This window comes from Azolla caroliniana, unplaced genomic scaffold (assembly GCF_043228905.1).
Source record: "Azolla caroliniana isolate FFs.n. ecotype wild unplaced genomic scaffold, voAzoCaro1.0.p SCAF_10, whole genome shotgun sequence".
Taxonomy (NCBI): domain Eukaryota; kingdom Viridiplantae; phylum Streptophyta; class Polypodiopsida; order Salviniales; family Salviniaceae; genus Azolla; species Azolla caroliniana.
The window spans coordinates 18,215,361-18,287,449 of record NW_028230445.1 but is presented as its reverse complement, the minus strand read 5'-3'; the positions used below and the strand labels follow the sequence as shown (position 1 = coordinate 18,287,449).

General features: G+C 38.8%; 3 protein-coding genes across 3 annotated transcripts; 2 read left to right on the top strand and 1 right to left on the bottom strand.

Annotated features, from left to right (window-relative positions):
- Positions 1–16,759: 16,759 nt before the first annotated feature.
- Positions 16,760–32,901, top strand: OVA9 (glutamine-tRNA ligase, putative / glutaminyl-tRNA synthetase, putative / GlnRS). The gene is made up of 23 exons (XM_087325547.1): positions 16,760–16,946; positions 20,174–20,224; positions 20,297–20,368; positions 20,680–20,779; positions 20,880–20,975; positions 21,062–21,123; positions 21,223–21,324; positions 21,506–21,601; positions 21,690–21,842; positions 22,502–22,557; positions 28,450–28,540; positions 28,913–28,999; positions 29,792–29,989; positions 30,087–30,185; positions 30,275–30,406; positions 30,494–30,630; positions 30,941–31,040; positions 31,112–31,207; positions 31,308–31,408; positions 31,520–31,625; positions 31,759–31,848; positions 31,926–32,055; positions 32,644–32,901. Exons 1-23 carry the CDS (start codon positions 16,800–16,802, stop codon positions 32,739–32,741), a joined length of 2,400 nt encoding a protein of 799 aa, XP_087181673.1. The 5' UTR covers positions 16,760–16,799; the 3' UTR covers positions 32,742–32,901.
- Positions 32,902–40,701: 7,800 nt separating this feature from the next.
- On the top strand, positions 40,702–43,092 carry LOC147859322 (uncharacterized). Its single transcript, XM_087325912.1, has 2 exons — positions 40,702–41,100; positions 41,779–43,092. Exons 1-2 carry the CDS (start codon positions 40,731–40,733, stop codon positions 42,930–42,932), a joined length of 1,524 nt encoding a protein of 507 aa, XP_087182038.1. The 5' UTR covers positions 40,702–40,730; the 3' UTR covers positions 42,933–43,092.
- Positions 43,093–47,081: 3,989 nt separating this feature from the next.
- On the bottom strand, positions 47,082–50,916 carry LOC147859321 (uncharacterized). Its single transcript, XM_087326215.1, has 4 exons — positions 50,510–50,916; positions 49,897–50,026; positions 48,048–49,715; positions 47,082–47,859 (listed from the first exon to the last, which is right to left on the bottom strand). Exons 1-3 carry the CDS (start codon positions 50,751–50,753, stop codon positions 48,059–48,061), a joined length of 2,031 nt encoding a protein of 676 aa, XP_087182341.1. The 5' UTR covers positions 50,754–50,916; the 3' UTR covers positions 47,082–47,859; positions 48,048–48,058.
- Between the last annotated feature and the right edge of the window lie 21,173 nt (positions 50,917–72,089).

The following is a 72,089-nucleotide window of genomic DNA, read 5'->3' as shown; positions in this document are numbered from 1 at the left end:
AATATTAATTGCCAAATATACCCATATCCATGTGGTATATGAAACTTATTTCTGATTGTCTGAAATGCCATCATTTTCCTACGTGAATCTAAGATACCATCTTCCACATTTACCAAGCCTAGCCTTGTCATTCGATTGAACTGTGAATTTAGACTTTCTTTTCCATCCTAGTGTAATATCCTTGAAGCTGCCAACACCTTTGCTGCCAATGAATTTATATCTTTTCTGCACTCAGGAGGCCTCGTATTAAACAAATTCAAACATTGGTGCCAAGAAAGCACCAATTGTTGAATCATAATAGATTCTGAACATTTAAATGACCGGGTACCATGGCACCCCAAAAATGTAATTCTTGTTTTCCCATGGTATATACCAACCTTTTCCAAAAAATAACTAATTATTTTTGTCCAAGGTTGGGTACCTATGCACATACCTTTCAAAAGGTTGAATCTTCGAGCCACCATATGATCTTCTAAATTTAGTAAAGCAACGCCCCTTAATCGTTTTGGGGTACAAATATTGTTCTATGATACCCAACTCATACCAAGGTTTGTTTCTTTCTCCATAGTGTATATTTAAGTGAGCGAGCTAAATGATCAAGTGATAACTTTGTCCATGATAACAATGGTAAAAAATAAGAAATCATTGGAATCATTATAGCTTGTACCACTTTGAGACGAGTACTAAACGACCATGCTTGAGACTTTCAATACATAAATTTGTCCAAAATGGTTCCCAATATCCAATTCAAACTTTGCAATGATGAGATATCAACACCAATAGGGTAACCTAAGTGCTGACACACATTCCCTTGATCTAATATTTGGCCACCGCATCCAAGATCAACCAAATCACTCTCAATGCATCTAATGAGCATCGACTTCCACATATTTATATGTAATCCTGACGCCAATGCGAACATATTCCACACCTCCACGACTTTAGCTATATTATTAGGTGCCGCTTTGAGAAATAAAAACGAATCATCAGCCAATGCTTGAGCGATCAATTGTTTCCCTAATGGTAGAGCTAATCCAACTATTTTCCCACATGTTGCCAACTCATGCATCTTCACCAAAATTGGGGGTGTAGCCATTGCAAATAATAATGGACTCAATGGGCATCCTTGTCTAAGTGATCTTTTCAATGGTATCGCCTTAGTACCTCCACCATTTAACATAATGTGTGACACTACACCTAATCCCACCAACAACGATATTCAAGACATCCTTTCCCCAATGCCCATATGAGACATAAGTTGAGTAATAAAAGACCAAATTACATGATCATATGCCTTCTCGATGTCTAGTTGTATCATTACAATTTGTTGTTTGGATTCCTTTGCATAATGCACTGCCATTTGCACATTCAAAATATTATGCAGGATGTCCCTTCCCTCAATAAACCCATATTGCATTGGATGGACCACAAACGACAATAACTTTTGAAGTCTATTTGCAGTTACTTTGGCAAACATCTTATACATCCCACCCATTAATGATATTGGTCTCCATTGAGCAAAAGACATAGGAGATGCAACTTTTGGTATAAGTTTAACAAGACCAACTTTCCATGAATCAGGCATTTTACCATAACTCCGCACTTCTTGGAATATCATTGTCAAAGGGCCTTTGAGTTCTAGTACAAAGACTTTAAAAAACTCATTCATAATGCCATCCCAACTTAGACTTTTATCAACTGCAAGATGTGACAATACAAATTCCCCCACCACCTCCTTTATATCCTCCTCCAATGCAATCATGACATGTTGTCTTCACCGAGTTAAATAACATCAATCGCGCTTGGGTTATGTCATCATTCAGAATACAATCCTGCCCAAAAAGATTCGTGAAATGTTTAACACATTTATCAATAATCACTTGTGGGTTTTTGTATTCAAAGTTCCATCAATCTCTACACTTGCCACCTTCATTCTAGCATGAGATGCATGCAACCCATGGTAAAACTTATGTGAATTACAGTTGTGATCATGTACTTTATTTTTCATAGCCATCACCTGTGATTGTTGATAACTACGAACCTTGAATACTTGTAAGGCTTGTGACAATGTCTCTTGAATATCCAACAACACATCATCAAATGGAATTTTGACCAATAATGCATTACATCTGTTTAGAAAGTGTTGTAATAAACTCATCTTTTGTTTACGGATGGATGCGTGATAAATTCCGTAATATCGTGTAAATCGTTGAATATTGGAAATGCTCTCTCTCTCTCTCTCTCTCTTGTTCGAAACCCAATTTTCTCACCGCTCTATTACTCCATATATATCTCTTAATTCTAGATGCCATCGTGGAATGTAAAGGTTGAACCCATGACCCTGTGGTTTCCATTGTGGAATGTAGACTTAGTTTGATGAAGGTTTTATGCGATTGCATAACACACAAAAGAGTGAATGGATGTGATTATGGAGTATTTTGGTAAAAGATTGAATTGTGAATCGTGATTATGACTATCAAAACTACCATATGCAATTGGAATCGGATGTGTGTGATGTGAGAAACAATGAATTTAAAAAGGAGTGTTCACTTTTCGTGGAGAATCCAACCCCTAATAAATAAATTTGAATAACATTCCTCTAGATGCCTACATACTTGTCAACTTGTCATGGATGTCCTAGTGTGAATCCAACTTAATTTTGGGAAATATAAGGCAATACTTTTTCACAATGTTGAACGAGAAACATATTTTTATAAGTCCTTAAGCATAATGATAAGATGCCTTGTTAAAGGAGCACCCAACATATTGATAGATATACATAAAAGAAAGTTCACGCATACAAAATAGGAGACATAAGAAGCATATTTTATGAATTTCCCCAAATTCTATATTTTCTTGTTGAAATATAGAAGTTAACTTTGAAATTGCTCTGAATTAGGGCCCGCATAGATAAGTGACATATGAAAATCACAATTGAAGGGTTGTTCCCTTTAGGTGTTTTGCAAAGAAAGTTTAAGGAAGAGAACGAGATGTAGATTTTAATATTGCCCTCAGATATCAAATCTTAAGGCACAGAATGGTTAAGGTTATGCCTTCTACAGGTGGCAACTGGCAAGATAGTATTAGATGGTGGTTTTTAAGATATTTTAATCATTCCCTTGATATTTTTCGACAGGATAAGTTTTTTAGGGGTATCATGAAGGCATGCTGGGATTTGAAACATAACTTGGTCCAATCTCTACCATCATGTATGGAGGAATGGTTGCGACAACCCCTCATAATGAACCCATTATTTCTATCGGAGGAGGGGGGAATGTTAGGGAAAAGAACTAGGTTGAAATGGGTTGATTTTGATAGAGGAGAAGCTGGATCGGTAAGGAATTGGCTGTATTTTTCTTCTTCGTCGATTGAAAACAAAACCCAGATTTGTCGCACAATTTGGGGTGGAAACATTATGTATACAGAAATCGATAGAGTGTTTACAATGCATTCCTTTCAGCCTTCTCAAAGTGGTCTATTTTGGTATGGTATGTTTTCCTCTTTACATGTCTTGTGGGGGGCAAAGCTTATAAAAACTCTCATGACTGTCTATATTTCGATGTTTTGTGGTCTGGACGGCTTCATTCTATCGTTATGGAAGACGAAGTTGTATCTCAAGGGAGTATGTTGCCTGTTCGTATATTGTGGAAAAATGATAAAAAATGGATGTTGAATCCACACCCAAATGATATAAACAATTTATCTGAATTGTGGGTCTACGAGAATAAGCCTATTGACAAACTTTTGTGGGATCCCAATGAATGGAAATGGCAAAGCATATTACCACAAGGAATGTTAGGCAAGCAAATCCCATTTTTTTAGTACTCGGTAAAAATGGGTAGAGAATTGCTAAGGAGGCGTGTGGCTGTTACGCCAATAACATGTAAATTTTGGAACTTGGGTAATGTACGACACTCTTGGTTAAATGCTTATTGGAAATGGCTATGGGCCATGGAAATTCCTAGAAAAGTTGTCTTGTTTAGATGGTTGTTGGTACATTATGATATAACCCCTAATATGAAGAGGGAATGAGGTAGATATCTTTTTAACATTCATGAGAGAATGATTATACAATATACCTGTGGGACATAGCAAACCAATGAGAGATAGATAGATAGATTATATTATCGTCTTCGGAGGTCAAATATGACCTATGAGACCTCTATCGGAAACAGAATTTGGCATAAAGACAAGCGTTGGAAAGCCTCGATTAGAGCTTTGTAACGAGATATAGCAAGTTTAATTTGGTGTTCTTTACTGGAAGCATCGATAGAAATTAAGAATCGTGTGTTGTTGGCATACACATATTCAAAACGCATTGCGACCTTCCAATTGTCTTCTTCATCTTTGATATCTTCAATCATGTGAGTTTTGGTTTTCTCTCTTGTTCATGGAAAATTTTTTGTAGCCTGGATCGATATCACATCAAGAATAATGGATATAAACATGAATCCTCACAAATTGTGGGGGACATCAATATGGGCACCATCGATCCAATAAAGAGTAATGTAATGATTGAATGTAATCATGTAAGGGAAGAATTTGGAAGCTCTAAGAGGTTTAAAGGTATTCAGGAAATGAATGAGAAGAAATTGACATATGCCGAAGCAATACATGTAGATGAAGTTGACAAGGATCATCTTAATTGGGATAATTTATGGGGAATTGCCAATACCTTGTTCTCTGATATTGCAGAAGAAAATGAAAATGCAGCAAAAGAATGCATTGATGAGGATGTGCATGATGTGGAAGTTGATGCTAAGGTAGTGCTGCAATCTTTTGATGTCTTCTATGACCGTGCGGTTATATTATTTTTTACCGGGAAACTCCCATACATAAATTGGATTAAAACAATGGTTGAACACAATCGTGTCACCGAATTGTGTTGAGAATATATATGCAGGACCACGAGGGTGTTATGATGTAGTATTTCATTCTCGTGAACATCGAAGTGCATTGTTGCCTAAAGTTCCTGTGTTTTTTGATAAATGATTAGTGCACGTAATGCAATGGTCCCCCGTAGTGGACTATCATGCTTTGTTGAAACAAGAATGTCCTGTTTGGGTAACAGTGGATTGTAGGCATGCATTTTTATGGCCACTTTTACCAGAGTTGATGAGTCAAATGGGTAAAGTGTTGGTATCTCCACATGTGAATGCTACAAATAAGTGTAGGCCAGTATGGGTGTGTATGAACACACCTGGTATGAAAAGACTCTGTTTTAAATTGAAGTGGGAAACATTTGCAAGTCATTGTTTTGCATGTGGTGAATGGGGTTACTTTATGGCGGAATGCCAGCGTCATTGTCCTTCAACATTGGAGGTTCCTAATGAAGGGAATGGTAAGGAAGGAGTTGAGAGAGATGTTGGAGTGTCAGATATTGTGGTTCTTATGGATGAAGGAACATCTTCTAGAATTGGTGATAAAGAGGCCTCACTTCAAGGTTTGGGCCATAAGAATAAGGGAACTCAATCTATGGGCATGGAAAATCAAAGGTTAGTGCTTAAAGATAAGGGGGGGAAACCATTGGATATGATTGGTATTGATGTTGTTGTCGATAAAGATTGGCATCATGTAAAGGTCAAATCGAAGGGGAGATTAATGAATATGCAATGTAATAGTCTACCCACTACTCATGAGACTACTTGGCAAGGTAATTCAGGAACTTAGGAGGGTCCTCAAAAAGTTCCTTGACAATAAAAATTTAGGGATAAGGGATTACCCCTTCAACTTCAATTTGATTCATTGGGACGAGTTGTAAATTCATCGAATTCTCGAGGTTTTCGTCAAGCATGAGGACCTAAACAAAAGATTTCGATAGATGGCCCTAAGGATGTGGTGCATGAAAATCCATATGCAGCATTGGAACATGCTTTGACTAGTTTCCCGACATCGGTTGCTCTAAAGGAGCAAGTGCACCCATAACTTTGTTGATTGAATGAAAGTGGTAACATGGAATGTGAGAGGGGCATGTTCACCTCATAAGAAGTATATATTATGGGAAACTTTGTTAAGTAGAGAATAGGATATATTATGAGCAGTTGAGCATAAATGTCATGAGTGTTGGTAATCACCGCTCGGATTCACCTTCACCGCTCGGCCACAACCGAGTAATCGCGCATCAATGTAGCAGAAAATAGGAAATACAGAGAAAGACGCGATACACAGGGATTAACGTGGAAAACCCTAAACGGGAAAAACCACGGGAGTGCACGACTCCAACTACCACTATACACTGGAATATACAATGGCGAGCTGCAAGGCGACGACCTTGAGCTCGCTGTCCTCGCCACAGGCGGCGGTATTACACAGAGGCGTCGACCTCTTTGTTTCTCTCTCTCTTTCTCTCTTTCTCTCGCGGCTGCTCTCACTTCGCTCCCTCTAAAAGTGAAAACAGAAAATGAGCAACAACAGTAAAACTGTTTGCCCTAAGTCATATTTATACGTATATGACTTTCGGGCTATTTACAAATATAGCCTCAAGGGCCCTTGGCAAACATATTCACAAATATGTCCCCGCATCCGGATCTCGCTCCGGGTACATACATCATCCGGCTCCGTAGCCGGGGTCTTCATCATCCGGCTCCGTAGCCGGGGTCTTCATCATCCGGCTCCGTAGCCGGGTACTCTTCATCATCCGGCTCCGTAACGGTCTCCGGGCTTGCCGTCATTCATCTCCGGACATCCCATCCGGAGGGACCGTAATCCCAACAAACTCCCCCTTCACTTCGGCATGGGATGTCTCTCCAATCCGATCCTCTTCCGGCATGCTTCCAGCTTGTCGGGTGTGAGGACCTTGGTCAGCATATCCGACCCGTTCTCGTCCGTGTGGATCTTTGTCAGCACGAACTCCTTGTCTTCTATCCTTTCCCGGATCCAGTGATATCTTCGCTGGATGTGCTTCGTCCGGGAGTGATAGGCCGCGTTCTTCGCAAGGTGGATTGCACTCTGACTGTCGCAGTAGAGTCGGTACTCCTCCTGTCGGATACCGAGCTCTCTAATGAAGTCCTTCATCCATATTATTTCCTTGCCGGCTTCAACAGCCGCCATGTACTCCGCCTCCGTGGTTGACAACGCAACCGTCTTCTGCAGCCTCGACTGCCATGAAACAGCTCCCCCTGCATACGTCATCACATACCCTGATGTGGACCGGCTGGTATCTGCATCAGCCGACATATCCGAATCGGTAAAGCCGTCGAGTTCGGGCTTTCCGGAGCCGAATCGGAGGCACACGTTTGCTGTGCCCTTCAGGTATCGGAGTATCCACTTGGCCGCGTTCCAATGCTCTTTGCCGGGATTGCTCATGTACCGGCTCACCACTCCGACTGCATATCCGATGTCCGGTCTCGTACACACCATGGCGTACATCAAGCTCCCGACGGCTGAGGCATACGGCACTTTCATCATATCCTCCTTTTCCGCCTTCGTCTTGGGACTTTGCTTGCTGGACAGCTTGCAGTTTGTCGGGAGGGTCGATCCGACCGGTCTTGCTTCCGACATGTTGAACCGGTGAAGCACCTTCGTCACGTACTTCTCCTGTGACAGCCACAACTGCTTCTTCTTCCGGTCCCGGATGATGTGCATCCCTAGTATTTGCCTCGCCGGACCCAGGTCCTTCATTGAGAAGGTTCGGTGAAGAGCCTTCTTCAGCATCCGTATCTTGACCTGGTCCCGTCCGACGATCAACATGTCGTCCACGTACAGGAGGAGTATTAGAGAGTCTCCTCCTTCGAACTTCTTCACAAACACGCAGTGGTCGGACTGCGTTTTGAGGTACCCTTCGTCGGTCATGAAGGAGTCGAACTTCCGGTACCATTGCCGGGGAGCCTGCTTCAGTCCGTAAAGGCTCTTCTTCAACCGGCATACCAGGTGCTCCTTCCCTTTCTTCTCGAATCCTTCCGGTTGCTGCATGTAGATCTCTTCTTCGAGGTCACCGTGAAGGAATGCCGTCTTCACGTCCATCTGTTCTACCTCGAGGTCCATGCTTGCCGCTATGCTCAGCACCGTCCGGATGGAGGTCATCTTCACTACCGGGGCAAATATCTCGTCGAAGTCGACGCCCTTCTTCTGCTGAAACCCCTTCACTACGATCCTGGCTTTGTATCTCGGGGGGTTTCCGGCATCTCCCGGTTTCAGCTTGAACACCCACTTGTTACGGAGTGCCCGTTTTCCTTTCGGCAACTCCACAAGTTCATATGTGTGGTTCTCATGCAGGGAATCCATCTCGTCCTGCATGGCACTCAACCACCTGCGGCTCTGGGTGTCATGCTTTGCTTCTTCAAAGCTCTCCGGCTCCCCCTCGTCGGTTAGCAGCACATGCTCTGGTTCCGGAAATCTCCGGGGGGCCCTTCTCTCTCTTAGAGGATATCTCCGTTCCGGAGCTTCGGTAACCGGTTCTTCCGATTCTTCTTCATCCGAATCCATTTCGGGATCGGGGCCGGTTCCGGTATCATTTTCATCTTCTTCGGCCGGTTCTGTTTCTTCACCGTCTTCGGCCGGGTCCTCGAGTGCTAACCGGTCCCTTGCCGGTTGGGACTGCTCCTCGTAGAGTTGATCCTCACCGGTCGACTTGGAGCTCTTCATCTTCTTCTCCGACTCCCAGTCGGCGAGTGTCTTGTTCTCCATGAAGATGATATCTCGACTCCTGAATATCTTCTTGTCGACCGGGTCCCATACTCGGTAGCCGAACTCGTCGTCGCCGTAACCGAGGAATATGCATGGCCGGGTCTTTGGATGTAACTTTCCTCTCCGGTCCTTCGCCACATGCACGTATGCGAGACACCCGAACACCTTCAGATGCCGGTAGGACACTTCCCTACCGGTCCACACTCTCTGCGGCGTGTCTCCGTCCAAAGGTACTGAGGGTGATCTGTTTATCACGTATGTCGCCGTCGACATCGCCTCAGCCCAAAACCCCTTGGGTAATTTCGCATGCGCCAGCATACTCCGGACCCTCTCCATTATGGTCCGGTTCATCCTCTCGGCCAGCCCGTTCAGTTCCGGCGTCTTCGGCACAGTAAACTCGAGCCGGATTCCCTTCGAGCGACAGTACTCCTGGAACTGCCCCCGGTATTCCCCTCCGTTATCCGCTCGTATCGCTTTCAGCTTCTTGCCGGATTCCCTTTCCACTCTCGCGTGGAGTTCTTTGAAGACGCACAACACTTGGTCCTTTGTCTTCAACGGCGCCGTCCACAGCTTCCGGCTATGGTCATCTATGAATGTCACGAAGTACTGGGCTCCGCCATGTGACTTCGTTTCTACCTGACACACATCAGTGTGCACCAACTCCAATGGTGCGCTACGTCTCGTCGGTGGCCTTGAGTGGAAGGAGGTTCGGTTCTGCTTACCGGCCAGGCAATCGGTGCACTTCTCCAGGTGCACATGCTTCACTGGAATGAGGTTGTCTTCTACAAGCCTCTTCATCCCCTTCTCACTCATGTGGCACAGTCTCTTGTGCCACAGCTCACCGGCAGTATCGGCTGCCACGTTCAGCTCCTCCGGACATAGCCGGGAATTCATTAGGTACAGTGTGTTGACCTTCCGGGCCCGAGCCACTATCAGGCTCCCTTTGCTGAACTTCATGACACCGTTCCGGATGCTACCCGTGTAGCCTTCATCATCTAGCCTCCCGGCCGAAATCAGGTTCAGTCGGACCTCCGGAACGTGTCGGACATTCTTCAGCAGCATTTTGCATCCGGTCGGGGTTGTCAACCACACATCTCCTATGCCGGCAATTCGGCACGTACCTTCGTTTCCCATCCGAACACAGCCATGCTCACCGGCTGTGTAGGATGAGAAGTATCTTCTCTCCGGGGTCAGGTGGAACGACGCTCCGGAATCGACCACCCAGGTCATCTCTTCACCGGCAAGGTTCAGCTCCCTCTCTTCGGTAATAAGCATTATCTCTTCTTCACTTGCCGCGAGTGCCGTCGTTCCTTTCCGGTCCTGCCCTCGCCTATCCGGACCCCTTCGGTCCGTGGCTCCCCGGTATGCACCGTTTCTCTCCGGTGACTTCTTCGAATCGGTGTCGTCGGCTCCGTTGTCCTTTCGGTAATGCCGACAATTCTTTCGGAAGTGCCCCGGCTTCCCGCAGTGGAAGCATGTGGGTCTTCCTCTTGACTGCGACCGGGTCCCCGACTTCTCCCGTCTTTGCGGACTCCGGTTCCATTGTCTTCCCCGATCCGATTCGGTAAGCAGCGCCTTCGGGTCGGAGGCCGGTTCTTTATCTCTCCGACGCGCTTCTTCGTTCAAAATACTTGTCTTTACCGTTTGTAGAGACAAGTTATCTTCGGTGCAGGAGGTGCTGAGAGTCACCACCAAGTTCTCCCAGCTATCCGGCAATGTACACATCAGGATGATGGCTTGCATTGCATCCTCCAACGGGAACTTGATCGCCGCAAGCTGATTCACGAATCCCATGAACGTGCTTACGTGTTCCACCATACTCTCGCCGTCCCGGTACTTGAGATTCACTATCTTCCTCATCAGGGAGGTCCGGTTCAACGCATTCTTCCTCTCGTAGAGGCCCGACAGCTTCTTCCACATCTCATATGCGTTGGTGTCGTTTGCCACATGTTGTAGGACGCTTACGTCGACATATTGTCGGATCGTCGCTACGGCTTTCCGGTTCAGGAGCTTCCACTCCGACTCAAGTACCCCCTTCGGTATTTCCGACCTGTCAATCGGTTCGTACAGGTCCCGAACAATCAGAAGATCCTCCATCTTGATCTTCCAGTCGGCGTAATTCTGTGCATTCAGCACCATCATCATCGGCTGCCCGCTGCCGCCGCCTTCCATTTTCTGCAACAATCGCTCTGATACCACTTTGTTGGTAATCACCGCTCGGATTCACCTTCACCGCTCGGCCACAACCGAGTAATCGCGCATCAATGTAGCAGAAAATAGGAAATACAGAGAAAGACGCGATACACAGGGATTAACGTGGAAAACCCTAAACGGGAAAAACCACGGGAGTGCACGACTCCAACTACCACTATACACTGGAATATACAATGGCGAGCTGCAAGGCGACGACCTTGAGCTCGCTGTCCTCGCCACAGGCGGCGGTATTACACAGAGGCGTCGACCTCTTTGTTTCTCTCTCTCTTTCTCTCTTTCTCTCGCGGCTGCTCTCACTTCGCTCCCTCTAAAAGTGAAAACAGAAAATGAGCAACAACAGTAAAACTGTTTGCCCTAAGTCATATTTATACGTATATGACTTTCGGGCTATTTACAAATATAGCCTCAAGGGCCCTTGGCAAACATATTCACAAATATGTCCCCGCATCCGGATCTCGCTCCGGGTACATACATCATCCGGCTCCGTAGCCGGGGTCTTCATCATCCGGCTCCGTAGCCGGGGTCTTCATCATCCGGCTCCGTAGCCGGGTACTCTTCATCATCCGGCTCCGTAGCCGGGTACTCTTCATCATCCGGCTCCGTAACGGTCTCCGGGCTTGCCGTCATTCATCTCCGGACATCCCATCCGGAGGGACCGTAATCCCAACAATGAGTTACTATGATCTACGGTTCATTTGCGTGGATATTCATTATTCTATGCAGGACATCTTAGTAATAATTTCAGGTGTGGTATTAATTGTGCGGGATAAATATTATCCTCAAGTGGTGCATAATGATCCTTATGGTCAATTTTTGGTTATAGAAATCACTTTCTTGGCCAAGTTGTGTGGTGGGTTAGGATTTATGCCCCTAATCAAGCCACTCAACGTGTTGCATTATGGGGCTCACTTCTTTAGACCCTATGTGTGGGCCGTCCAAGATTACTTATGGGTGATTTTAACATGTGTGTTGATGCATCTCAATCTACGTGTGAACATTCAACCATGGATTATCCTGAGCAAGTTGCTTGGGTTTCATTTGCTATGGAGGTTTTGAAGTTGGATGCTTGGATGTGATTGCATGGGAATGATCCAGGTTTTACCTTCCAATCCGCTCAACATAGACAGACATGGAGTCGGTTAGATAGAATGTATGTGATGCACGATGATTCTTTTTGTACTGACATCACTTCGTATGACAGTTCTACAAGATGTAAGAACTTCAAATCATTTTCCTATTTGTTTGGAGGTTTGTAGTCATGCAATTGACATGTATAAATCCTTACTTCGAAAGCCTCCATTACACTTTAACTCTCTTTTTTTGCTTCAACCTCACTTTGATTCTTTCATGGAGAAATTTTTCAAATTGGTGAATTTTTCACAACAAGTGAATCTTAAAGGAGTTAAAGCATGGGATACCACTTTACGAAACATTAAGATTATTCATCATATGTATGGGGTAACTAATGTCCAACGAAGACGAGGTATTCTTTGATGATTTTCACAAGTTCTCTCCAAGTGTAATGCATTATTGCTACATACACCATTAGATGAGGAGTTTTTGGATATCCAAAGTCAATTACATGTTATTATTTCTCCATTGCAAAGCCAAAGTTATCATTATGCTAAGATGCAGCAACTCATGGATGGGCTGATAGATAATCAATGTCAATTTCATTTGTTTTTCCAAGCGTTATATCATACTTATGCTCGATCTAATGTGGTACATGTGAAGTAAGGGGATGAATTTGTAGTGGATCCTACTACAATAATTGACATATGTGTTCATTACTTTAAGGAGTTGGGTGGCCCATAATTGTTAATGACAAATGAAGTGAGTAGAGCGCGCCATAAGTTTTATGATGTGGTTGGATGTATTGTGCATGACCTCATTAGTCATGAATTGGATGCGGATTTCACTGAGGATGAGGTGGACACGGTGTTAAGTCATATTCCTCGTGGTAAGAGCCCTGGTTGGGATGACTTGACAAATTAAGTTTTTAAGTGATATTCGAACATTTTAAAGGGGCCCTTAACTTTGATGTTTCAACATTGATATTTACAAAGTTCTTGGCAAATAGATTACAAAAGTATTTGCCAAAGTTGATACGTCCTGCCCAATATGGTTTTATTGCAGGTAGGAATATATTACATAATGTGTTGAATGTTCAAATGGCCATGGATTATGCACGAAACACTCATCAAGAATTGATTATGGTGCAATTGGATTTGGAGAAAGCTTATGATCATGTTAATTAGTCCTTTGTTTCTCGGTTAATGCATAAAATGGGCTTTGGACCACGTATGTTTTGCCGCATATTTTTATTAGGACAAGATACGGTGTCTCAAGTAATGCTTAATGGAGGAGTTACATTTGATATTGCCCTCACAAGATTTGTTCGTGAAGGATGCCACTTAGCCCATTTTTATTTGCTATTGTTACTCATCCATTGTTAGTGATGTTTGTTGTATGTTTTAGGGTTAGTGATCTTGTACGTTAACAATCACTTTTGGAACCTTATTCTTAGAATGCTCTATTCTGGATCACGTTGCTCCTCCCACCACCTATTGTTGAGCTTGTTGATGGTCTACAAGTTTGCATGCACAACATATTATATTCCTTGTTTTAATGGGTAGGTTATACACCTAGTCATCAAACTGGGGAAATTGAATTCATGCCATCCATACAAAACAACAATTGTAGGTTTCCTAAAGCTCCATGATCATTATCTTAATGCATGTGATTCGTTGCACCCACTTGTTCATGGGTTTACTTTTCACCCTACCACGAACATATAATATATCAACAACTACATGAATCATGTTTTGTCTATAGTATATAGTGCCTCATGTTCATGCAAAGATGCAAATGGATGTTGACATAATGTTATATAGATTTCAATCAATAACACAAGAGTATGGAAAGTGTTCAACGTCCAGAATCTACTTGTAAACATTAATGGAACTAGAAAATAGAATATCAGAGTCTTTACTTGAGCACACAAGCAATAATAAAATTTGGATAAGAGACAAGAAAAAGACAATGGTCATTAAAAGATAGAATATTCTCATGAAGCCTTCTTCAAAAGGTGGCAATGTTCCATACATACAAGACAAACAAAAAAATACATTAGATTCATTAAAACTACCTATGCCCTTTGGAATAAATTGGACTTAAATTGGCCAACAAACGATGTTTTCCACTTTGTCTTGTTACATCTTTGAGGACAATAATGTGGTTGGTACATATGCAATCAAATGGCCAAGGGACACAAATTTGACACTCGGTTTCATCCAATGTTGGTGTTGATGAAGTAATCGATTTGCATGTGTCGCTGTCTGCAATAGTGAGCTTTTGGAGGCCATAAAAAGTTCACGGAAAAGTCAAAAGCTCATGGTTGTAATGGCCTTTAGAGCTATAACCACTTGGTCTCCATTGGGCAACCTTACCAACTGCGCTACATCCATCTGGGCAAAGACACACACATTCTCTTATTCTCCATTGGGCAACCTTACCGATTAAGCTACATCCATCTGGGCAAATACATACACATTCTCTTATGTTGAGCTACAAGCTCAACATTGGGTGCGCAAACCAGTGTGTAGATTGGGTACGTAAACTAGGTGCGCAACGAGAGGTCGTAGCGGTGCGTAAATCGGGAGGCTGCTGGATAGATATTCCGCGGAGGAATATATATTGGGAGTTAGTGTAGGGGCTCATTGATGAGCATTGAAGTACGGGTCAATACTTCTGTCAATCCGTATGGACTTGTATAAAAGTGCTCTTTGAGCACATCCTACGTACAGAGTTTTAGAGTATTGTTTTGGAATAGAGTTTTCTGTGTTCTACTCTCTCTACCTCTCCTGCGCACATTATGCTGATTAAGCTTTCCATTAAACCTTTCTTGTCTATTGTCTTTTGTCTGTTGTTACCCAGTTGTGTACATGTTACACTTCCATACGTATTCTTTTATATCTTATCCTCTCTTTTTCTTTTATTGTAATTAGCTTGCCCTAGTGGTAAATCGTTTACACCACTTGCACTACATCGTGGGTTCGAAACCCAATTTTCTTACCTCTCTATTACATACTTCATACATATCTCTTAATTTATTAGATACCACTGTGGAATGTAGGGGTTGAACCATGACCACTTGGTCTTCGCGGAATGGGGAAACCGTACACATCGATACATGTTAGAGCCCATCCCTTTATATGTCATTCGAACCATTGCTTCCATGCGACTTAGCTCACATGCATTGCGATGTAGAGTGGATGGATATGCGCACTTTGCCCTAAACAAGTTTGAGAGTCTAAGTATCACACTTTGATACAATGCTCTGCCTTTGATCATATTCGACCATGCTTTCCATATCTCTTTGATCGAGCCCAATCCTTGCACGAATTTCTCTCACAACCACAATGTGCACTTTCGATTGCAACATTCATTGGTAAAGTTCTTGAACATCGAGAGTCGCTACTCACTTTCACACGTATCACGTGAAATGTAATATTTTTGGTTTCATAGGTCATATTTGACCTTTGAAGATGATAATATCATATATCTATCTATCGCTCTCTCTATCGTAATTACTTTACCTTAGTGTTGAGTTGTAACACTATTACCTCTGTCTTGGGTTCAAAACCCAAATTTCTCACTTCCTTATTACTCCATTCATATCCACTTAATTTACTATACTAGATGCCATTGTGGAATGAAGGGGTTGAACCCATGCCCTCATGGTCTCCATCTATGGGCATCTCTCTCTCTCTCACACACTTTTAATGCAAGTGTCCAACTTACACTAAGATAAAGGCAAAATACCAAGACATACTCAGCCCCTCTCCTACCCTCTCTAAACTATTAGATACTCCAAATACAAAGAAATTAGGTAAATACATCTTAGAGCTAAAACAACATCGAGAGAATAAGCTACAAAATGTTAACAATAACCTTTCTAATATTCACCAACATGTAACCAATGAATTGTTTCATGGGATAGGGGGGAGAGGATGAATGTGGACACACCCTACACTACTCAACCTCTCCCTTGTTGAAGCGAAAAACCAAAGAACAACCAAAATCCCTCGGATGTCGGGCTTCAAAGCAACTCGACGTGGTGTAGAAAGCAATTTAGAAGATAAGGGAACATGAGTTAAAGTGCCTAGAAGCTATGGTTCGGGTACACACGTCACACCCACATCGAAACCCAAGTTTGACCCCCCGCTTCTTTTCAAGAGACTTGGATGGAAATGAAACGAGGCCTAGTACAAAGCCACGATTTGATATATGTACAATACTAGAACTCTTTTAGCATAAGTTCTATTATTTATTTATTTATTTTTCGATGATCTGGTAAACACCCCTTTTTTGTTCTAATTTGTAAACCAATTTGTCTGATGGGCCAATTTTAGTCTTAGAAAGACGTTAATATATTTCTCTTTCTTTCTCTCTCTCTCTCTCTCTCTCTCTTCATTTTTCTCCTTTCCTTTTGTTATTATATTTGTTGTGTGGGTGGGTTCCCACAAAGCACACCCAAGCATAGTAAGTAATATACTCGAATGCATTGGCGAACATTCTTATTTTTACGAATGCAAACGAATGCGTATAAATTATCAAAACATTCTTGTGTGTTTTTGTTTTTACACTTTTTACTATTTAGCTTAACTTAATTACCTTAAAAGAAATTTACCTTACAATGAATAATGAATACAAAAGTATAGTATTTACCAAATTTCGACGGTGTTTACCATACTCGAATGGGTTTGTAACATTCGCGAATGCGAATGCGCGTATGGTACGTATCGTTCATCACAGAAACAGAGAGACATAGCGAGACATAAGACACAGACACAGAGACAGACACAGAGGAGAAGTACGAAGAAGCAGGAAGAAGAGAATACGGTCGGAGAGAAGAAGAGGAGGAAGAAGAAACACACACACACACACACAGAGGAAATATGCCCTCTGATGAAGCTTCTGATAGAGGCGCGAGGGAGAAGGTCGCTTCTGAACTGTTTCTGAAGATCGGTTTGGATCAGAGAACTGCGAGCAATGCCGTAGCCAATTCTAAAGTTACCTCTAACCTTTGCGATGTCATCCATGAGGTCTTCTTCTTCTTCTTCTTCTTCTGGCGCCTTTGATATTATTTTTTTTGTTTTTGTTTTTGGCTTTATCTTGGAAAAATGAGACTTGTTTCAATCAAAAGAGGAATAAAAATCCTGTCTTCCTCTGCTATGCTGGAATTCTATGTTTGAATCAAAGGAGACAGATTCTATGGAAAGGATTGATTGATTATTATGATGATGAGGTTATGTGTATATGGCATGGAATGATTGGCAGAAAACTCCTCGAAACATAGAAATTCACCTTCCATTTGTTTTTCTTTCCATTATTCTTCTCCATTTCTTCTTAATGTGAATTTTTTCTTAGACAATATAATGTTTGCATCTCAAAATTTTACATTTTTCAGATTGTATGGAAAGGATTGATTAATTATTATGATGATGAGGTTATGTGTATATGGCATGGAATGATTGGCAGAAAACTCCTCGAAACATAGAAATTCACCTTCCATTTGTTTTTCTTTCCATTATTCTTCTCCATTTCTTCTTAATGTGAATTTTTTCTTAGACAATATAATGTTTGCATCTCAAAATTTTACATTTTTCAGATTGTATGGAAAGGATTGATTAATTATTATGATGATGAGGTTATGTGTATATGGCATGGAATGATTGGCAGAAAACTCCTCGAAACATAGAAATTCACCTTCCATTTGTTTTTCTTTCCCTTATTCTTCTCCATTTCTTCTTAATGTGAATTTTTTCTTAGACAATATAATGTTTGCATCTCAAAATTTTACATTTTTCTTGTTGGATAGGTGGAACCCTTTTAGAAACTTGATAAATCCTCCTCTCTTCTTTTCCACTTCCCCTGTCTTTCTCTGTATCTTTCTCAAGGTCCTAGGTTATATGATGTTTGCATCTCAAGCATGCGTCAGTCAGTCAGGAGCTAGATTTAAGCCAAATCAAGTAATTGTCTGCGGTTCATGAACTGTTCCATATATGAGGCCGCAGCATATTCCTCCCTGGCGAGCAGTGTTGACCACTCAATACTCAAGAGATAAACGCATCAAGAGTCAACCCTGGATTTGTCAATACATCTGTCTCAGACTGAGGCTGCCTATAGAGTCGCAATCGGTCGTAAAAGCCGGAGGAACAGGAGATGAATATGTAGGCTCGTATAGGCAGATGGAAATGCTTGCTGAGCAGGGAAATCTTGAGAAACAGAAGATGCAGGAGTGAGAGGAAGGAGTATGAACCTTACGAGGATCATGACAAACATTTGGAGATGGAATTTATTGGTGGTGATAGCAGGATATGGGAGAAAAACACAAATACAATAATGTTTGGTGCGTCTTTCCTATCTTGATGCTATGGAATCAGGGATTTGTTCATTTCTGAAAATTCAGAAGTTTTCTTTATTTTCTGACAGTCCATATCACCTTAGAAAGACAGAAATATATATTAACATCTTTTAATAGGCCAAAGTGACCTATAGGACTGAACAAGAGGTTACATATTAAAATGTTGTCTCGTTTAAGAACAATAAACCAAAAGAATTATTGCTAAATGCAGTGCATAAAGAAATCTAGTTATATAAACACTTAAGATTCTGAACCCACGATGGAATGAAACCTCTACCTTCAAACCATCGCCAACATGTGCTGCATGAAGTAAGGGAAGCACCTGCGGTGTTGGGTGATAATGGCCAATAAAGAAATTACATCTCAAAATATTGTCTCATCTTAGAGGACAAAAAATAAAAATATGGCTAGATAGTAAAAGTGCCTGAGCTACTACATATTTGAAACAAGGAAAATATCTTTGGTCTCAGGTGATATGGTTCTGACATAGCATGTGCACGATAATTTGCTATTGTCTGGTTGAATGTACCCCCCTGAGAATATTGTGGTCGAGACCTTACTTGTGTAACCTTGATTGACTTGTAAATGAAAAAGGTTTGTGCTAAAGAAGGTTGCTAAGTATATTGTCTCTTTAGAGAAGAATTTGGATGTCTGTATGAAAATATAGAGATCCTCTCATGGAAGATACATGCACTCACTGATCCACCTACGCAGAGAACATTGAAAATTTCTTCTGCATGGTCACTACCAGGAACACTCCTCATGGTGTATAAGCAAATATCTCACCACAAAGGATTTATGACTTAGGGTCATGGCAACTAAAACCGTTTCTCTGTGTCGTGAATGTCAACCGGACTATGTCTCTGATGTGCATATTTTCACAAGTTCAAAGCCATCATCACATGACATATAAAAACACCAGACTCTTCTTGTTCCACTGGCCTTTCTATGTTGGATCACCCGAAGATGGATATGCTCAGAGGGTGGCAATTTTCATCAGGCATCAAACCTGATTGCTAATTGTTTAGTTTTGGGAAGGTAGCTTTGAAAGGCATTTTTATTTTGTTAGTCACATTAAGTTAAATCAAGCAATTTTAATACCTGCTAGGTCTCATGGACCATGGTATTTTCAAGACATCAGTATATCTTTCTTTACGTCAGTCGATGAGGTTTTGTGGCTGTTCTGTTGTGCCACAAAAACGTATCTCTATGTGTCCCATTACGTTACAGAGTGGACCAAAGCCTTGTTCAACGAGGAATTGCTATCTACTCCCTATTTCATAAAAAGCAGTACAGAGGTAAACATAATATTCCTCAGATTTGAGATCCTGATGGTACAATTTGCAGATCCATTCTTCCATAGTTTTGTATGCATATCTGAATGCAGTATGTGTAACTGATGTGAAGAGGTCTTGAGCTGCCTTATCACACAGTATGGAACACATGAGAGAGTGGTATATCCATAGAAGAGGATATGGTGATAAATCCATCCTGAGACGAGGAGAGAGAACCAACGTGGAAGAAATATTTGAATTTTCTTTTAAAAAAGGTAATTTTTTCACTGTATGGAGCAGTTTAATTTCATATGAAACAACCTGGTCTTCGTTATTATATTGATGAAGACATGTATGTGTGTTTCATGCCACAATTTTGATATGCCATTAACAATTACAAGTGACCATTTTGGAATTTTTCATAGTAGATATGTGTCATTGGCTTGGAGTTTTTCACTTTTTGATATTGTCACAAGTCTGTGTATGCTTGTAAGTTTTTAGAGCAAGGTGCGGTTAAGCTTCCAATGGCTAACATTTTGTCATCTTTTTAATGGTGAAATCGTAGATTCATATTAAAACATGATATGATCTTTGAGATCTACTTCGTAACTGATTATATGCATGAACACAGGCAGGAGTACAGGAAGGCTGTGATAAATCAACTGGAAATCTTTTGTATATGGTACCAACTTTACTCAAGCGTTTAAACATCTTCTTTGAGTGGACAAGGACATAAAAACACTTCATTAAACAGGTAGCCACAAAGTATCCAGCAAATGCATTGAAGCACCGTGGTTGGTTCTTAAAGTATATCACGAATAATCAGGTTTGAGATTGTCTACCTAATGTACTTTCTTTAATTTTAGGAAGATAGGAGACTTCTAATGAACAACTGCTGGGATTCTCAAAATAAATTTACCTATGGGATGTAAATGCTGTCAAATAACATGAAATTTGTGGCACTTTTAATACATTTCAGTTCAAGTGAGAACCAATATAAGATGTTTGGTGGATGTATCTTATATAGTTTGTTGTAAGTTATTTTTATGGGCTTTAAACCAATTAAAACATTCTTTGCCTTCGTGATGCCGATGACCAGAAGCTCTAAGATGTTTTCCATTATAATATTATGCACAGATAAAAAACAGTCCCCAGTTAGAGGCAGCCTTTTCCTTTTTTGCAAGTGTTGGTCCTGACAGCTTTGATACAGAAGAGTTTGAGAAGCGTTGTGGTGTTGGTATGTATTATAATTCTCTCATGCAGTTAGTGTATAAAACCTGTACATTATGGAAATCACGTGATTACTTTCCTGTTTGTGCTTCTTTTACCTTTCAAAGGTGTTGAAGTCACTATTGAAGAGATACAAAAGACTGTTAAGTTTGTTGTTGAAGAAAATAAAGATCTTCTCCTTGCAGAACGCTATCGGATTAATGGTATTTCTTTATTGCTTGAACATCTGTGCCTTTATTTGTGCTTCTGTTTGTTGGATGCATTTATTCCTGTTTTATGTTGGTAAAAGTTGGCATCCTACTTAGCAAGGTGCGGAAAGAGTTACCTTGGGCAGATGGAAAGGCCGTAAAGGTAGATAGTAAAGGAAGTGTAATAAAAAATTATCGATTTGAAATAATACTTACGTAGGAAATTTGTTCTAATGTATGTTTTGTTTCAACGGTATAATAGGAAGAAATGGATATTCAAATGAAAGAATTGCTTGGAGAAAAAACTGCAGATGATGATGTAAAACCTGCCAAAAAGAAGAAGGAAAAGACCCCAAAAACTGAGGTGTCCAAACATATCATCTCTTTCTTTTTATACTATTTTTTGTTTTGTTAGCAATTTTTTATTTATGCTTTTCTGTTATCTAGATTTGCTTTTGATTTGATCAAGTTCTTTGATGTTTATATGCTACTTCCTTTTTTTCCTATAAGATGTCATGTGGTTACCATTATTCTTTGCTTTGCAGGAATCTATTGCAGTCCCAGAACTAGATACAAATGGCAGTAATGAAGAAGAGATGAATCCTTTCTTAATATTTCCTGATCCCCATGACAATATTCAGGTTTAATTTCTTTGTATCTTTGTCATGACCCTGTGAAGGTCGCTTATGTGCACCTACTATCTAACTATGTTGAATTTGCTTGTAATAGGTACATACAGAAATTTTCTTTAGCGATGGGAACATTTGGAGGCCTCACAATACGAAAGAGAAGTTGGCAAAACATTTGGAATTTACTGGTGGCAAAGTTTACACCCGGTTTCCTCCTGAACCAAATGGCTATCTTCACATTGGACATGCAAAGGTTAGCTAGCTGATGCTGTGTGGCATTGAGTACAACTATTTGGTTTTGGTTGTGGCTTGCCAAAGAAGCAAAATGAAGTTAATTGTAAAACTAGTGTTTAATTGACTATTTCTGAGATGATATTGTATTTACCATAGCATTTCTCTTGCCATTTGTCTGGTTCATGCTCATTTGCACGTTTCCCAAAAATGCCGATCCAACTATGTTCCTCTTGTTATCCCTCAGTTTTCTACATTGCTGAGACATTAATACTGAATGAATAAGATATCTTGATGTTTTTTGTGAAACAAAACAGATCCATAATATCTTTAGGCATAGCAATCTGTCCTTTGTATGAGAATGACCCCCTCCATTGATAAAATAGAAAACATATTCAGTGATGTGCGTTGCCAGAGTTAACAGGTGTTGAAGTGATGGTTCTGCTTAAAATTCTAGCTATCCGATAAGATGACCACACGTTGATTGGCGAGCTAGTTTCATATATAATGCGAATAGAATAAAAAATTATATCAATTGAAGGTGTTCAGGTTTGTTACAGTAGGTAAAATGATAGATCAACGATTATAGCAAGGCTTTTTATAAAATCTGATCCTTTAGATAGTTAAAGTTCCATATAATCTAATGTTATATGTAATATTCATTTTGACCATTTCCTGTAGGCCTTGTTTGTGGACTTTGGACTAGCGCAGGAAAGGGGTGGAAAGTGCTATTTAAGGTTAGCTTTTCTATTTTGCTTTTCTATTTAAGGTTACCTAAAAACCATTGTAGGTTGCAATTGTGAGCAATAGTCCATGAATGTTGAGTTAGTTTCCATTTTCTAAAAAACTTCAACTGAGTGAGAATCATGCATATCTGCATTTGGGGTGTATTTTATCACTCAATCTGATGGTACAGAATTGGCGCACTCAATTTCATAAGATATTAGCTGTTCATAATGTCAGGTTCGAATGCATCAAAATGTACTTGCTTAGGTTGTAGCTCTACTTATTAACATGCATTGGAACCAATATAGATGAAAAAAATCTTAATGTTAAATACGAATTGCAATACACAAATTAAAATGAATGTGTGGTATAGTGATAATTATTATATGTCTTTTTGTGAGTCTTAAGTTCAAATACTGTTTCCATCTTTACGTCTAGACTCAAAGCAATTCTTGGTCAAGTCACTTCATACTAATTTAACTTACTTGAAATATTCTTATTAGACTCTAAAACCGAAACAAATTTGTTATAATTGCACTCCTTCCAAGAAAACCAGCCCTGTTTAGAACATTGGGGTCTGTGCATCCAAATCGGCATGGGATGAAGTGCTCAAATAAACTTGGTTTCAATGCCCATTTTGCAACCAATAATCCTTTTGTTGAGCTTTAAATACAACTCCAATAATAGACACAAGTGCATTATAGCGATTGGCAATCAAACACAATCAGATAGGATTAAGTTTAAAAGGTTGTTGCAACAATTTAGCAACCCTAGGGAAAAGTTATGGGCAACTTGTAACTGCTTGTATATTTTTATAAAAAGTAGGATAAGTACATGTTTCAATCCTAGTGTGAGCTTCATGAAGAGGTCGACTATACTGTTAGCATAGTATGATGTAGATGCTAATGGCTTAAGATGGTAATGGACACTTGTCTTTTCAATGCTAATGAGGCTTAAGATGTTAGTGATGTTCATGAAGAGCATGAGGTTCAGTCTCGAAGAGACTTAGATTGTAGTAATAGAAGTATTAGGTACTGTTGGGAATAAAGAGCCATCGTGCCTTTTATTAGTGCACGAGTGTGAACGCACTCGTAGCACACTTTTGACTTGTATATACATAATATCCAAAAACCAAAAAAGAGGGACACTCTTTGTACCCAAAACAACGTGCATCTCTCTCTCCCATTGTCTCTCATTCAGACTCTCTCCCTCTCTGTTTTTGACCTAAACCCCAATCCTCGTGCTGCCTTCAAACTGGTATTAGAGCAGAGTTTAGGGTTTTCTGCAGAGCAGAGTTTAAGGTTTTCTACAGAGCAGCGTTTAGGGTTTTTTGTAGAGCAAAGTTTAAGGTTTTCTGCAGAGTAGGTCACGTTTTCTGCAAAGCAGGTTTGGTCATCCGTTTGGGCTAAGAAATCATGACTAGCAACAGTGACAGTAGCCACCTTATGCACATCAAGAAGCTTGAGGGTCCACATAACTTTGTGGTTTGGAAAAAGCAGTGCTACAACATCCTACTGCACAAGAAGCATGCAAAGCCTATTAAAGTCAAAGGGGTAAAGCCTACAGATATGGACGAAGATGATTGGTAAGAGTTGAATGAGCTTGCACGCTCGACTATTGAGTTGTCAATTTCGGATGCCTTGCTGTTTAATATTAAAGGTTTGAATTGTGCCTATTCTATATGGACTAGACTAGAGGAACTGCCAGAAGCCGGCAACTAGCAAAGTTTATTGGCTTAAGAAACTTATGGATTTGCGTATGATAGAGGGCACACCCATGTCAACTCACCTGAGTGAGTTCAATTCCATTTTCAGCCAGTTGGTTGCCTTGAAATTCATCATTGATGATGAGTTTAGGGCCACGTTTTTACTTTTCACCTTGCCACAAAGTTGGGATACTTTTAGGACTGTTATGAGCAATTCAAATGCGATGCTTCTTTATGCCGATGTAGAGAATTCTCTACTCATGGAAGAGATGGGTCGGCAAAATAATGCATCCAATAAGTCCTCTAGTGTGTTGCATATGAGGGGTAGGTCACAACAAAGAGGCAAATCTGATAGTTATGGCCGTAGTAAATCACATGGTAAAGATGTAGAATGCCATCATTGTGGCAAAAACGGTCACTTTAAACGTGATTGTTTCAAATGGAAGAAAGAGAAAGGAAAGGGCAAGAAGATAGATGATTTCATAGAAGAAAAGAGAGACATTCAACCGAGGAAAGGCAATACTAAAATTGAAGAGGTGAATGTAGTCACTCATGATAGTGATAGTGGAAATGATGTACTCTTTGTTTCATCATGCCATAGAGAACATGCTTTACTTGCAGATACGGATGGTGACATGCACACTTGGATACTCGATTCCGGTGCTTCTTTTCACGTCACCCCTCATCGTGAGTGGTTTTCAGATTACATAGGGGGTCAACATGGTGTTGTCCATCTTGGGGACAACTATGCATGTGAAATTGCAGGTATTGGCACTGAGCAATTACAGTTTCAGCATGGTTCTGCTTTCACACTTCAGCATGTACGACATGTACGGCATGTACCTCAGCTCAAGAAGAGCTTGATTAGCACAGGACAGCTAGATAATGATGGATTTCACACAACCTTTGGTGATGGGAAATGGAAGATTTGTAAGGGATCTAGAGTTATTGCCAAGGGTAGTAAAAGTGATACTTTGTATCCTCTCTATGTATCTAGTGTGAGTGACCATGTTGTTGCCATAACCGAGCAGCCCAGTGTTTCTTTGTGGCATGGCCGGTTGGGACACATGAGTGAAACTGGTATGAAAGTATTGTCTCGTTTGGGTTACTTGCCATGTCTTCGTTATGCTGATTTTGAACATTGTGATCATTGCATTTATGGTAAACATGTACAAACGTCTCATAAAAAGTCTCTTTCGCTGAAGTTGTTCCCGCTTGAGTTAGATTCGTAAAGAAGAACGCAACAAACTTGAGCCAAAGTCCTGCAAATGTATTTTCCTAGGATACGGTGACGAGGGTGAAATGGGGTATAGATTGTGGGATCCCGAGAAAAGAAAAATAGTATGCAGCAATTATGTTATCTTCCAAGAAAATCGCATGCGTAAACAACCCGAAAAGACTGAGGAAGTACGTAGGGTTGTATTCCGAGAAGAAATACCTTTTAGACAAGAAAATGTGCCCGCTGTACAGCAGCAAACACCTGCTGTAAACTTACCTGCAAATGCAGAAAATGAGGTTGGAAATGATCAGCCAGCCTTTGCCAATAATGATGAGCCACCAAATGTGCAGGAACAGCTAGAACAGCAAGCTGTTAATGCTGATTTGCAGGCTGAAATGCCTGGACTGCAAATTGAAAATGATAATTTGCAGGCTCAACAGCTACCAAACAATGAGCATTGGGTTAGGAGATCGTCTAGAGTTACTAGACAGCCTGACAGATTTGTTCCTGATGCAAACAGTGTGGCTGATTATGTCATGGTAACTGATTGTGGCGAACCAACTTGCTTCAAGGAAGCAATGGACAGACAGGAGAATAAGAAATGGTATAAAGCCATGTTGTCAGAGATGGAATCTCTTGAGAAAAATGACACTTGAGATTTGGTGCAATTGCCTAAAGGGCAGAAAACACTTCCATGCAAATGGGTTTATAAAATGAAGGTCATTTCTGATTCCTCGCCAAAGTACAAAGCAAGATTGGTTGCAAAAGGATACAAGCAGGAATATGGAGTTGATTTTGATGAGATCTTCTGGTCAAGATGACTACATTAAGAATCATTTTGGGCTTAGTTGCAGCTGAAGATATGGAGCAAATAGAGATGGATGTGAAGACCGCCTTTTTACATGGCAATCTACATGAAGACATATATATGCAGCAGCCTGAAGGTTTTGTGGCTAAAGGCAAAGAGAAGATGGTTTGTAAGCTCAAAAGGGGGTTGTATGGGTTGAAACAAGCACCAAGAGAATGGTATCATAAATTTGATGCATTTATGCAGTCTCAAGGTTTTCGTAGAAGTCAAGTGGACCACTGCTTGTACACCAAGAAGGCAGGAGATGGCAGCCTGATTATCTTGGTTTTGTATGTTGATGATATGTTGATTGCTGGCAAGGATATTCATGCCTCGGATTCATTGAAGCAAAGCCTTCATGGCAGCTTTGATATGAAGAATCTTGGTGATGCAAATCACATCCTTGGCATGCGAATACTCCGAAACTGGTCGAAAGGGGTACTCTTTCTGTCTCAGCAGGAGTATATCTCTAAGGTTTTGCAGCGTTTCAATATGGAGGGGGGGAAACAATTGGGGTTCCATTGTCTCCATATTTGAAACTTAGTGCAGAAGACAGCCCTACATCTGATGATGAGAAGGCTGAAATGGCTAAGGTTCCATATGCTTCAGCCGTTGGCAGTTTGATATATACGATGGTTGCTACACGCCCTGATATTGCCTTTGCAGTAGGTACATGGCAAATCCTGGAAAAAAGCATTGGGAAGAGGTGAAAGGTATTATGAGATACCTCAAAGGCACAAAGGACTTGGGCATTTGCTTTGGAAAGCAAAAGGCATCTGTCGTTGGTTTTACTGATGCGGACTATGCTGGCCACGCAGACTGCAGGAAGTCTACTTCTGGGTATGTGTTTACTTTCACAGGAGGAGTGGTCTCTTGGATCTCCAGACTACAGAAGTGTGTTGCATTGTCTACTACAGAGGCAGAGTATGTTGCTGCCACTGAGGCATGCAAAGAGGCTTTATGGCTTTCATATCTAGTGAGAGATCTTGGCATTACAGAGTTACCTATTCTTCATTGTGACAGCCAAAGTGCTATCATGCTAGCTCGGAATCCCATCTTTTATGCAAAGACGAAGCACATAGAGGTGAAGTATCACTTCATCAGAGATGTACTTGACAGCAAGAACATTGAGCTTGTCAAAGTATATACAAATAATAATCCTGCAGATCTTCTCACGAAGGGTGGGTCTTCCAGCTGAGCGATTTGCTCATTGCCGACAGATGATGGGAGTTGGATAGATGTATGTAGTTCAGCTTTGTACATACTTGGACTTAGCTGACTTTCCTTTTTTTTCTCTCATGGCACATTGCCTTTAGGTGGGAGGTTGTTGGGAATAAAGGGCCATCGTGCCTTTTATTAGTGCACGAGTGTGAACGCACTCGTAGTACACTTTTGACTTGTATATACATAATATCCAAAAACCAAAAAAGAGGGACACTCTTTGTACCCAAGACAGCGTGCATCTCTCTCTCTCTCCCTCTCTGTTTTTGACCTAAACCCTAATCCTTGTGCTGCCTTCAGGTACAATTCGCCACCCCTTTTAAAAAAGAAAAAGATTATGGTGGCAGTGAAGTAAGTCCCCTACCTGGGAACCAACATGTTTCTTATAAGGGAATTACGATCCCTGCAGCTTCAGGATGGCATTTCGCTTGAGAACCTGGTAGTAATTGCATTGGTAAATATGATTAGCCACCCTTAAAAAGAAAACAATTATGGTGGTAGTAAACTAAGCATTGTAGCTGGGGCCCAACCTGTTTCTTGCTGACTAGAACCCCAACTGCTTCAAAGCAGCATTTTCTCTGACAACCTGGTTAAGGACATCATTGGTTTGTATTGGACTTTTTCTGCGGTGATGTTGAGCCTCTTATTTTGCATCTCTGGGTTCCGCTTTGGCCAGTGAGTCCTGAAATAGGAGATGTCCAATCAACTTGCAATTCCAAAGTAAAGCTGCAGAACAAATGGAATAACATGTGTAGTAAAGAGTTTGAGTGATTATCTTTGTTTATTTTCTTGTAATTTTAATGCTTATGGAGGTGGAGATGCTGATTTCTTTGTCAAAAAATCTGATTGGTTCATACTAATCTATGGACTTTCCTGTTTAATGGACGTATAACTAAATGTAAAATTTCCAGGTATGATGACACAAATCCTGAAGCAGAAAAGAAGGAATACATTGATCATATTGAGGAGATAGTGAATTGGATGGGTTGGAAACCTTTCAAGGTAATTTTTCCCTGCTTAAATGATGTCCTGATGATCTACTATGCTTTTATAGATGTCTACACTTAGTGTTTTCATTTGACTATAAAGTTGAGAGTTTGGTGATAAATTATTGGAGAAAAGTCCTGTGTTGCATTCTGAATTTGTTACTTGATGCAATAGGGGTAGACATAATTGTGTTGATTTTGACATCTGGGCATGTTTGATGAAAATCAAAGATATATTGTAGAGTGTCTTCTCCAGATGATGGTAACATCTCTCAGTGGCAGAGAGCTATTTAGTCAACATGTTATTCTTCTTGGAAACAAAATCACAGGAGTTGTATATCTGTTGCTTGATTTTATGTTGTATAACTAAGAAGCTTTGGTTTTACAGATTACATATAGCAGTGATTATTTCCAGGAGCTCTACGATCTTGCAGTTGAGCTGATTAAAAGGGATCGAGCGTATGTTGATCATCAGGTTTTTGCCATTTCATTGTGCCAATCATCTTTTTTATAATTGCTGGGCAGCTTTATTAGCAACTTAAAGATAATTTATTTTGATTATAAGCATTCTTTCAAATGCCATTTGTAAATTATGCAATCTTACTATCAATGATTGTGATTTCCATTTCATCACGACAAATGCCATTTGCAATTAGTGACGCAAATGCTGATTGGATAGTTTATTATGGTCTCCTAGTATGCATGATAGTTGAGAACAGAAACCAGAAATTCATCTTGATTTGGAATGTGGCTTCTCCCGATGGCTTTTGTTACCATTGCCACTTTGATAGATGGCATTCTGGATTCTATTACCACTATCTGTTCTTTGTACAAGGTAGTTCAGGTATAATTTGTAGCACTCCTTTTGGTTGAGCAGGGGCATTCTAGTTAAATTATTTTATTGTTAGATGTATAGTAATTATCCCCAGTTTAATCTTTGTTTTCTTTATGCTGGTTTTAACATTATTTATTCCTAGATGAATGTATTGTTTCTTTCTAGTTTCTGCAATTGTTATATTGGTTTTGGTAATGCTGGTTTATATTAGATTCAAATTTATCTTAATCTTCTATCGGTATAAGGGGTTTCATAGAAAAGCTTTAGGCATGTGATGTAGAGGGTTTTCATATAGTGACCCCATGTGCCTAGGAATATATAATACCTTTGATTATCCTATGTGATTCAGTTGTTACTAGCATATCCTGACTACTAGATAAAATGCTGTCTCCAAAAATATGTTGATGACATTTTTGTTGATTTTCTATATAGACTCCAGATGAGATTAAATTCAGTAGACAGACAAAATCAGAAAGTCCGTGGAGGAATCGACCAATTGCGGAGTCTTTAAAATTATTCAACGATATGAAACGAGGATTGATTGAAGAAGGAAAGGCGACATTAAGAATGAAACAGGATATGAAGAGTGATAACTACAATATGTATGATCTTATTGCATATCGAATAAAGGTGGGCTGAGATTTCTCTTTTACCATTTGGTCTACTGAAGTGGTACATCTTTATGCGGAATGTGTCCTGAGAGTTTCTATTTTTGTACATGTCATAGTTCACTCCACATCCACATGCAGGAAGCAAATGGTGCATCTATCCCAGCTATGACTACACACATTGTATTGTAGATTCTCTTGAAAATATTACGCATTCGGTAAGTCCTCTAATGTCAGTAATGTTTTATTACTACCTTCGATCACAAACAGATTTATTCGACACCTTGAGACAAGTTCGTCTGTGCAGCTGTGTACTCTAGAGTTTGAGTCACGACGGGCATCATATTATTGGCTTCTTGAGTCTTTGGATCTATATCACCCATACGTTTGGGAATATTCTAGATTGAGTGTGACAAACACAGTCTTGTCGAAACGCAAGGTCTAAACTTATGATAATTGATGAATTATTCAAATACAGCTGTCTTACTTCAGTTTTATTATCTGATTGCACTTGTTCATTATTCAGCTTAACAGATTGGTACGTGAAAATTGGGTTGATGGGTGGGATGATCCTCGTCTGATGACACTCTCTGCCCTAAGACGCAGAGGTGTCACACCTGATGCAATCAACACATTTGTTCGTGACATTGGAATAACTAGAAGGTAATTAATCAATTTTTTGGATTTGATTGTTTTCAAATTTTCCATGTGTAAGTCAAGAAAAAGCAAACCATTTTGATGTTGAAGAATGGATGAGCAAGCTAGAATACATTCCATTTTCATTATTTATGGCGCATTATCTTTTTCTCTTCCCAAGTCCAATTTCAATTTCAGCACTGGGAGCATGATAACATTAGAAATACAGCAGGAATGTGTGTGTTTTATATAGAGAGGAATTTGACAACACGTCAATCTTGTCTCTGATTTCGGATTTCTCTTCCTGCTCTCTTGTTAAGTCCAATTTCAATTTCAGTGATGGTAGTATGATAAGATTAGACAAAGTGGAGTACTACATACGGGAAGATATGAATCAAAAGTCACGGAGAGTAATGGTTGTGTTGAAGCCATTGAAGGTGTGCTATTTTTATTGAATCTAGAACCTAATTTTCTGAGCAGTTCTCATATGGCTGGTATTATTTTCCAGGTAGTTATCAAGAATGTTGAGCCAGGTGAAGTTACGAGTTTGCGGGCCAAATTTTGGCCTGATGCAGGTGATGAAGATGAGGAATCACACTATGAGGTGCTGTGACAATTTTGTTATTATGTTTAAGATTTTTGTCGGTTTCTAAATTTATCATGTTCTGGAAAATATGTGAATAAAATATAATTTCCATTTGCAGGTTCCTTTTAGCAAAGTCATATACATCGAGTCATCAGATTTTCGGTTGAAGGACTCCAAGGATTATTATGGGTTGGCTCCTGGAAAGACTGTAATGCTGAGGTATTGATTCATTTATAATGCAACATGAAGTAGATGGGTCCTTTTAGTCCTTTGTATAGTCCCTTGTGAGGGTAACCAGTCTGACAGATTAATGAATTGTATTTCTTATAGGTATGCATTTCCCGTCAAATGTATTGATGTAATATATGCTGAAGATCAGTTGACAGTGGTCGAGCTGCATGTTGAGTATGACCCTTTGAAGAGCACCAAACCTAAGGTTGTAAAATGGAACTTTGTCTGATGTTTTGTACATTTCCTATATTTATTTTCTGATTATATATGCTGATGTTTTTGGACGCTTTTAAATTTAATTTCCAACCCTATAATCACGATTATTTTATTCTTGATAGGGAGTTATACATTGGGTTGCTGAGCCGGCCAGTGGAGTATCCCCATTAAAGGTTGAAGTTCGATTATTCGATAAACTCTTCTTATCAGAGGTTAGTGTCAATTGTAGAAATATTGTCGTTTCTGCTTGTACATTATCCATCTAATTTGAGAAAAACATAATTTACAGAATCCCAGTGAATTGGAGGATTGGATTGCAGATTTGAATCCAAATTCAAAGATAGTTATTTCTGATGCTTTCGCTGTTCCCATTTTGAAGGATGCAAAGCTTGGAGATCGGTTCCAATTTGAACGATTAGGTAAATGGATTTGTCTAGAAATAACCGTTCATTTCTGTTGCAGTATGGATATATAGATAGTTTTGCTTGTGTAATGTATGCACATATACATCTATGCTGCAGTTACCCACATGTGTATGCACATGCAACTGCACAACTGCACAGAGGAACATAATTCATATGTACATGGGCATATGTATGTACATGTGTGTTGCATGTGCCCTGTTCTATGATGGTTATGTATCCACATCCATACATGCAGGAGCATACCTACATGTATTTATGCAGGTTCTATGATGATTGCATATTCATATGCACATGTATGCATTTAGGTAGGTAGGAGATAGGTAGGATGTTCTATGATGGTTACATATCCATATGCATATGCACATGTATCTATATATGTAGGTTATATCCTATGATGGTTCTATGATATGGATGTGAAGGTTCTATGATGATTGAAGAGATAAGGGTTATATTAATCATATACCGCTTTATGTTCATGTAAACATGATGTAAACAGATAAATATGATTTGACTTCTTCAGTTCATAAAATGAATCGATTGTTGCATACATATAAAAAGAAGAATTTTTTTAAATGTTTACAGGATATTTCTGCGTGGATACTGACAGTACTGATGATCTTTTGGTCTTCAACCGAACGGTTACATTACGTGATTCATATGCCAAAATTTCTGGAAAGTAGTAGGCTCTGTGCAAAAGAGTTATTGTAAATATAAATAAATTGTGATTGATTTCAATAAACTACTTGATTGATTGATTGATTGTTATATAATTTATTTGACAGGAAATGACTCTATTTGATGTAAAAAGTATTTTCTTTTCTAGAGATGGTTGAAGGTTTAGTGTTATACAAAGATTTTTAAACCACATATAGGGTGAGTAGGTATTAGACATGTATATACAAGCAGCTGGTTGGCTTGACAATCACCACCCTCTGATTATTTTTGTATGTGAAGAAGATACATGGTGGTATCCATAGATTGACCCAAGCGTGATATTCTCTATATTCGCCAGGCGTGAGTGAAAGCCAGACTCTGTTACAAGGCGAATCCTAAATTATGAACATATACCTAAAAGATAAGACATTGCTGTGTGGCCTGCTCAAATGTGAATTATGACTTATCCATTGTGTTACTATCTAATGCATATACTTGAAATTCTCATTTGGCAGCATGTTTAGAGTCTGCCAAATGAGGCATCATGAGACCTTATTGCACCTGCTTTGGTTGCAAATATTTAATGCCATTTGTTTGCAATTTGTAAAATTTAGCGTTCAGACTCTTAGCAAGTGCAACAAAACAGAATGCAAACATAGATCTATGCTTGGGAAAAAAAGAATGTACATTCAAAGGTAAATTTGTAGGTTCAAAGATTAAAAGTAGGTTCAATGTAGATTCCACTTTATTTATCCTGCAACAGCACATTCATTTCATCATTTGGAGAATGTAACATGAGACAAAGGTAGCGAGTTCCAAAAGGTAGCCATAGCTTTTATCCAACTTCATCACTTGGGATACCATGACCCTTCTTCCTTGTTTGTGGATGCATCAAGGTAATGAAAGAAACAAGTTGTTGCAGCAAGATACATGGAAACTCTATATTTAGAAGACTTGGATCATGCTAAGAGAGTTGTTTTCCACAATGATTGCGTACTACAAAGGTAATTTCATGAATTGCTTTATGGATCCTGGAGTGCTAGCAAAGCAATAGAAAATTACCTATGGTTGATATAGAATACAATTTAGGTGAATGAGAGGTTGAGAATAGTACTCCACTTCATAAGGTTTTCCCACACTTCGTTTAGAATTGCTTTGTTTGTAAATTGCAATCCTCTCTTGATTAAATCCAAATAGGTTATTGATTTCTTCCGCATATGTAGATAACTAATTGAAGTAGTCATGTACAAGGTTAACCACTTATGATTCCATAATTTTGAGAATGGTTTGTTATCTCCTAGTTGCAAAGTCTCTTTTGGGATTCATGTTCTCCCACTATCCATTATTTGTGATTCCATTCGCTTCCTCTTGAGTCATCTGCATATTTTCCTTTTTTTTTATAGATGAGTTGTTCTTAGTAACTTGATGTCTAGTATTAAGTCATACTAGTTTGGCATCTCATTGTGGTCACCATAAGTGTTATCATCATATTTTCTTAGTGTTAGACTAAAGTTAATTACAATGCAAGCAATAAGTACACAATAATATCTCAATATGTTATGCTCAAAATCATAGTATAGTGTGCATGATTTGCTCATGGTTATATCGGTTTCCATGGATACATGCCCTTTTATAGCATATCCTAATGTCCCCTATTTTATATCCAATCTATGGCACTTTGATAAGTGGATATCCTCTATTGGTTTTTTCAATGTTATCTATATCTTGACTATGATTCATCCACTCTATAACTAGATTCAATCATTTTGTAGCTTTGTGTTTATGAAAGAGCGTGGAATTATAATATGTGTCTTGTGATGTCTCTTGCAATACAATCGAAATATTTTAAGAACCTCATTGGTGGGGTGATACTTTACACTTGAGGTATATTTTTATGTTTGTGCATGTCTGTGTCTACGTGTCTCCTATTTGCCATATTTTTAGTTGAGGTGGGCCATTTTTACCTTCTTGTCATTTTGCAATGTAAAACATTTGGAAATTGTGGTTGATTAATCATTAGATAATTCCACATTCTTGTTTGGAATAATTGCTCTTCTCTTCATTTCTATAGAAGTCCCACAAACATTGGAATAGAAAATGCATATGTAAGTAATTTGGTTAGGATACAATATATGCATTTTGCAATAGCATAAGAAAGCAAAGCTTGGCATCATAAGATGACATGAAGGTCTAGGCAATATTAAGACTTGTTAATGTAATGAATAGAAACGTCATGGGAAACTTCCACTTACAACACCATTGCACAACAATCACTCTATACATTGTATAAGGTATCCTCGTCTATTCATGTATCCTTGCTTCCTAAGGCCATGCATTCAAATCTTGTTATTATGAAAATTCAGGATATTTTTAGTTTGATATCATGCACAATAACAACTTTATAAATAATTGTTCACAAACTTTCAATGATAAAAATAAAGTTGAAACATGTATGGAGTGAATTTCTACAAATTGCAAACAATTGTCTAAGAAAGGACTTGAAGAAAAAAAAGTTAATGATAGGGGATTCTAAGTTATCCAAATGCTCAAAAATGCCAAATTATATGGTTTTAACCATAGTCTACAATTACCTTTGAGTTAATGGATAAAAATGATTGTTGATGAACAAGTCCACATGAGATGAATGATTCTTTTATATTCTCTATGACATCTCACACAACGAGATTGAATAATTCTCCTTTCTCTAGGTGAAATCCTACTGAAAGCATAGCCAATAAGCATGCATGTACTTGTTATAATCTTCAATGGTCGATTGTAAGTGAAAGTTATAACAATGATGATGTTTTTATGTGTATAATCATCAAATCAAGGACACCAATAAGTGGAATATGCTCAAATGATTAGTTATATTTTATCTTTGTAAATTTGTTTGCAAAATCTTGTAACACCATATAGAATCATCTATTCAACAATTGAAGTTGTGTACAACACATGCACCTAATAACATTTCAAATGGACACCACATTCATGTTAAAAGAACTGTACAAGCATACATGGAACAAAAATCAACTTGCTAACCACAAGGGCAACTTGCTTGCGATATAATGTTGCAACTTGGAGTATCATTATTTCTTCCACAATTCTCAATTAAAAATACGTGCAATAGGTGCATGCATGATTCACATGCAATGGAAATAAAGAAGGAAAAAGAGTCTTCTATAAAGTATAAAGTAAATGGAGGAGTCCTCAAATTGATGGAAACTTAATAAAGGTCGCCACGTGTAAAGTTGAAACTTCATACATCAATTTTCTTACTTAATGGATGAGGATGCATCTTTATTTAAAACTAAAAAGTTGATAGTCATGTACAAGAAATACTCTCAAAGAGGATCCTTTGAATGTAAAAGAGTTTCCTCCACGATCATGTTGGTCTTTGCGATCATAATGAGATACACATTTATTAGAACATTCATGTAGGACAGGCTTATTGATGGTTTTTGTGAAATTAAGGACATCATAGGTATGCATGTCTTACATGTTAGACATTTTGCAATGGATGATTTAGTTTAATGGAGCACACAATATTGACTTTATCTTGGACAAATTGATGTCAATTCTTCATCATCTACCCTCAGAAACATGATGTTTACTCAAAGAGAAAGAAGATTTTTAGTTTAGCGTGAGATATGCAATATAATGCCCTAAAGCATGAAGCTCCCCATCATTCACCAAAGAACACATTTTAGCATTGTCACAAGCAATTGTAATGCATTTGATCTTCTAATCCAATTCTTCATATATTTAATCTTACATCATTTGGGAGACAAGATTTTGCTTTGTGCATCTTTTAACCTTTTTTTACATGTATCCAGCATAATTCTTGGAAGTTGATGTGAGAGTTTTATTAATCTTAGGCATATACTCCACAACCCTCTCTGTTTCCATGACCCTAATGGAAAGTGATATGGTCTCAAGAATTAGGAGCATATATTATTATGTGTATCATGACTTGAAGAAATTAGATAAAGAAGCTACCTTTTGACATTTTCCATCTCTTTCCAAGCCGTAGAGATGCATGCTATCACCCTATAGAGAAGCCTTGGTTGGTGTCATTGTAATGTCCAAGTTATTTCTTGAGAGCTCAACAATTGTTTTTCCTTCATTGCATATGTTCTCAAATGCATCACAAACTCTTTTTCTCTCTTCGAAGGAGTAGATGGTAGATTCATCCAACTACAACTAGATGGAACCTCAACCTAGGATCCTTAATGCTTTCTATGTTTCTATTTACTCAATATTGTGTACATTCCATAGTTGGAGAGAGACAAAAAGAGATCTAAACGGTCAATCAAACCATGGTTGTCCACTATGTGGAGACAATGGGATTGTTACTTCAAGACATTGATATGGCATATGCTTTAGGAGAAGTGATATATGGTGTATAAAATATGTGTTGATAACCTTATTGCCAACCGCCTAGGAATTGGCAACAGTTCGGTTGGTTTAGGAGTCTCAATCTCAAACCGTTTCAAACCAAATTAGTTTAAAAAATTTAATCGTAAATTGAGCTATGCCTTACCGAACCATGTAACCATTAAACAAACGTCGTTCAAACCTTTAGAGGGATTGTAAGTTGTGGTTTCACGGTTCGGTTTTAGTGCAAACCAAAATATCGGCAATTGTAAACTCGAATTCTTAAAGATATACATTTTTATTAGCACTTGAATTATATAGTTAAAATCGACTAAGCCATAAACCATTAAGCTGATAAAGGCTCGAAGTGCATTGAGTTGAACCCTTGAACCTCCAAACCAAACCGAACCATTGACAAATTAAAAAACTTGAACCAAACAATTTAAACCAATAAGTCGTGCTTTATGTAGTTTGGTTTGGCTCAAACCAAATCATTGTTGATTTCTAATACCACCCACAAAGGGAAGCCCATTAGAAAATGTTGAAAAAAACTAAGTACATTGTTGCACTAAAACCATTGTTGCTCATACCATTTACATCTTTCCCCTATTTAGGGCATTGTACTAAATAAGGAAAAGATGTAAATGGTATGAGCAATAATGTAGGCTAAGAAGGTTAATTAGATTTAGCAATGCTAAAATATAGTAAATCGTACATGGGGTGACTTCTTGTCAATTGAGCATTTTCTTTCTCCTAACCAAATTCTATAATTCAGAAAGAGTACAAAAGCACAAAGTGGAATGGATGGATATATATATTCACACATTACATCCACAACCACATATGTAAATTGCACTCAGTGCAAGCACACATAATTCCTATTAACTTCTCTCCACCTATTTTTGGAGCTGCTCCTTCAAAAATAGGAAAGCTAAAGTTGGGGCTTTGATAAAATAACCTTGGGAGCCATGAATACATATCAATACAAAGCCCGTATTGGCATAATTGCATAATTTACTAATAAAATCCTTGAAGATTGAACGTATTCTCTCTACATGGCTTTTGCCATCCAACACCTTATCTAAATAACCCTACATACACCAATGGTCGTAGATGAGGCCAAAATAAAGTTTGCATGCCACACATCACACTTATGAACAATAGAACATAGTGCATAACTGTTTTACTATTCCATTTCATGCAAGGTTCTTCCTATACGTATGGGTTCTTCACTTTAGCCATTTATTGATTCACATGAAGAGGCCAGTGTAACATAAGAAGAAAAATGCAAGGGAACAAAATGCATCCTAGAGGCTAGAGACATAAAACAAGTGGAAGTGGAAGATAATGTAGAGAAGTGATTGCAAATCTAGCTTGATTCCCAAAGTTTTGCCTATAGTTTGATAATCTATCAAAGATGTTAATGATAACAACTCTCATAAATATTTCACCTAGTCCGGAATTATCCATGTGGTCACATGTTCCTACAAATCATAAAAAAAGATAGATAGCTATTCATGTGTTTGCGAAAATAGATAGATAGCTATTCATGTGTTTTTGGTGCCGCCGTCAACCTTTATGTTCATTAGTGTTGAAGGGCATGGTTATGTTAACGACATAGTTATATTATGTTAAAAACCTTTTTTCTTTTACAATTCCATATAGGAGAAGAAATGAAAACAAACACCATAATTTTGTTTACACAACTTTGAAAGTATTGCCAACATGGCAACATTTCCCTTATAGGCTAGAGCTCCCACTCCATACCAATAAGTCATAGGTAAAGGTAGCACAAAGATTGAATAATGTGGGAACATTGTTATTCAACTTTAAAAGGTTCGATTTGCTTCACATAGCCTTCATACCTAAAGTACGTTGATGAATCTAAAAGAAAAAGATTTTGTGTTGCTTATGACATGTTACGTATGTATACAAGAAGCAAGTGGTTGACGAGACAACATGGAAAATTCCCATGCTCTCGGGTGACAAAGGCCAAATCTAATGCATGTTTCTAAGTGATATGTCTCACCCTTCTATCCTAGGGCACACCACACAATTGGACAATCGTGTTTGATCAATGCAACAAGTTGGCCAAAGTTCACATGTTTCAAGGTAGCATGTCTAATTGTGCAAGGCCAACTTTGAGCAATTGTCTTTCATCTTGTGTTGTATCAAGCGGGGACACGGTTCCATTCCATTCACGTAATGACATATCCACTCAACACTACGTCAATCGTGTGTTTTGAGGTGAGTTCAAGGAGGAGCTCATGGGCAAGCCCGAGCTTTCTATGGTTTCGCCGAAACTCCTTTCTTCAATAGGAATGGTCACGGAGATTGTGGCACACAAATCTATGTAGAAACAAAGGGGGAAAAGGGACATGGGAAAGAAGAAGATGAAGAAGGACATGAGGACTTGTGGCACACAAATCTATGTAGAAACAAGGACGGGCCAGGTGGACTCGAGGGGCGGGATCGATCCTCCACCTCCTCATCATCATATGGATGCATGCATGCATGGATGGATGGATGGATGGGTGTGAACAAAGAAGAAAGAAGAAGAAGAGGAGGAGGAGGAGGAAGCATGGGGGGATTGGGAGTTTTGTTGTGGGTGGGGTGGATAGAAGATAGAAGATAGAAGAGATAGAGACAAGCAGATAGATTAGATTAGATAGATAGATATAGACAGCAGATAGATAGACATATGTATGTATGCATGGATGCATGCATGTATGTATATGTATATGTATAGGTGTATGCATGTATGTTAGATTAGATTAGATAGATAGATATAGACAGCAGATAGATAGACATATGTATGTATGCATGGATGCATGCATGCATGTATGTATATGTATATGTATAGATGTATGTATGTATGTGTATGTATATGTATATGTATGTATGTATGTATACAGACAGCAGATAGATAGACATATGTATGTATGTATGCATGCATGTATGTATGTATATGTATAGATGTATGTGTGTGTGTGTGTGTGTGTGTGTGTAGATTACTAGACAGCAGATAGATAGACATATGTATGTATGTATGCATGCATGCATGGATGTATGTATATGTATAGATGTATGTATGTATGTATGTATGTATGTATGTATGTATGTATGTATATGCGGTCAAGCTAAGTGCAAGTGGAAGAGATTTTTCAAAGTCCATGGCCATGGATTCATTCATGCAAGTGGGAAGGAAGGAGATGAGAGAAAAGGCTATGGAGGTTTTGCAAAACCAGCAACTGACACAGACAGACAGAGAGAGAGAGAGAGAGAGAGAGAGAGGCAGGAAAAACCAAAACCAGCATGGGCAGGGGAAAATTGCAGAAAACCATGTTCCACAACTTGCAAACCCCTGTTTCTCTCTCTCTTTTATCTCCTCCCAAATCCTGTTTTTTCCTTCTGCCCCCTTGTTTTCCTTCAATTCTTCCTCCTCTCTGCAATCCCCCCCCCTCCCCCCCCATTGTTTTCTTTGCACTCCCCTCCACAAACCCTAGTTTTCCTCCTTCCACAAACCCTAGTTTTTCTCCTTCCACAAACCCTAGTTTTCCTCTCCCACCCAAATTCCTGCCCCCTGTTTCTCTTTTTGAAACTAACTGCATCCCTAAATCCTTGTTTATTTCTTCTTCATCATGTGCCATGGCCCTCTGCTCCCTCTGGCCGCCGGCCTCGGCGTTGGCCTCGGCCCTTTCTCACTTGGTCCTCTCCTGGACGATGAGGCTAAACCGATCAGATCAGCGCCTCCCTCGTTTCAGACCCACCCGGATTTCGATTGGTCCAAGTTCCTTGACCTAGCCGCCATCGACGATGTCTGTGGGGGTGCTGCCGATGACGATGGTGAGGATGACATGGTTGCTTCTGCTAATACCAGAGCCTCTGGTTCTCATGTCTCCTCCTTCCAGAAGCCAGCCGTGAACAAAGATTTTTTGGATCTTTGCGACCTTCTTCAGAAGGATGATGATTATGATGATGATGATGATGTTCACAGTGGACAGCAGCAAGGTTAGCTCTAAATTCTAATTATTTCCTTATATGTGATGAATAGTTGGGGTTAGGGTTCTTTATTTTTATTTTTGTTAGGGCTGATGTGCTTCATAGGATTAGGGTATTGTGTTCGATTCTTAATGTTAAGGTAATACTTTACTGGTTTATGACTAGTGTTAAGGTATAGTGATTGATTTGTTGGGCCATTCGTGAGGGTCAGTATATAGTGCTTGATGGTTAGGGTTAGAATTAAGCATAGGGTATAGTGATTGTTTCCTAGAATTTAGGGTTAAGATGTGATAATTAGTTTTAGTGTCTGCCAATATTAGGATTAGGGTGTAGTGATTAGTCCCGAAGGTTTAGGGTTAGGGTGTACTATGATTGGTTCTAATGCTAATTAGTTATTGATGTGATATAATTAGAGTCAAGGTTAACAAGTCTTAAGTCGTGCTTTTTTTGCATTAGTGTATTTATGCACATTCCTAGAGTATATATGTGAAGTGTTTAGTATCACATAAAAACTGTGAATTACTTTACTTCCTGAAAATGTTTTAATGATTTTCTTTGCTATGAAGAGAATGTTTGCTTTCTCTTTATGCATGCAAATTTACTGTTTTGTGCATTTCTTTGCCACATGTGGTTTGATGTCTTTACTAAATGTTGATTGGTTGGCTTTTTTGTCTCCTGTTTTTGCAGCATCATCCATTGCTGCCGATGCTTCAAAAGCTGAGCTGAAATCTTCAAATGATGAGCTGAAGTCAAGGAAAAGGAAGCATATATACCGAGGCATAAGGTTGCGTCCATGGGGTAAATATGCGGCTGAGATCCGCGATCCCGGACAAGGTATCAGAGTATGGTTAGGCACATTCGACACTGCGGAAGATGCTGCAAGAGCTTACGACAAAGCCGCATTGAGAATCAGAGGCAAGAAAGCAAAGCTCAACTTCCCCAGTGAGGCACGAAATCGTGGTATAGAGGCTCAAGATTGTGAAAAGATTAGTAGTTGTAGTAGTTCTAAGAAGGCATCATCTGGGCTGGGGAAGAAAAGGTCAATGGTTAACAACAAAGTCACATCGCCATGGGAATCGCAAGGAAAAGCTTCTTCTGTTTTATGTTTCAGCAATGAAATGGGTGGTTCGGCATGTGAAAAATCGCAGGGAAGCCAGTGTTCACATGTGGATGGAATAAATGCCATGCCATGTGATTTGCAAAGGAAACCATGCGCACATATGATCAGGCACGACATATCACAAGGTAGAGCTAAGTTGCAAAAGCAGTGCCTAAATGTTGAACCTCCTTTTCACCAACAAACTAATAGATCCCTTGCGCCACTGGCTTCAGTACAAGGTAGCTTTCATGCACAGCCTGCAAAAAATCAGGGGCCCATCTATTCATTGTCACAAGATCAAACCCATGGGAAATTTGTGAAAGGTTGTGTTGATTCAAAATTTGCCAAAGTTCGATGTGGGCGTAATTCAGCAAGAAAAGAGCAGAAGCATGATATTGCCCAACAACTATGTCTTTTGCTCGGGGATTATACAGAATCCAAACACCAAATTTCATGTGTTTCCAATGCACAGAAACAATTAGCCTCTCCCGAAAATCTCTTCCTATTCTCGAATGATTTTGTGGCTTATTCAAATATGGGCTTTTCAGAGCCTTGCGATGAACCTCCACAACTCAATTCTCCTTCAGATTCTGAAAGTAGTAAGACATGTGAATCTCAAGAGAGCATAGAAATGGTAAATGGCGGGATGAATCAATCCTTTGAAAGTGAACTTTTCTCGATCGATGATCTACTGGAGAAGGCTTTTCAAAATGTTGATGTCAACATTCAACAGTGGATCTAGAAAATGCCTGACCTAAGCATGGTGATGAAGCATTTTGATAAAGGATGAGAAATTTGTAGCAGAGCTTTCTCGGTATAACAATATCACGATTTCATATGTGAATTTCCAGGATTGCATTTAATGAAATCTCTAATGTTAAATTTATTTATTTTTCTCTCTAGCATTTGTCCTCTTTAGTCTGTTTCTGTTCTGTCTTTGTACAGTGATTGGTTTGGTTACCTGGTATAAACAAAGTTAACTTCTGAGAACTTGAATATGTATGAAGACCGAGAGTTTAATGTATGGCACCTCAATACTAGGCCAAGATGGAACTTGATATGAGACATTGCTAGTTATTGCAATAGTATCTGATTGTTAAAACTCAATAAGGAACTCATCTTCTTGTCCATAGCCTGAAAGATTATTGCAATAAGGACCGAGATCAGTTTGATGGAATTTGGGGGGAGCGTTGTAACTGATGAGTAAACAAATGATGGTCTGAGACAACAAGAAATGGTTCCTAGGAGAAGGATCCATGTGTAGAAGGAAGTTATCGTTGGGATTGAAAGAAATCCACCATCAAAAGATTAGAATTGAAAATCTTAAAGATCAACCACCTCAGTGAGTAAATAGCCATGGCCCACATCCATTGACAACAAATCTTGTCTCAATGGAGATCATAGTTGGTTAGGTCTTAAGTAGAACAAACATTTATAACCATAGCTTGGTTGGTAAGGGTACAATCCAATGCATCACCATGGATTTTAAGAGTAATTTTATCCCTTTGTCCACTCTCTCTCATGCTCAGCATTTTGTGTTATGTATTCCTCTAAATCAGTCTTTATGAAATAGAATTGGAAGATTGAGTTCTTGTTTGGAAGCACTACACAAAGGTCTTTGAGAGCTAGTTATAGGTTTTGAATTGGTTATAACTATTGACCTTGACAATAACATTTTGGAGGAAGTTGCCAGTCATCCATGTTTGTCTTGTCTGATTCATTCATTGTTATTTTTCCTCTGATTAAGCAATACTACAAGAACCAATCACGAGCAATTCTAGGTCCTTCAGCTCTTTGCTTAAAAAGGTTGGGATTTCTCTACTCATCAATGTCATGTCAGCTGCTTGCTCTTGCCCAAGATGTGCATGATGTTGCTCTTCATGCTTCTTTCGTGGTGATGGGTCCTTGCAGTGGCAATGGTGGTATTGCTATTAGGAACAATAAGTGCCCACTATAGGACCTTGGAAGTGTTGTGCAGCTTAGAATGGAACTGATATGAATATGTCATGGATTAGAATGACATATGTTCAATGTATGCAAGCATCCATTTCCTAGTGACCATGTCCAAGGTATGATCCAAGTTCCTCCATTTAGCATAACATATGACATCACACAACCCTAATGTGAAACTAGGGCATCACATCCTTGCGTGACGCCCATATGAGACAAGTTCAGGAATAAAAAAACAACTTACATGGTCATATGCCTTCTCCAAATCTAGTTAAATCATTCTAATGTCTTGTTTTGGTTCCTTATCATAATCCACATTCAAACTATTTTAAAGGTTGTCTCCACCCACAATAAATCTGTATTGTATAGGGTTTTTTTAAAATTTTTAAATTTTAATTATTATGAAAGATATCTTGTCATTAGTGTAATCATTTTACAAAATTAAAATTCTATGTGATTGGGGGGGGGGGAAACAACCATTTCGGAGGTTGAAAATGCCAATAAGGAGTACCACAATTGGCTGTCATGAATGGAGTAGCTTTCCATATAGCGATAAACTCATGCCGTTGAGCCATTTTAGCATCAGAATCTCCAATAATACCATCCCATTGTCCCTTCAAAGTATGAACTATGTCTAACCAAATATTTGAAACGAATTCAGCTGATGGTGTTTTCAGCTGATGGAAAATAAGAGAGCACCTAACCTTCCAAATATGATATATAGTGGTACTACTCAATATCTCCCATACTGGTTGGACTTCCTTTCGTATTCCTATAAATTGTAATGACAACAATGGCACTTTATGAACTCTTCCAAATTTAGTGCAAAATCCATGCTCCATAGATTCGGTGTCATAATAAAATGCATCACGGACAAGAGACATCCAAACCACCATGCCCCAAGTGAAAACCAATGGGGAGAAATAGTTAGCAAAAATTCTAAGGAGACGTTGCCATATCAGTTGAGACTTAGTACATTCCCATAAGCAATGTTTTTGAGTTTCCATTTGTAAATGGCATCGTGCACATGTAGAATCTACTCCCATCCTATGCATCCATGTGCCAACCGGCAAGGCTCGATGTACAAGTAACCACTGTACATGCAATATTTGATGAGGTTGTTTTCTTGCCCATAATACCACCAGAAATTTGCAAGGAATTGGGGAGTAATACCTTGTTGATTCCAATATTGAAATGCAGCCAGTATCACATCTCGTGTACCTAAAAGCACATGTCTTCCTAATTGTACAGAATATTGGAAGAAATTAAACTTGTTACTCGTAAAAGGATCTCTCCACTGATAATCCATTGGATCCCATTCTAATCTGAATACCAATTTTTTAGCCAACACCCACAACTTCCAATGTGTCTTTATTTCCTCAATCATTGGATCAATGTACCATATCCGGTCAGCATATCCGATGACTCTTATCTTGTGTTCCAGAGCATAAGGGTAATCTATCCTCATTTCCCCGGACTGTGTCAATTGGTTTGCTTCATCCACCTCAAAAGATCGGTAGGTCTTATCATCTAAATATCCCTTAACAGCCAAGAGTACTTCCAATCTTGAATAAACCCCAACCCATCTGTGGTTAGAGTTATTGGGTGGAATGGGGAATCTACTCATAGCATCTTGAATTTGTTGATACATTGTTTGGCCACCATGCTTACTACCTAGGATTTCTTTTTGTTCTTCCCATGACCGTGATAAAAAACGTTGTCATGTCTGAACTGTTTTTGCGGGACCTTCTACCATTTTTCCCCACGATAACCATTGTTTAGAACCCAACAGTGAACCCTCTGATGTTGTAAACAACGGATTCCAGACTATCCTTTGTCTGAGATACTCAAGATAAAGTTTGGGTTTAGGTTTATTGCAAAGCAAACCGGGTAATACTTGTTTCCATGCTGAAAATAATGTTCTAATAAACTTGTCTTCCATATTGTATAGGGTTGATAATATATGTCAAGAATTTTGAAGTGAATTTGCTTTTAGCTTAGTGGAATCTATTGATCAAAGGACCCAAATTAGTCGGAAACCTCATTTCTCCATAAATTCCAATGAGTCATCTTTTCCCCCTAAACAGTGAGAATCGACCTCTGAATCTTCCATGTACATCACTTAGAACCATCACATGCGCATCCTATCCCTCAAAGAAAGGACTGCCAAAATTACATCCCACATCAACTCTAATATAATGGCCATGACATCTCTTATGCTCCATTGCACATAATACATCCCATTGATTACTGAAAATAGTCCACATATTCAGCCTTGAGGGAGAACAAGCTCGCTTACATTTCATGTAACTATCTCATAACTCACTAGTTAGGCCGTTTCTTGCGCAAATGTCTAATATATTTCCCAAAATAATCACCAAAGACTGCAAATGCATCTGGCATGGGAAGATGATGGTTAGCAATTGATATCCTCAAAACTCATGAATGACTTACATCCCAAGATTGTGCAAGAATGTCTAATATATTTCCCAAAAGCGATTGATAGCCTCAAAACTCACGAATGGCTTAGATCCCAAGATTGCAATTTGCTTCTGTGATTTTCATGAACAATTCTTCACAGCTGTTGAGTTTTATTGATAACCTATTATATCATAGTGATTGTGACTGCTTTCCAATGCAGAAAAAAAAAGCTTTTAGGTAGATCTGTAATTACATTACAAGCTTTAATCCTGGCCACAGTTTGCTAAACCAGATTGCGTACAAGAGAATTATGATCAAAATTATGAGCTTTCTTTTCGAAATACATGTATTTAAAAAATCCCTCTAAATATTCTATTTGATCTCACAATGTCTACTTCTGAGCCATGTTCATTTTGAAGTTCTAAAAATATATATTACCATCTTTCAACAATCAGAAACAATGAAATAAACAAGTTTAAATGGCATAATTGACAATTGGTATGGTACACCTTTCCATTAAAAAAAATGATACTCATCTAAGTTGGCTCACTTCACGTAAGATTTCCATCCTAAATACAATGAAAATAAGGAAGTGAAACATGGATAAACAAAATACAACATAGAAAGGGTCTTAGTAAAATCTTTTTCAACACTATTGTATTGCCCAAAGTCCTTTCATTTAACTTTTCTAGCAAACAAAATAAAAAAAACCCTTTTGAGTGGGGCTTCATGTCCTCATCCAAAACATTTGTAATCACCTGAGTAAAGAATGTGATGCCTTGATTGCATTAATCTTAGACATGTAAGGCATTATGGAAGAGGTGTACGATGATTTGTAAACCCTGGTAATTTCTCCTTCCCCTTAGTGACATGTTATGTTTTGCTGTTTCTTCTTCTCCTTAATAGGATTTCAGCATTCGTTGAGTTTGAGCTGTTGGGCTTCCTAGTGTCCTTTTCATTTTTTCGTTTCTTCAGATGTCCTTTCTCATTGTTTCCCTCATTCAAAGTTGTTATCTAGCAGGTGAATAAAAGTGATTTCTATCCTTGTTTATATTGATTGGAGGTGAACAGATAACTACGGTCAACTATTGTAGGTGAATATGAGTTATTTCTATCCTTGTTTATACTGATTGGAGGTGAACAGATAACTGAAGTCAGGTACGATCTTCATCTCGTATACCACATTTTACTTCATCCCCAACTCTGAATAATTTGGCAAAGTCGCAGTACTTCCTAAGAAGTATGTAGTCTTTTTTTGACAATATCATCCGATTCTCTTGTTGCCTCCAATTGCAGCACTGGAACATCACATCAACGTCAGGATAAAACTTGGACCTAATGAAATGTGAGAAAAATGAAGTGTGTGAATGAGCATATACTTCCTAGTAGTTCAGTTTTTCCGGAGGTGGCATCTCATTTGTGCGAAAATGTTAAAAAACTGGAATCGACAACTGAAATTCAAGAATAGAAGAGTTTTAAAACTGACCTCATCTATGTTTATCTCCTTCTCTTTGGCTTTACAATCTTCCTATTATTCTTCTCTGAGCCATTTGTGATGCTCGAGGGAAGCCCTCCTATCTCAAATGTACCCCCTGTTGTTCCAAATGATGACCCGAATGATGATGGTGAAGTACCAATTGGACCTGAAAATGTGGACAAAGATGAGGTTTCAGATGCAAAAGTAAATTTTGGGTCTTGGGATGGTGTGCCCATTGACTTGACACTAATTCCTTCTGATGAAGGTGCACATGTGAACAAAGAAGCTGCTCCAAGAGATGATTCAATCTTCTTGGAAGTGTTTACAGCATTAGATATAGAAGGACCTCCGTCAATATTCGGGCTCGACAAAAATGAGGAAGGATTTGAATTTGATGTTTCCAAGAGTGGTAACGAAGGGGTTGATACATCAGCCTGAACCCCAATCACAGAAAACGGAGATACTTTATTCTCCACTTTGGATGAGAATGATGATCCTGATGATGAGGATCCAAGGCTAAACAGGTTTGATTGAAAGCTTGTCCGAGCCTCTTTTCCACCTTCATTATGTTCTGCTGAACCTTCTTCTTTCCTCGTAGAAAATGTGATACTAGAGGATGCAAGCATGCTTGATGTTCCCATTGTTGATATAGTTTTGAATGACCCAAATGGCCCAGAAGATGTAGGATCTCTGCTGCATTCTGATGATGGAAAAGGAGAGAAAAATGGTCTATTCTCTTTCGCTGTAGATTCATCTTTTGACATTGCTGCAAAGCTACCTTGGTTGCTCACAGCTGTGACTGCAAATGGGTTCCCATTAGCTGAAAATGATTTCGTATTATCTGGTAACAAAAATGGGTTTGAGTTAGCTGAAGAAAATATTTTCCTGATCTGATCTTTAGTTGAATTAGTTTCTATAGGTTTACCATTAGAACTCGCCTCACGTGATAAGGAACCATTAGAATTATTAAAATTCATCCTCATCGGAGTCTTTTCCATGCTTCTGAAATCATGTTTATCTGAGAGTCTTGGAGTTTCTGGCAAATACTTCATATGCTCTAATTTCTTAATTTTGGGTGCCCCTTCCCCATTTATAATATACTCCCCATCCAAAAGTTTTGCTTTTGGAGAAGACGATAATTTCTCTAGTGTGTCTAGGATCCTCCGAGCAGTATGACTAGATTGAATGGGTGGAGAGATGATATTTGGTCGGGTTTCCCTCGAATATGGACTTGGGGTCACAGTCTGGAATACACTTTCTCGGGCTCTTCTCACCCGCCCTACGGACATCCATCCCTCATCAACAGTTGACCCTTCCAAAGTTCGCACAGATGGGCCTATTACCATGTGAGAAGATGGTCGATGATTTCTATACCCTAAAAACCTCGATCCTGATTGTGATTGAATCTCAGGGACAACTTTATCAATTTGTCGGTATATGCTTCGTGAAGACAATGGGGTCATTAATGATGACCGCCCACCCATAAAATCCTGTGCTATTTGGACAGGCGTGGAGGCATCCAGCCGAGCTTTTTTCAGCTCTTCTCTCCACTTTTGAGCTTCAGAGATGAGAGATAAAGCACTTTCACTTTCAATGGGTTTGCCAGATCTTTCCATTGTGCTAATATGTTCAGCTGCTTGCGTTCGCAAGAGATCCGAGAGTCGATCAGCTTCATCACTACGAAAAAAATCTAACATTAAAACATCTTCCAATACTTAAATTTTTTGACAGGGAATTGTCATGCTTACCGAGGCATTTATTGATGCATCACATAACCTCATGCCTAAAACTAATCATAGCCACAAATATATGAATGTGTGCATGTGCAAATATATTAGATCTTTAGTATGCAAATAACCTGGAGAGCATCCTTCGTTTTAATATGTCTTCTACTTCCCCAAAATTCTGATTTTTCTCAGGCACTCTTAGATAGTTTTTGCGCTTGGGGGAGGGTTCCACAGCATCTTGGCCCATGTCTTCACCTTTCCCTGCGAAGAAGGTGACAATTTTTAAAAAAAGGAAGAATTTGGCCGAGGAAAACAGGTCTCGTTTAGCTAATCACCATGCATCACCTATCACTATGATTCAAGACATCATCATATATATCACCACCACCACCATACACCATACACCATACAAAGTGCTGGACAAAGTGTATTGTATGTGGCTATCACAGTTATCAATATCATCATCCATCAAACATTCTCAAAATGTCATCAGTGATCCCTATTGACAACATTCTCAAAATGTCATCAGTGATCCCTATTGACAACATTATCATCATTATGCCATCATTATCACCCATCACCATATTCTATAGACCATACAAAGTGATGGGTGAGGTGCCTGGCATATGGCATATGACCATTGCCATACATCATACATCATACATCATACATCTGCATCCTCATCTTCATTTACACCAAACACAAAGGAGAGAAGAAAAGAATAGAGCTTTTTTAAATTCATACCTCCAGCAATTCGAGGGTTTCTAAATCGTCCAAATAAGGAAGAGAAGACATATGAAGCTGTGGATGCAACAGCACTCGAACAGGTTCTTGCGAACCGAGAAGCTATTGAACCTGAAGGAGTAGAAGAAAAATGGGGACGGTTGTAAGGGGTGGTTTTTCTTCTCCGGCGTCCATGAAGAAGAACCTGAACCTTTCCGCCGATGCTTCCTAAAGTCTCAGTACCATAGGCGTTAGATTTGGGCATTGTAGCCTCTGCAAAAGCTCGCAATTTTACAGATAAAGTTAGGGTTAGGGTCGAGGATGGAAGAAAGTTCTAATCAATTGATGAGAGAGGATACAGAATGGTGGATGGAAAATCGGGAGAAGGAGAGAAAGCAAAAAAAAAAAAAAAAAAAAAAAAAAAACCCTGGGGGAATTGATAGATGGATGGATGGAGCTCGTATGACTGCAGAAAAGAAATCTCTGAGGAGGGCCTAGAAAAAAATTGCACAAGAAAGAATCTGAAGAAGAACGAATGAGACAGAAAGACAGACAGATAATAAAGGGCTTGGTAAAGAAAAAAAAAAAAGAAAAAAGCAGAGAACCCTAGAGCTCTGTTTTCTCTCTGTTTGTGTTTTTTATATAGGCTGTAGCTACAGAGAGCAGGGGAGGAGACGACATATCTATATATATATATATATATGCTGGGTTTTTTCAAATTGCCAAAATACCCCTGGGCATTTTGCGTTTTGCGTTTTGCGTTTTTCTGAAATTCTCACCCTGCGTTTACCGGATTTTCTTTTTCGTTTTGTTTTTTTTTCCATACTTTTCTGCAATTGCGAAAAAAAATACCCCTGCCTTCATTTCCCTTCAGCTTTTCCGAAAATACCCCTGCCCTAATCATCTTCTTTTGGTTTTTTTCATCAATTTTTCCTGAAATTCCTTGATTTTAATTTTTCCTTCAGCTTTTCCGTTTTTCCGAAATTCCGAACATATACCCCCTTCCCTTGCCTTCGATTTTCCCTTCAGCTTTTCCCTTTTTTTCTGAAATTCCGAGAATACCCCTCCCTTGCTTTTCCTTCAGTTTTCCCGCTTTTCTGAAACTCCAGAAAATACCCCATTGATTTTCCATCACTCTTTCGGGATGTTTTCCGGGAATACCCTTGCGCAACGGCCTTTCATTTGCTTCCAGAAATTGCCATTGCCATTGCATTGCTTCCGTTTACCTTTTAGGCATTTCTGAAAAATTCCCCTACATCATTTTCCTTTGGTTTTTTGGGGCATTTCCAAAATTCTGAAAATACCCCCCATAGTGTTTTCCTAAACTTACTATGATGCTTTTGTCGTCCATTGCAGAATGCAATGCAAGGGTTGAATGCATGAACTTCTAGTCTTCATAAAAAAAACGTCCTTACAAATCGAACGTATGTTCGTCTTGCCAAACACTCTTATTTAAGCATTCTATATTATGGCTTGTAGACCTTTTATGCAAAATTGAAAACCTTTGCATATTTGCATGTCTCCACTTTTTTAGTTAGTTATAGCTTCTTCATTATGATTAGAAACCTCTTGTAACTAAACGAAGTGGGGCCAGGCCGGCCTGATCACTTTTAGACCGTTGTCACTTCCCACAAGACCTATATAAATATATGGAAATGGAAGAATGTTTTGAAAGCACAACCTATTTATATTCAAAAAAATTATTCCACTCATCTAATTCTATATTGCTATTGGGTTGGATACAAGTTTTGGTTTATGCAATATTGCTACGTGATTAAGTCAATCTATCTAAATAGAGTTTGTGTTATGCTAATGATGCTCTAATTTAGGATCCATGCCCATATAAAGCTACATATTAACGTGACTAAATCATTAGTGTAAGAAAAGTGAGTGATCAGCTTTCTTCTAGTCTTATCGAGGCTTGACAAGAATTTCCTAAACAAACAAGCATGAGGGGGTCCGGTACTAGGCACAATACACCACTTTGAACTTGTTTAGCCAACTCATGATTTAGGCATTTATTTTATGTGAATACCCGTGTTTCATTGCTCTTTCGAGTTGAGTGGCAATAGAACTTTCCCCTAATGTTGTCGATGGTCACACATTCCCCCTAGATCTTCTAAAATTATGTTCCTCACCTTGCCAACCCTATCAAAAGTGTGCATTGGTGTTGGTTAAATTTTGGTCTCTACTTCACCCACCATGATCACATTCAACTGACATTCTTAAGTTCAAAGTGTCAAATGTGTGGGTGGTCTTTCTTTTTCTTGCTTGTCTCATTCAATCCACCATGATAGTGTTATCTCACATATTTTTGCTCGAAAAATTTCCCTCTTTTGTTTGTTGTCTTATGAATTGATTTGCACTAGATAATTGCATTCAATATTGGAAATGTATGAGTGAGATCCTTTATTCGTGTGTTCATATAATGGCCTTAGATGTTGTACATAGATGTTACATGTTTTATACTCTATCTCGAGCAAAAACAACATTATAAGCTTGTTTATGAAATCTAGGTGCATTGTTGGGCAAACATCATCACATGATGGTTTTTGAGATTGTCAAGGGCTTCCTACAAACATATAACAACTATGGGTGGTTGTTTGATAATGGAAGACAGGGACCTTCAAAAAGTGCATATTTTTCTAAACTTTACTAACTCTAGCAAGTATTCTTATCCTTGATATATGATGTCCCAAGACAAATTCAAAAAAAAGATAGGGGCAAATTTTAGGAGAGAAGAAACATGAGGTGGGTACCAAACATCGAGCATCACTAAAAAGGAAAAGCTTGAAAAAGGAATGACGAAAAGATAAAAACTAAAAGAGGAAAGAAGGGGCACAATGATTCAAAGTAAAAGAGTGTAATTGTGAGGGAATGAGAGCAAGAGTGTGATTGCCACTGTTGAGCTTTTGCATTAATAGGAGGAGTTGAGTGGATATTGTCGATGATGGAAAACATGATCTCTTGTGCCTTTATCACCAACGGCATCCCCTCCTCTAGATGTTCGTACTTGTCAAATGGGGTCTGCTATGATAACCAACATACATTCCCTCATTGATTGTGCCTTGCACCTGACATAATTGCAATAGGCGGCCAACCCCCTACCATATTTGATGGGTCTTTGGGCAATCCCACAGAGTGTGTTGGATTGACTTTGTTACATTTGGGCACGCTACACAATTAGGAGAGCTAAGGATCAACGATGTCACGCTCTAATTGGTAGAGACCTATGTATTAATAGCCATTAGAATGTGGTAATTCACCTAGCGTGGTGTTGTTTCCATATTGTCTGCCAAAACTTGGTGATAATTGTATGGGGAACATGATATGTGTGCCATATCTTTGCAACTGCCAGTTCTCGAGTGGTTTGAGCGGCTAGAATGCAGCAACCCAATGTAGTTGTGAATTGGAAGAAAGGGATGGCTTCGCTTCCTTGACCCGCATAAGGATCGTGCCATATCCATTGCAAAGGGTCCCAATTGACCTTACGTAACCATGTGTTTTCGTGAGTACATATGTGCCATCGTGGTTGTACTTTGATTAGATTGAGATTGGATCAAGGTCTACAATCCATTTACAACTTGTATATGCCACGTTCGATGTTGGTACCTCATTGTCTCATAGTTCACAACATTGGATCTTGTCTAGTGTTTCCCTACCTCTTGGGATCAAAGAGCCCTCCTCCTCGTAGCCTATCCACTTCTCCATTGCCATCTTTTGATTAGCAGCTTCCCCAAGCAATAGAGCGTTCATAATTTCAGATCTCATAGTCCATTCACGATGTCATTTTCTCATTAGTTGCGACATTCATTATGTTAGTTTTACTCCTTCCACCATATTGTCAAAGTTCTTGTTGGTTACCAAATTCTTCATCTTCAATATTTATGATGGAGTTTTTTTATTGTGCCTCATGCTAAACATTTTAGAGGTGCATGACCAAAGTTTTACCAGAAATGTTATTTAAGACAACATGTGAAAGGATGTATACAAAAATCATTGATTTGCTTCAAAGGCTAAAACGAAAACAAATGAAGACATATCCTTTTGATAGAGCTTGCCAAGGAAAATTCAATCTATAATGATTGGTCTAAATCATCATCATCCTTTATTAAAAAGGGCACCACTCTCCTCTATTGTGATTTTTGTTCAAAAAATTCATCCAACATGACATTTCTAGTTATCTTTCCTATCTTGTTTTGACCCTTGATACATACATAACCCTTGATACTTTGTACTTAATGTAATTAGGTACCTAGATCTATAAACTAGTGACATTCATCGCCTACCAACACGAGCCTGATCCTTTGGTCTTCAACGGAGGGATGGTGGTTGTTTTGACCTTGGGCGTTATGTGTGTAGTTGCATGTTTTTATAGTTATTGGTATATTTACTCTTTCATTATCACAAAAATGGTCAACCTTTTGCATCCTTACTAAAAAAAGATATCTATAAAATGCAAGAGAAGTCGTTGCTAGTATTGCAACAATGCTTTCCACACATAAACAACACACTTGTATCATACCACGAAATGGGAAGTGTTCATTTTCCAATAAGTTGAAATTGAATTCCTCGTGTACTAGCCTCACAAATAATATCACTCCCTGGTTCTATTATGGGGTCCTAAAGCACACAAAAAAAGATCGCTTTTGTTGCACATAACATAATTGTTGAGAAAATAGTTATATGCTTTGTCTGGGAAGTAATGAGTTGCTCAATGGGAATTTATCCCGGTGTTGTAGTATATGGATATTAAGTGCTCTGCATATTGATTGCAAAAGTAAACCGAGTAATTTTTTACACTTTGTTACTCAAACAACAAACGTATAATTGTCCTACTCTATCAATTAAAGTGTGTTGTATCATTTGTATTCAATCTAATTTCTCTTAAGAGTTTTTCTAGGTGTATTAGTCGAGTTAATGAAGAAATGGTTTGCTAATGAACCACGAGTTCATGATCGAGTGGGACTATCCAAAAGCTAGAAAAGCAAGAGATCTTGAGAATGAGATGAAAGCAAGATATTTAACAAAAATCATTGCTTGCTTTACGACGATTTGTTCTGCCATCCATTTACTTAATGTTTCTTTGATGGTATTTACTCTTAAATGACTATAAGGTACATGCTTAGAGCATCAAGCCATCGAGACTCAAGAATCTGCAAGAATCAAAATGTGACCATTACTGTTGTTGCTTTTCTTCCGGTGCCTATTTCTCACCATTATAAATATATTTTGAAACGCTTTACCATTTGTTAATGGCATTCACTTTTCTCCCTTTGCACACATGCCACAAAACAATAATGGCGTTTAGTACTATCTTGGGGCATGCAATAGATTCCTAGCAATGTGAAGTAGTAGCCCAATTTTGTCCATTTGCTTCCATTTCCTCCATAAATATCTTCATGTTTCCTTTCTCGTAATTGTTTTTTATTAGTAATTGGGTTTCAGATGAATGAATTCAGTCTACCTTGTAATGCTTTGTACTATCACACCATATGTAGTTTTTGGGTAATCTTGGCTTCTCCGCCTAGATAAGGCTAGACAATTGCATTCCTCCAAGCCTTTCACCAAAAAATTTATGTTCAAAGAGTCCATGGCTTTCTCAAACCCTCAAGATTGTTTTGGTCAGCATGTTTGGAGTTGTTAACTATTATGAGTCTATTACTAAACAATAAACCAGTTAAAGTAAAATAAAGGTAAATAGATTGGATAGAATAACCCGTTCCACTCGACCACCCCCAAGCTATGATCAAGAAATAGCCAACCTACCACCAACGGATATTACGATGACTAATATCTTAGAAGAGATAACATGATTATAATGATGTAAACTTAGCCCGCACCACTGGTGTCTTCAAATGGCAACCTTCCGATGTAATGTGTCGTATGAGGGTAGTTATGCCTCATATTTACACCTCTTCCTAGGCCCCTTGAATGGATGTGCCGTTCTAAAAGACCCTCCTCCATTCATTGGTTGTCAAGATCATGATAGTACATACAATTATCATTCCTTCTATCCAATCACATTAGTCTCTTTCTAACATTAGTGAACATATCTTCCACTTATGTAAATATTAGTGACCGATCCTCGCCTACGTTATGTGTGCATAACATTTACTTAAAATTTTATCATCACTGAGCCATTGTCATCGTTTGTCTCAATCATTAAGCGCACCCCCAAATCCTTTCAATCTTTTATACAATCACACTCATATATGCACATAAACAATGTACACTTCCACACCACCACAAACATTTGCACATAAATACACATATACACACGAAAGCATGTACAATCACAAGATGTAACTTAAGTACCCTACACATCTTGCGACAAAGTTTTCTAGGTGTCTTTGTCTTCTTGTCACAACTCTCATAACTTATTTGGGAACTCAGTTTCTCCATTCTTAATTGCTCCAAAAAGGCTTTTGCAAGCTCCCAAAATTTTTGAATGTTTGAACACATGCTAAAGTTCCATATAGTTAGTTCTTTGCATTTCCTATTAAGGAGACTTGAATCCACATGTAAACACAAAAACAAAAAAGAGACTCCGAGATTGTTATACTTCTAAAACTTAATGTAGGATGCCTTCCACACATTCTCTTTCAAAACTTAAGTAAAACCAAACATCCCTTTATTAATGAAGATTTTGGACAAAAGATAACCTTTTGTTGGCAATGGGCATCCATAATAATTTACTTTAAATCGCCTATTGATTTTATTAGGTTGACTTGAATCCTATTCGATTGCTATATAATTGCAAGGTATCCATACCCGTGATGTGTTGGTGTAATGGTAATGGGGGGACACTCCAACCACTAGGTTGGAGGTTCGAGTCTCCCCGCACCAACATACATGTGGTACCTAAAAAGGGCGGTTTGTGCCTGTAAGTGACGGCGAAGAAGATAGTGGCAATGAAGCAAATGGTGACAGTGAAGGGCAATTTGTGCCCGTAAGTGACGACGACAAAGATAGTGGCAACGATGCAAATGGTGACAGTGAAGGGCGGTTTGTGCCAGTAAGTGGCGACGACGCAACTCATACCATTCGGTACACCCCCTGATGGACTATGTACTGCTAATAAAACATGACTTCGTGTGAGTTGTAGCCTTCGGGCAAGCCAAAGATAAAAAATACTAAAGTAGTATAAACCAATAAGAAAAATAAAATAAAATTGCAAGGTATCCATAATAATGTGCATATTTTCACGTTGTTATAGGACATAAAAAAAGTAGCATCAACATAGGCCTAATCTGAGAAATGTTTGACATTGGCCATTTATAAACCTTGAAGAAGACCAATGAACCAATTTGTGCATGTGTTGAAGAAGTGGATGCATTGCAATAGTGTAAACTATAAGGGTGACCAATATCATATTATAATACCATTATAAGTATAGAACACCATGGTCAATATGGTTGTTTGTCCCTCCCTCCCTAAATTTCCCTATAAAAGAAGAGAACAAGTTGAAAAGATCTATCCCTCCATGGGACTCTCCCTTTTAATTTCTTAGTTCTCTCTATCTAGATTGGTGGGCCAAACTAGTAACTCTCTTAACCTTATTGATTGAATTACCCTCAAAGGAAAGTTGTGCTCCTATAATCTATTATATTGCCATTGGTAGAGCTATGCTCCCAAATGGTTGTGATGCTTTATTTGTTGTTAAGGGGATATTTCTTTGACTTTGTTTCATGTTGATTCTATTTTGTATTGCACATCAACCATGTGAATATACCCATCACAATTCGTGAAGCACTTTAGTTCAAATCGAAGTCCAAAATCAACAGTGGTCCCCCATGTTAAGAGTCTATTACTAATCAATAGACCAAATCAAGTAAAAAGGAAGAAAATAGATTGGATAGAAGAACCCGTTCCACCCGACCACCCCCGAGCTATGATCTAGACATAGACAACCTACCACCGACGTCCCATACCGCCGGATATTAGGATGACTAATACCTTGGAAGAGATAAACACGATCGTCGAGACGAAAGCCTAGCCCGCACCACCGGTGTCTACGACAGCAGCCTTCCGACGTCATGATCCTTATGAGGGTAGCTAAGCCTCATATTTATACCTTTTCCTAGGCCCCTTGAATAGATGTGCCTTTCTAAAAGGCTCTCTATTCATTGGTTGTCTAAATCATGATAGTGCATGCACATATCATTCATTCTATCCAATCATTAGTCCCCTTTTTAATAATAGTGAACATACCCTTCACTAATGTAAATATTAGTGACCTACCCTCACCAACGTTATGTGTACATAACATACTCCCCTACTTCAAAAGATTGCACTCTTGCAATATAAAGTGAGGAAATTGTGCCTTAAGCGAATGCTCGCGTTCCCATGTGGCATCATCAATAGGTTTATCCATCCATTTGATCTTGAATAGCCGAATCTCTTTAGAACGTAAACGTTTAGTACGAGAATCAAGAATTCGTTCAGGAACATGAGGTTTGTAAGAAAAATCCTCTAATGTTACAAGATCTTGGATTGTGATGGTGTTATCACCAGAGCCTAAAAATGGTTTTAGACGACTGACGTGAAAAACAGGATGAATATCAACGTTACGAGGTAAGGCAAGGTGATAAGCAGATGACCCAACTCGCTTAAGGATTTCAAATGGGCCACAATATCGTGGGGCTAACTTAGTGCACTTGCCCGTAGATAATGACGTAGAATCAGTCGGGACACGCAAAAAAACTTTTTGACCAATAGTAAATGCACGAGGACGTCTATCCTGATCAGCATAAAATCGAGCACGATCTTGAGCTATCTTGACATTTTCTTTGGCAATATGCAACATTTGGTTCATGTCTTGCAAAAAATTGCGTGTACTGTCTAATGTATCACGATGAATCGTGACATCAACTGGGGCACGTGGCTGAAAACCATACATCAACATAAAAGGACTATATCTAGTGGATGTATGTTTAGAGCTATTATAGGCAAATTCTAAGATAGGAAGGTATTGCTCCCACTTAGAAGGGGTTTTTGCTACATAAGCTCGAAGCATGTCCTCAATAATTTGATTAACTCGTTCAGTTTGTCCATCAGACTGAGGATGATCTGCGGAACTCATGCTCAACGTAGTTTCTAGTTTCTTAAAGACCTGAGTCCAAAAGTCACTAGTAAACTTGGAATCTCGATCACTAACAATATCCATCAGAGCGCATCTTAGGCCAGAAAAAAGTACACGAGATGAGAACGAGTGTGCGTTGTATTCCAGGATGACCAGCAGATGGTGCATCATGACATTCATGAAAAATTTTCTGTTTAACATTTGGTAAATCTGGAACACAGACCTTTCCACTACGGTAGAGCAAACCGTTTGTAATGTGAAAGGTCGCCTTCGAGGGTAGGGTGCTAGTATCGGCATCTAAACCAGATTCGGCTTTCGTCCAGTATTTTGAGAAATAACTGTCATCAAGGTATTTCCCTCGAAGGTGATCTAAAAGATCAGATTTTATTTCCGTGAAGCTAAGCATGTTAACTTCTTTAATGCGACTAAGAGCATCAGCAACGGTGTTCATAGAACCCTTGCGATAGCGTATGGAAAAATCAAAATCTTGCATAAGGTCAGCCCAACGGCCTTTACGACCAACAAGATCGGGTTGGTCACAAAAATACTTTAATGATTGATGGTCTGTTGTAACCACAAATTTATTTCCATAGAGATAGTGCCTCCATGTTTTAAGTGCGTGTATCACCGCAAACAATTCTTTCTCTTGAACCGAATACCGAGATTGAGCAGCATCAAGCTTCTTACTTTCAAAAGCAATAGGGTGACCACCTTGATAAAGAACGACACCAATAGCATAATCACTAGCATCGGTTTCAATTGAGAAAGGGTTAGAAGGGTCTGGTAATAGAAGAGTGGGAGCCTGACACACATGCTCCTTGAGTGTCTCAAATGATTTGTCAAGTTGTTCATTCCATGAAATTGGTTTGACAGACTTACGTGGATGACCTTTTAAAAGGTCAGTTAATGGCGTAGTCAATTTGGAATAGTTACGAATTGATTTTCGTAAAAATCCAACAAACCCTAAGAATGATCTAAGTTCACGAATATTACGAGGAATGGGCCAAAGTTTAACCTTTTCAATACGAGAAGGTTCAATTTCCACGCCATTTTCTGTAATTAAATGACCTAGGTACACAATAGATTTTTGGAAGAAGTCACATTTTGAATGTTTTGCATAGAAAGAGTTGTCACACAACTTTCGCAAAACAAATCGAACATGTTGAACATGATCTTGCAAGGTACGGCTATATATCAAAATATCATCCAAGAAGACGACAACAAAATCACCGAGTTGATCTCGGAAAACATCATTCATCGCTTGTTGGAATGTGGCTGGAGCATTAGTCAACCCAAACGGCATGACTAAAAACTCATAATGGCCATAGCGCGTACGAAAAGCGGTTTTAGGAATATCATCCTCGGCGATGCGAATCTGATGATAACCAGTTCGTAAGTCAATTTTCGTAAAATATCGAGCCCCGTGCAAACGATCAATCAAATCATCGGCACGAGGTAATGGATATGCATTCTTAATTGTCATTTTATTCAAACGGCGATAATTGATACACATTCGCCACGAACCTTCCTTCTTCTTGACTAATAGAACTGGCGCACCCCAAGGTGATTTACTATACCTAATGTGGCCCATACTCAAGTATTCCTTAAGTTGTTTAGCGATCTCATCCTCTTCTAATCGACTAAGTCGGTAAGGTGGAATGCTCACAGGAGCAGCCCCAGGGATGAGTTCAATTTGATGGTCCACATTACGTTTAGGTGGTAAAGTAAGCGGTAATTCAGTAGGAAACACATCTTGAAAATCCTCTAAAATAGAGTCGAGTAATCGTTGCTCAAAATGTGGTAATTGTGTGGCGTCAATATTAAAATAATAAAATTGAACCGCAGGATCAATTACACACGAATAAATTAATGAACTAGAATACTCACTTAAAGATTTAGAAGACACAAGTGAATGAGAAGGAAGTTTGGAACATTGAATAAAATGTTTACAATTATTAAGTTCAAATGTGATTGAGTGATTAACCCAATCAATGGACAAAGAAGGGTTTTTATTAAAAAACCAAGGATATCCTAAAATGACATCTGCGGATTGTAATTTCATAACATGAAAGTCAAGCTTCTCCAAATAAGTATCTATTTGAATTGGCAGTTGACAAACAATGCCACTGATGTATTGAACGTTTCCATTTGCCATGTGAACTTGATAGATATGATCACTTGCGTTTATGTGGAGCTCCATTTGCTGCACAAAGTGATCATTAAGAAAATTGTGAGACTACCGGAATCAAACAAGAAATGTGCTTGTGTTCCATTGATATATCCGACTGCTCGGAGTAAATCATTAGGTCCAAGTAAATGTGAAGGAAAAGTGCATTCACATAAACTTAAGTGATTGGTATGAACTTCAACAATATCAAAAGACTCACCTGTGTGACTCGTAGATTTGTCTTGAGAAGGGGTGTTCATTGACTTCCTCTCAAGACGACGACAGGTATCCTTTGTGTGGCCCCGCTTCTTGCAATATGCACAGAAGAGGTTCGGTTTCTTTGAGTCGCGGTCAAGAGTGTCACTGGATTGCTTACGTTTCCCAATGAACTTGACATTCGGAGTTTTGGCGAACTCAGGTTTATTGTGGTCTTTCTTGGAAGTCCTATGGTATCGCAGCACAATGTTGACGGCTTCCTCGAAAGTTGTGGGGTCCTTGTCATGGACAATCCAATGATAATCCCCATTGGGAATACCATTCAAAAAACAAGCGACAAACCATTTCTCACCCGTAAGTCCCGATTTTTGGATCTGGGTCCGAGCGTGATGCACATAATCCTCGAGAGAGGTAAATGGCTTACTAGACAATGCGAGCAAGTGTTGCGCTTGTTCGGTTTGAGAAGGTGGCTGCAAGAATTGTTTCTTAAAAACATCAACGAAACCTTCCCAAGTTGTGGGTAAGTTTTTTTGCGGTCCTTAGGCCACGCCACCAAGCAGCAGCTCGGCCACCTAACTCACGACCGACATAACCAATTTTTACTGCATCGGGCTTGGGATGAAGCTCAAAGTGAGACTCCCAACGACCAAGCCAAGTGCTAATGGCCTCCTCGGTTCTTTCTTTCTTATCTCCCTTGAAAGGCGTGACTACGAAGGAAGGTTCACCTTCTTTCTTGGACTCAATAGTTAATTCTTGGAATTTCTTTTCCAATGCCATATTGGCCTGTCTCATTTCGGCCAATTGATTCAAGGTAGTAGTGAGCAATTGCTCAATAGTGATCTCAGCTTGTGTGCGAGATGCGGATTGGGGTTGAGAGGTCTCATTTGGAGAGATCGTTCCAACTGCGTTCAAAACTTGTTCCATGATGCACGCTGTGGGTATGCAATAAAATAAGGAGGTTCAGAAAATACACAAGCAAAATGAATGCTTGAAATTTTGATTGAAAGAACTTTATCCAAGAAAGTATCTCATGTCTTTACCCCTCTAGACATATGAGATGTGATTCGAGATCCGATAACTATGGTAACACTATGGTGTTTTAAAAACCATGGGGGAAAACATAGCTAAGATGTATTTCTCGGATCTCTATCTTGAGTAATCATGGCGGCTCCCCGAGGCTCAACCATGGTTCTTACATCAATGAAATTTCCTAGATAGCCTTATATTAATGCCAACCCATCATGTATTATATGGTCGAGAAAGTGTATTACGTGAAAAAACAAGTGCACTCACAAGTAATATTCTAGTCTTGCGAGCAATAAGCAAACGTGATGATAAAATGATAAAATAAGGCACTACTCATAAGAGTTAAGTAGTGACGAAAACAAGGGTAAAAAAAAAAAAGAACCCATGTGTTACCTACGAAAAAAACAATGTCACAAATAAATGGGAAGTGCAAGGTATGCACATATACATCCCAATATGATTGTTATAACTTGCACAATTGTGACATAAGCCACAAATTGATACAAGTGATGACGGTGTTGTGCGCAAAGATGTAATACTCAAATCCATGAGTAAAACATCAATAAGGGAACTCATATGGTTTTACTCGTTTTCTAAGGCTTGATGATAAGAGTTAAACCTAGATGACCCGTTGAGAAAAAAAAATCGTTCAACAAGCCACTCCATACGAAAAAAATAGTCTACACGTAAAGGTTACATTAAAAATAAACGATGTAAATACTTTATACATGAAAAGGAAGTGGAAAAAGGAGAGTTAATTGTGGGCGGGTAAATAATAATTACTAGAAAATCATATAAGTGAAACAATACTTATGAAATTAAGATTTAATTAGAATAATCAACAATTAGGTGTATGGAATCAAACATGCCCTAAGATACGAAACCCTAGGGTAGTTGACATGCACCTCCTCAAGACCACCACATATCCCTAGAATCGGCCAAGTAATGGCTAATTAAAGAGGAAAGTGGCATAGGTAAGTGACATATACCTCGTCAAGGCCACATCTTCCCTTAGAATCGGCCAATTGATGGCTAATTAAAAAGGAAAGTGGCATATGTAAGCTACATATACCTTGTCAAGGCCACAACATCCCATAGAATCGGCCAATTGATGGCTTAATAGAGAGTAGAGTGGCATAGGTAGGCAACATACACCTCGTCAAGGCCACGTCATCCCTTAGAATCGGCCAAGTGATGGCTCAATAGAGAGGAAGAGTGGTATACTCAACATCATATGCAAAACGGCCATGAGATAAGCGTGTGCGATTAGAGCAAACACGCTCGACCCAATGCACAAGAATAATTATTATCGTAAGAGTTCAAGAGAGGAGAGAGTGGGATATATATCGCAATATGCAAAAGGCCATGAGTTGAGCGTGTGCGATTAGTGCAAACACGCTCGGCCCGATGCATAATAATAAGTAAAATCGTAGCGTAGTAGGAGGTAGAAAGAAAGAGAATAAAATGTAATACCAATTTGATTCGACCATAAAGAACGCATAATAGAAAAAGAGAAGAGATCAAAAAAGAAGAATACCGGGTTTAGAGTGTTGTTTTGATCCTGAGAAGAGCATGACGAGCCTTGTTAGATCCCCCTCGCTCACACGCAAAAAACATCAAAACAACAAAAAAAATTGTTAGTAAAAGCTCTGATACCACTGTTAAGAGTCTATTACTAATCAATAGACCAAATCAAGTAAAAAGGAAGAAAATAGATTGGATAGAAGAACCCGTTCCACCCGACCACCCCCGAGCTATGATCTAGACATAGCCAACCTACCACCGACGTCCCATACCGCCGGATATTAGGATGACTAATACCTTGGAAGAGATAAACACGATCGTCGAGACGAAAGCCTAGCCCGCACCACCGGTGTCTACGACAGCAGCCTTCCGACGTCATGATCCTTATGAGGGTAGCTAAGCCTCATATTTATACCTTTTCCTAGGCCCCTTGAATAGATGTGCCTTTCTAAAAGGCTCTCTATTCATTGGTTGTCTAAATCATGATAGTGCATGCACATATCATTCATTCTATCCAATCATTAGTCCCCTTTTTAATAATAGTGAACATACCCTTCACTAATGTAAATATTAGTGACCTACCCTCACCAACGTTATGTGTACATAACACCCCACTACCATTTGTTGACGACAATTTAGTGTTTAGAGGAAACCACCGCCAATGTCACGTGTACATATTCTCAATATGCTCAACATGATTGTTAGTCTTTCAAGGACAAACATTGACGACCATGATGAATTGTTGTATCCCATTGGGCAACATTTGTGAATGTTGTTTGAAGGCCAATAGTCCACAACAAGCACACCCCACCCCTCTCCCCCATCAATGTTGCACAAAGTTCCTTGATGTGCCAAACCAAACTAGTAACCCAATGAGCACCCACAACTCCTACTTGACCACACACAACTTTAACCCAACCTTGCCAACCAACTTTGGTGAACGATTTCAGCCACCCACATTCAACTTGTTTCACCTTAACACCACATTCTCATTGCAACAAAAGAAAACACCAGCATCATTGTTAGCCTCGACACAAAGCAAACCGCCACGTCCTAGTAGAGCTTGACCATCTGCCTTGCCAATTGAGGAAAGAATTCCAACCCTCTACTTGTTGAAACTGATTTTGTAAACCCATAACCTAAGGAAAACTATTAGTTTGCATGTTGTTGGCTATGATGTAGCAATTTAGAACTCTTGCAAACTTGTCAAAAAAAAAAAAGCAATCAATATTGGACTTATTAGGTTTGAATTGGAGACCTTAAGGATATAAATGTATCACTTATCTTATGGCGATTAATATTATAAATAATTTATTCCTTCAGCATGAAGTCATATAGTACTTAGTAAAATGTGAAAAAAAATAAGTCTAGGATGTGGTGTGCATGTATCTCCAAATAAGTCTGAGGCATGGAGCACACATATGAAAATATACGTATATGCATGTGCATGTGCATGTATATGCATACACAAATTATATATTAGAATGGATAATAGTTGAATGTGTAAGTTTTCAAGCTAATTAGTTTTGCATTATGGTTGTGCTTTTGTGTTTTGAACCACTCAAATCTATATAAATATGGTAAAACAACCATGTGTTATGATCGTGTTAATTTCGACTTCAAATCATATGTTAAATCTACCTATAATTGAAAAATTGGCGGTAAGTAATTTGGATAGCAACCATAATCTTCTTCTTGAAGCGTAATGGAACAAAACTTTTCGTTAGATTGAGAACAAAATCTGAAATTTGAATTATTAACATATTAGGGTTATCATGCACTCCCATTATTGTGAAGTGGAATTTATAGAGGTGCTTATCTAATTTGTAACAAAGATGGCACGCATGTGCGCGAGAAAGATTGTCAAATGCATAAATTCAATTCCTCGAAGGCACCTATCAAGTCGCATCACAAACTGAATGTAAGAAACTAGAGAGAGAAAGGGCGAACCAAAATCAAATGGCAATAGTTTCTTCTATTAATAATGTGACGCATATGAACTTCAAAGGTAGCAAATGGATACAAAGCACCAGTGAGGCAAGGTTTGACAAAGTCATATATTGTATCTCGTTTTCATTTGAGCAAATTTGGCAAACAAAGAAAACGTATAAAGAAAAGAATTGAGTAAGATTGTGGTCCCATTTTTCTGGTAAATCCAAACACTCAACCATGGCCACATGAATAATAAACATTTGCGCAAGTAGACATGGTTTACTTCCTCTTTTTCTATCTTAAATAGTCCCACATTTTTAGTACTTCATGTTAAAAAAGAATGTTGATTCCATTTCTGGCTTATACAAGACAACAATCCTGTCATATCAAACGAAATGACTTCTACACAAATGCCGAATAGAAGGTAATGTTTACAATTATTTTCGAGAGCAAATAAGTGGATCTCGTGGCCTAGTTATGTATTTGCTTGATTTATGAAGGCTGTATCAATTTGCATTTGCCAAATTTCCCCAAAGTGAATAAATTGATCAAATGGCCTAGCTATGGGATATGCAATGCTTGTATTTTGTATGCCCATTGCCTAAGGAAGGAAATGATGTTGTTTTCAAGTCTGTGGACCGTGGTTTGTGAAACACAAATTTGGAAAATAGGTGTTTTTGAGGGGGGAGAAACTTTCAATTTTGCTAAGATAAATCATGATAGACTTGTTGAAACATGTGAATAATAGATTTATAATGTTTAAACCCAAGACCTTTACAACCATAATTTCCCAAACAATTTTCACAATATTTGGAATTATCAAAGGTCTATTCCTCCACCACCATGTGACTTTTCCACAAATGTGTACTTGATATGCATGTACACACCACAAATAATACACACAAACATCTAAAACACATTATTATGTTAATTTGGAATGTATTGTTTATAAGTAAAGAGGTCCATGCAAAACAATTAAATGACGTGAAAGTTAGTAAAATGATTATGCAACTATGATGTTTGATTAACGGATAAAAAAGTTTTAATTTCCATTTCTGATTATAAGTTAAACCCACCATCACTGAGAATAGTGGCAACAACGTTTGGTTAACATTCATGTAACCACATTTGGAAATATATAAAAGATAAAATTTGAGAAGTAAATCAAATTCATAGTATATAGAGGTTATGAGGCCTTGTTATAATTGCAAAATGTAATTACTACATAAGATAAGCATAATAACACAGATAAATCATTATGTTACTTGTCTTTGGTTCGATCACTTAGTGACACACATAACTTGAATGGCTAGTTCTACAGCTTGGTGGCACTTATCAAGTGGATTCACACCTAAACACAATATATTGTAAGGGTATTTTGTCAACTATTTAAAGCAAACAAAGGTAACAAGGGCTCATAAAAATTGAATTAGGAAGGGAACTTTGCTGAACATAGCACATGCCAACTATTGATGTAATTTGATTAGGTATATGCACAAATAAAGAGAAATATTGTGAAGAAAACATAGATGAAAAAGCATCATGATTTATAGAAATTCCACATAGTAGAACATTCTTCCAAAAGGGGACTTTAAAACTAGCAATTGTACTCAAACATGCGAATCTTGATGGGCACCTTGTACTCGAAACCATATAAGACTTAGATAACTAATGATGGAGAACCTAATACTTGAGTGGTTCATCAAGGTAGTGGATTCATACAATGTTCTTTCAAAATGATACTTGGCAAATATGAGAAAAGAGTGAGCTCACAAGAGCTCCAAAATGAAGAGAGCAATCCCCATGTTTTGGGGAAATCTTAAATTATGTCTTCAACAACACACATATCATGATGGGTTCAAAAGCACTAGAATGGATCAAACTCATAAGTTATAACTATAATAGTATATCGGTTTTCTTTTTGCCTCAAAATTGGTAAAAGCAGGTGATGATTGTTGTGGAATATCCATAACTCAAACACTTGATGGAGAAAATGCTTGAGAAAAATACATTAACTATTTAGATTGTTATAACTTTAGTACATATTGCACGTAGGATGTTTTACAATCATCAATATTCTACAACATCATAAGCAACAATCACCAAGATTCAAATCAACATTTTCTGTATGCTCTTCACAACTCACGAGAAGTTCTTGGGCATCTTCGTGATATTCTTTAGACGTGGTTATAGTTTTAGAAAACATTTTGGTTATTTTGAGTTATTTTGTAGTATAAACATTTTCTCTAAGTGAAAAATTGGGCACATATTGTAGACTACATGGATTTCTACATAACCATGTATTGGTCAATCAACCTAAACTAGTTTTCATTAAGTAGCCACATCATACAACTTTAAGCACCATTTTCTACAAATGGCATTTTTTACTACAACATAATTTTATGGGGTTTCAACTCATATAGAGGTTTCCATTAGTAATAAATTTCTAAATGTTGTTTGCAATAAACACTCCAACAATATTTCAACCTTTGCTACCTCTTAAAGCCCATTTTCACAATACAAAAGATGCTAAAATGCTCAAAATATACTTGGGAGAACATACTGATACTAGAGCGATTAGAGTTCATGTCAACAATTTTCTCTCGTTTCAATATCAATCACTCATTGTATATAGATCATATCTAAGTACATATAATAAGGTATTTATTATTTTATTTTAGTAACATTGGAAACTTCGATTGGAGGTGGGGGTGTTGTAAGACGACCCAGAATAGAGTTTGGTGTGTAGGGCTCCAAAAGTGAAACATGGAAGACCGAGTGAAGAGGCATATGAGGAGGAAGATCAAGGCGAAATGTCACATCATTGATCTTACCAGAGATCACATATGTCCCGAAACATTGATAATCCAGTTTGTAGCAAGGTCGAGTGGTCTTAATGCTACCTTGTAAGAGCCTAAGAGCCATATTCGATCGCCTACTTGAAACGTAGTCAATGAATCATGCAGATGATGGTCATCAACCTTCTTGTGAGTGGTTTGAGCATCACATAAATGGTGCAAAAATATATCTTGAACTTCTTGGAGTCGGGTGAGCCGATCTTCAACAATTGGGTTTGTCGGAAGTTCGAGATGTTCAAGCATTGTCCAACGAGGATGGTACCCAATGTTCGAAAAAATGGGGAATATCTAGTAGAAGAATGTTCGGAGTTGTTGTAAGCAAATTCTGCCAAATGTAATAGATCAACCCAATCATCTTGTTGATAGTTGACAAAACAACGAAGATATTGTTCGACTGTTTGGTTGGTGCGCTCACTCTACCCATTAGTCTTTGGATGGTAGTCGGAAGAGAGTTTACAAGAAGTATGTAAGAGTTTGAACATGTGCCACCAAAATTTTGAGATGAATTGGGGGCCCTGATCACCGATAATATCAACTGGAAGACCATGATGGTTAAACACCTCCCGCATGAGTAAATTGGTTGTCTCTTGGCTAGTTGCATGGAAGGAAATGCGCCATCTTTGTAAAACGATCTACTACCGTGAGAATAGAATCAAAACGCTTGGAAGGTGGAAGATTCGTAATAAAGTCCAAGGAAATAGATTTCCATGGGTTCTTAGGAATAGGCATTGGCTGTAATAAGCCATATGGATGATCGACAACATATATCACAACTACGAACATAATCCGTAACAAAATGGCGAAGCCGTGACCACCAATATCAGAGAGAAATAAACTCAAAAGTCTTGTGGATGTCGAAATGTCCAGCCATTGGTGTGTCATGACATTGTTGCACGACTTCGAGTCGAGAAGACCGTCCAATACATACAAGAGAGTTTGTTGAAAAAGTAAACCATCATGCCAACTGAACTAGGTGTAGTCTAAAGAGGGTTTTGAGATTGGGACCTGGAAGCACGATTTGGGATAATATGGTTCAAAATCTCTTAGGCGAATGTATCGGTCTCAATATGCTCCCGAATGGAATCAAGTGAATTACAGATATGCGCGGAAACGTATGTGAGGATTTGTCAAGTGTGCTCAGCAAACAACACAGAAGGAGGGCAAGAAGATATAGACAGATGTTAGATACACAGATGAAGCTTTAATAGAAGCTCTCTTTATTTCTGTTCTCTCTCTCTCTCTCTCTCTCTCTCTCTCTTTCTCAGAGACTCTGTACAAGAATGATCAAGTGATGCTTACTTTACAACGTTGTCGTGAAGATTTTCGGCGACAGTGTGAAACTTGTAAGGAACATACGAAATCGAGTGTGGTTCTTCTCACGAAATATAGAAAAATAATAGTAAAGATACTATTTTAAATAAGTTTAATATCTTGGTACAAAAAGATGGAGGTCTTGAAGAACTTCTAAATACACTTTACTACGTAAGAAACAGACACCTAAGTGTCAAGTTATGTGGGTATAAAGTTTGCAAAGAAGAAAAGAAAACAATGTGATGTCCCACATAGATAGGACAAATAAAGATTCCACCATATATAAGGCAGAGCAAAAGCTATTATCTTTGTGTGGAGCATAGAAAGGTTAAGTTGCATGACTTAATAAATGGATGTAGTGAAATGCATATAGCTATGTGTTTTGGACAGATCCGATGACGGCGGTAACCGACAGCGACCGGCGACCGACGGAGCTGGTGAAACGACGACCGGACGGAGAAACGCCTTGTAAAAAAAAAAACATTAATAATATGTATATTCAAAAGGAGTACAAATGAAGACTTGATCCTTGCACCTCCACATTGAGAGTCTATAGACTTATCACTAGGCTACAACATTTCCTTAGAAATGTTTTTCTTATCATTATAATTTTACATGTAAATTCTCATATTAGAGCTTGATTCAGTGACATGTGATGCATGAGCGCCAAATGGCAAACATGCATCACATGCATTCCATGCATTGTATGCATGTCTTGTACCCTCGCATGTATCATATGCATGGGAGCATCTATAAAAGGATGGATGAAAAAGATCAAAGGTATGTTATGTATGATTCAAGAATTTAAGAAGAAGAAAAATTCGTTCTCCAATTGATGATATATCTTGTCTCTCAAATCTAAAGTTAAAAGTTCGATCTTATCTCTCTCACTCTCACTCTCTCTCTCGCCATCTCAATCTCTCTCCCTCAAACTGTCTTAAATCCTTTCTCGTTAAAGCTAGTGCGTGCTTCGAGTCCTTCCGGTCCAGAACCCCCGCGGTTCCGCCTCACGATCTGCACATAGTGATGGATCTTCACGACAACGTTAGGTTATCGCTTATATATTAAGCCCTAACTATATGGGCGAACTCACACTAGGATACAAAGTGGAAGGAGTCGGCTTTTTATGCTAACAAACTCCCCCATAAAAGGACTACTCTTTCCTACATTACATGTACATGTGTTTGGGGTTGTCTCCCTTGTAAACCTAGATTACAACAATAATCTAAATTTATGTTACACGTTGGTCGGCATATAGTCGAGTCGATGTAGGTGAGATCCGTGTCGAGTCTAGCATGGCTCATTATCATGATTGATTCAATCGACTCTTACCTTCTACCCTTCGTTCAGCTTTCTTCTGCTCGGTTGCTTGTCGTAGTCCCATATTTGTCCTTAGTGCTCCGAAGCGTTGCTCTAGGAGTGGCTTCGTCAGGCAATCAGCGATGTTCACCTCGGTGTCGATCTTTCGGACTTCGAGCCTCT

What these genes read in the sequence shown, in the direction of transcription:
- LOC147859321 (XM_087326215.1), bottom strand. Translation starts at nt 50,753, where the DNA reads ATGCCCAAATCTAACGCCTATGGTACTGAGACTTTAGGAAGCATCGGC. An exon ending in AAACCCTCGAATTGCTGGAG is followed by an intron (nt 50,027 to 50,509) that starts GTATGAATTTAA and finishes CCTTCTTCGCAG; the next exon opens with GGAAAGGTGAAGACATGGGC. An exon ending in AAACGAAGGATGCTCTCCAG is followed by an intron (nt 49,716 to 49,896) that starts GTTATTTGCATA and finishes TTTTTTTCGTAG; the next exon opens with TGATGAAGCTGATCGACTCT.
- OVA9 (XM_087325547.1), top strand. Translation starts at nt 16,800, where the DNA reads ATGCCCTCTGATGAAGCTTCTGATAGAGGCGCGAGGGAGAAGGTCGCT. An exon ending in TTCACATTGGACATGCAAAG is followed by an intron (nt 21,843 to 22,501) that starts GTTAGCTAGCTG and finishes CATTTCCTGTAG; the next exon opens with GCCTTGTTTGTGGACTTTGG. An exon ending in GGAAAGACTGTAATGCTGAG is followed by an intron (nt 31,409 to 31,519) that starts GTATTGATTCAT and finishes TATTTCTTATAG; the next exon opens with GTATGCATTTCCCGTCAAAT.
- LOC147859322 (XM_087325912.1), top strand. Translation starts at nt 40,731, where the DNA reads ATGTGCCATGGCCCTCTGCTCCCTCTGGCCGCCGGCCTCGGCGTTGGC. An exon ending in TCACAGTGGACAGCAGCAAG is followed by an intron (nt 41,101 to 41,778) that starts GTTAGCTCTAAA and finishes CTGTTTTTGCAG; the next exon opens with CATCATCCATTGCTGCCGAT.